Source organism: Lygodium microphyllum, chromosome 30 (assembly GCF_053477565.2).
Source record: "Lygodium microphyllum isolate KBCC chromosome 30, Lygodium_microphyllum_v1.1.10, whole genome shotgun sequence".
Taxonomy (NCBI): Eukaryota; Viridiplantae; Streptophyta; class Polypodiopsida; order Schizaeales; family Lygodiaceae; genus Lygodium; species Lygodium microphyllum.
This window is the reverse complement of record NC_141164.1, coordinates 27,000,567-27,072,655: the sequence shown is the minus strand read 5'-3', so window position 1 is coordinate 27,072,655 and position 72,089 is coordinate 27,000,567. Positions and strand designations below refer to the sequence as shown.

Below are 72,089 nucleotides of genomic sequence, written 5' to 3'. Positions count from 1 at the left end.
TAGCTAGACAGTGTGCAACATCACTTGATGCTCATGGCCCAGATATTAGACATGCTGATGTTAGACAGGATGTTGGTCAGGTGGTAGAGCCTAGGTTGAGGCGTTCTACTAGAGATAGACGACCTCCTAACCATTTTGCACCCTCTATGGATTATGTACTAGTTACAAATGTAGGAGAGCCTCTCACTTATGATGAGGCTACGCACAGGGGTGATTGTCACTCTTGGGAGAGGGCTATGCAGTTTAAGCTTGACTCATTGCATGAGAATTAGATGTGGGATTTGGTTTCCTTGCCTCCGGGTAAGAAGGCTTTGCCATGCAAGTGGGTGTACAAGCTAAAAAGTACCCCTGGATACCCCAAGCCGGCATACAAGGCTCGATTGGTTGCTAAGGGCTTTAAGCAGGAGCTTTGGTTGATGAAGTCTTTTCTCCTATGGTCAAGATGACCACCCTACGTTTAGTCTTGGCTTTGGTTGCACAAATTGACCTGGACTTGCACCAGATGGATGTCAAGATGGCTTTTTTACATGGGGACTTACATGATGAGATTTACATGGAGCAATCTAAGGGCTTTGCAGCCCTTGCCAGGGAACACCTAGTGTGCTAGCTAAAGAAGAGTCTATATGGCTTGAAGTAGTCACCTAGGAAATGGTACCATAATTTTGATGCATTCATCTAGTCAAGGGCTACAGTTGCAATGCTATGGATCCGTGCTTGTACACGAAGAAAGCCCGTGATGGTTCTTTACTGGGTACTCTATGTGGATGACATGCTTTTAGCAGGGATAACACATGAGGAGCTAGATGCTCTTAAGGCTCAGCTCAAGAAGAGCTTTGAGATGAAAGATCCAAAACATGCCTCTCATATACTTGGTATGCACATTACGCGCGACAGATCTCAAGGACTACTCTATCTGTCACGGAGGGAGTATATTCATAAAGTCCTTGAGCACTTCCGTATGCAAGATGTTAAGCCTATTGGCTGTCCATTACCTTCTGATGTGAAAATTTCACACGCCGATTGTCCTTGTCCACAGAGACAGATGAGCAAAGGACTTAGATGGCCAAGATTCCCTATGTATCAGCCGTGGGCAATCTTATGTATACCATGATAGCCACCCATCCAGATATTGCTTTTGCAGTTGGGGTTGTGGCACGTTATATGGCTACACCTGGAAAGAAACATTGGGATGCCGTGAAGGGTATCATGAGGGCACAGCAGATATGTTTTTTGCTATGGCAGCCAAGATACAGGAGTCATGGGGTACACTGACTTTGATTATGCAAGACATGCAGATAGTAGGAAGTCCACTTATGGCTATATGTTCACTTATGCTGGAGGGGCTATCTCTTGGATGTCCGGGGCGCAAAAGTGTACGGCTCTTTCTACTACAGAGGCCAAGTATATTGCAGCCACAAAGGCTTCCAAGGAGGCTATCTCGTTAGGCCGTTTGATTGCAGACCTTGGTATGACAGATGCTATGCCTACACTGCATTCGGATTCTATGAGTGCCATTCAGTTGGCCAAGAATCTGGTCTTCCATATGAAGACGAAACATATTAAGGTGAGGTATCACTTCATTCGCAAGGTCATTGAGAATAGGTCTGTTGACCTTGTCAAGATTCTGATTGAACAAAATCCTATAGACTTGCTCACGAAGAGCCTCACTATAGAGCGCTTTGCCTTCGTCAAGAGATTGATGGGCGTTGGATGAGATGACATCTTTTTCCTCATCCTGTTGTACATGTTGTATTGTCTTTTCTTTTCTTTTCTCTCTCATCACTGGGGAAATTTTGCCTTTAAATGGGAGGTTGTTGGGGGTAAATGCGCCTTCGCCTAGTCGCCTGTGTATTACTACACTTTACTACACTGACAGTACCTACCACTGCACACTGCAGGTAGCAGGTGCCCGTCACAGTCACTTGTTCTTTATTATTTTAGTGACAGTTTGAATAAAGAAAGGCCCAGCCACACATTGTGGCTGTTGGAGTTCCCACTTTGAGTTTCTCTCTCTCTCTTGCTCTTGCTCTCCATCCGCCATAGCTCTCATTGCCAAGCTTCTTCCTTTTGGGTTCTACTCCCCTTTTAGATCACCTTGGAAATGGGAGCCATAGATATTGTCATTGGTTGCAATTGGTTGAAAACCATTGGAATTTTTTCTTTGGACTTGAAAAACATGTTGATGGAGTTCAAATGGAATGGACAACATATTGTATACAATGGCATTGGTCAAAAGCAAATGGAACTCATTTCTATGAAGAGGATGTGTAAAGAAATCAATGCACGGTCATGCATGTTCACTCTTTGGCTTGCGAAAGTGGATGAAGAGCAATCACCAAATCAACCATCAACTTATTCAAAGCGAAAGCATCCAAGAATGGAAGAGTTATTGGAGGAATACAAATATTTATTTCAGCAACCATCATCTTTACCTCCAATGAGAGGGATAGACCACCCTATTGACTTGCTGCCCAACACAAAACCCATCAACAAGCCTCCTTATAGCTTGTCAAAGTTTGAAAGAGAAGAGGTGGAAAGACAAGTTAAAGAGTTGATGCAATTGGGTTTAATTCAGCCAAACCAATATCTATTTGCTTCTCTTATTCTCTTGGTAAAGAATAAAGATGGATCTTTTCGCATGTGCATTGATTATAGGGAGCTTAACAAGTCCACCATGAAGAATAGATACCCGATTCCTCACATTGATGACCTTTTGGATGAGCTCAAAGATGCAAAGGTCTTCACCAAGATTGATCTTCATTCTCAAGCTATCATCAAATCTGAATGAAGGGGATGAGTATAAAACAGCATTAGGGTTACAACACTTCTTGGTCATGCCATTTGGGCTTTCAAATGCGCCCACTACTTTTCGAGCACTCATGAATAAGATATTGCAGCCTTTCTTATTCAAAACATTCCTTGTATTCTTTGATGATATCCTCAATTATAGAAAATCCAAGGATGAGCATTTGATGCATGTGCGAGAGGTCTTTGACACATTAAGAAGACACACACTCTTTGCCAAAATGTCAAAGTGTTCTTTCATGGAAGATGAAGTGGAATATTTGGGTCATATTGTGGGAGAGCAAGGCATTCATGTGGATCCTAACAAGGTGAAATGTGTAAAAGATTGGCCTACTCCTATGAATTCTACTTCGTTGAGGGATTTCCATGGATTTTCTTCATTCTATAAGAGGTTTATCAAAAATTATGCTCATGTGGCAGATCCTTTGACTGATATGCTAAAGAAAAAATCTTTCTTTTGGTACTCCATAGCTGACAAGAGCTTCAATGAGCTGAAATCTCTATTAGTTTTAGCACCTATTCTTGTACGCCCGGATTTCTCTAAGGAATTCATTATATGTGCGGATGCTAGTGGAACAAGAGTTGGAGCTGTTTTGTATCAAGAACATGGAGTTATGGCATATGAAAGTTGCAATCTTGATGACAAGGAGCATCAATTACATGTCTATGAATAAGAGATGTTGGCAATTTTGCATGCTATCAAAAAGTGGCATCACTACATATATGGCAGCCATTTCAAGGTGAAGAGCTATCATCATGTGTTAAAATACTTTCTTTCCCAACCAAATGTATCCCTAAGCAAAGAAGGTGGCTAGCTACTCTTCAAAGCTATGATTTTGAAATATCCTACATGACTGGAAAAGATAATGTTGTGGCCGATGCTTTATCATAGATGTGGGCATGTCCTATCTCTTCAATTTGAATTGTACATAAGGATTGGATTCGTGACATCCAAGAAGAATATTTTCTTGATTAGCAAGCATCAAAGATGATGAAGGAATTTCAGCAAGGTAAAGGAGAAGAGTATCCCAATTTTAATTAGCACAACAGTCTTTTGTGGTATCATGGTAGAGTCTGCTTGACACCACAATCCTCTTTCAAAGATCGTATTTTGTATGAGATGCATTCTTCACCTTTAGCGGGCCATCATGGGCTGTTCAAACATTTCACAATATCCATAAGAGCTTCTATTGGAAGGGCATTTGGCAGAATGACAAGGATTATGTGATGCAATGTCTTCCATGTCAACAAAATAAAGACTCGTCTCTTCTACCCGGTGGCTTACTTTAGCCACTCCCTATTCCTCAAGGCAAGTGGACTGATATCTCTATGGATTTTATTGTGGGATTTCCTACAACTAAGCATGGATGGAATAGCATTTATGTGGTAGTTGATCGGTTGACTAAATCAACCCATTTCATTCCAACTAAGGCCCAATTTACAGCAAAGCAAGTGTCTCAACAATTCATGGAATGTATTTTCAAGCTTTATAGTTTGCCAATGAAGATTATGTCTAATCATGACATCAAGTTCATGGGCAGCTTTTGGAGGAGTTTGTTCTCTTCAATGGGGACTCTTTTGACTCCTAGTGCCACATATCACCCACAAACGGATGGGCAAACCGAAAAATTTAACAAATGGCTAGAAGTTTATTTGAGGCACTTTTGCCATGAGACACAAAATGCATAGGACCAATGGCTCCATCTTGTGGAGTTTTGTTACAACAATACTTACCATATGAGCATTGGAATGTCTCCTTTTGAAGCTTTATATAGCTACAAAGTACAAGTACCCTCTGCATTGTTTCATGAAGATGTAAATCCACAAGCTCGTGAGGAGTTGGAAAAGATGGAGGCTCTTATGAAGCAATGCAAGGACAACATTCATAAAGCTCAAGAGACAATGAAGGTCTATGCGAATGAGAAAAGAAGACATGTGGAGTTTGAGGAAGATGAACGGGTATTTTTGAAGGTTCCCAAGTCACGTTATGCTTCTCTTAAAGGAGGACACAACAAACTTGCTCATAGGTTTTATGGTCCTTACCGTATTGTCAAGCGAGTTGGGGGGATCTTGTTTATCAACTAAATTTACCTTCAAACACAAGAATCCATAATGTATTTCATGTGTTTCAACTTAAAAAGTATGTGGGTCCTCAAATTCAAATTCTTGAAGAACTACCTTCCTTGGATGATGATGGTTTGATCATCTATGAGCCCAAGAAGATTATTGGCATGCACGAGAAGGTTCTAAGGAACTGTATTTTTGTGGAATACCTTTTCGAATGGAAGGGTTTTCCTATTGAAGAGTCTTCATGGCAACAAGCGTCATATTTGGAACAATTTCCATGGCTTAAGCAAGAGGACAATTCATAAACAGGGCAGTAAACAGCTTGTTGTATTGAATTTCTGTGAGAAAGTAAATTTTCTCATCGGCATCAAAATTCAATTTTGAAGGCATGGATGGATACTACATGTTGTCCTCTACATTTCTATAACTTGTACATGGAAATCGGCCACTTCTAGCTCAAGATATTGCCAATTTTGTACTATGCCCTGTTTTGGATAATTTACAGTACTGTATTCCATTTATGTGGTCCATCTTCATCAAACTTCTTTAATCTTCATCAACATGTAGCTTTATTTCAGCATGATTCCAAATGCTTCAAGCTATCTTTGTAATCATCCTTGTAATGTGTTCCCCATTCAGCTTTGAGGACAAAGCTCTTTTAGGCCGGGATGGCTCATAATAAAGCATAAGTTACCTTAGTCTAGGGTAGGCTAGGGTTAAGTATAAAAGGTGGACATGTAATATGTGAAGTATATTTTTGCCATTTTCAAGAAATACGTGCTTTGAGGTTCCTTCCTCCCACCAACTAAGAGGGTGCATGCTCTTAGCCACCAAGATATAGGGTGCATACCATGTCCCACTTTGACATGAGGTGAGTATTCATGTTGCAGCATAAATCTATGATTCCCAGCCTTCCATGGAAATACTATTTCATGCCTAGCTACCTTGGCTATAGCTTCCTTGCAAACATGGTGTATTTCTTTGCAAGTATGGTGTATTTCATGAATTTTTAGTTATTTGATTTGTTGTGAGAACTAGTATATTATAGTAATTCCTTTCTAGTGGAAGTTTCCTTCATTTCACAACATGAATTTATTTCCTTCTCTTTGCTACCTCAAGACAATGTCTTGTAATATGTACATGGCATTGGAAGCAAGATTGTGAGTGAAGGACTATGCATGTGGAACATGCAGTGATGCTTGTCCGCATATTGCAACTACAATGTGGTAAGTATTGGTAAGTACACTCAATGTAACCAACTCAAATCAAACTAGATAGGTTAGTTAGTTGTGTTTTATGTATGTGAGTAGACTAGATGAGAGGTGGTCATAGACTTTGTGCATCGAGCCTCTTGAAAACAATAAGGGTGTGTCCAATGATCTTGCATTTCACTCATAGGTTGCAACATTCTTGATTGTCATTAAATGAAAAACACAAGATTAGTCAAGGATTAGGGCAACAGTCTAGTCTTCCTAATACTTAACATTAAGACCACACCAATTGATTTGGATCGACATTAAGACCACTAAAGAGATACACCCCTTGCCTTTAGGACAAGAAGGACTAGATGCACATACTGGCAACACTAGACCTATTATTCATGGAAGAAGGAGAATATAAGGAAGCTCATGAGCAAATGAGCTTAAGAGGGAAGGAGGAGATCATTACTCACATGATCAAACATAGCCTAGGCACATTATCGGTACCAATATTCATGGTGAACGCTGAGGTGTCACAACAACCTAGGATGAGACGGTTTTATGTTCCTTTTAATCATCTTGAGCTTTGAGAAATGCTTATACAATAGTGATGGTATCTTAAAGACATTTCAAAAGAAATACTAAATTTTGGTACTTATTCATGTTTTTGGCACTTTTCAACCAATTAGTTCCCATGGTTGCATGCAAGTCGTTATAATACCTTGGATTATTTTTTTTTGCTTGGTTGATTTTTTTCACTACCTTTATGGGTCTAAAATGTAGCTTTAGTAAATTAACCACCTTGAATAATGAAGTTTTAGAGGTGTTGCATCATACAAATACTTTTTCTACTCTAAAATGCTTAAACATTGGGGGCTATTAAAAGCTCCATAAGATGGAATGAAGTAAAAGAAATAGAGGAAACCCCATTCCAAAGAACTTTCAAATGATAGATTTACAAAAGGCTAACTCTTATGACCAAACTAAGTCCTAAACTTCTTATACATCATTTTCAAAGAAACTTAGATGCGATTTCTTTTTTCCTACGATTGTAAATATTTCAATGTTTGCCTATATCGATATATTGACTGCATTTTTTTAAAGGTCCTAAGACTTCTTACACATATGAGAAACTTGTCAAATTGTGAAAAACGCAACTCTCCTTACAAGTTGTGGATTGGTTCCTAAATTAAAAACTAATAGATGCCTGAAATTTTAATTACGAAGTTTTAGGAAATATGATCTAGCATCCCAAAAGCATGCAATTTGAATTTTGAATTTTGAATCATGCAAGTTTGAAACTGATGGAGAATCTCATAGAATTAGTAACTTAATTTTGCAAATTAAACAATGAAGATGTTTTTTCTAAGACTTGTATGGATGTAACAAATTTCATTACAAAATGATATTATAATTATTGAAAAAATAAAATTCTAACTTTAGCAAGCTATTGTATTATGATTTTTAAATTTTAGTTTTTCAAGTGTGAGAGTTGGATAGTCTATAATAACACTTTTATTTTCCATGATTTGAATTTACTTCTTGAATTTTCCAATGTTGTTATTAGTTGAGTTATAATCAAATGGAATCAAATCAAGCCAACAAACTCTAGGTTTAGATACACATTGATGACTTGAGGCTCGATTGTGAAATGGAGCCTCAAAGTCTTTGGCAACTTTCTCATCCTCCAAAAACATGTCACACCATTGTATGTGTTTTCATCTTATGACTTGCTTTCTATGTATAAATTCCTCTTTTAGTCAAAGTTTTCAAAGAGTGAGAAAACGTAGGAAAGTGGTGTTTAGCATTCATACAAAAAGATAGAGATAAAAGCCTTTTGGGAGAAATATAGAGGCTCAATTTTAAAGTTAAGTCTCTTAACATTGAGTGTACAAACTAAAAGTGATGATAGGAACTAGAGAGAAATAAAATCTTTATGGAGAAAACTAGAGGCTCCATTTTAAATTTGAGCCTCCAAACTAAATGTTGGATATTACATAGTGACAATGTTTTATGACTTGAAACAACTCTTGCTTACATATAGGAAACACCAAAATATACACAGAATGACAACCCTCCTCTTTCATTATTCAAATATACATGCAACATCCTCCTAGATGTGGTAGTATAAGACTTGAATGCTGAAAGAAGGGTCCAACTTCCACCACCCTAGGGGACTATCCTGATGGAAGTATGGCTGCCCTCCTCGCAAAACATATGTAGCCCTTTGCCTCCTTAGATAAAGTCCAACACATTCACTTTTTTTTTACCAAATGTGATGTCCCTTGACCGCCTCCAAAGGTGAGTCAGAGGATATTCTTCTAAGCTTGCATGTAGGTTGAGTGGTCTACCAAGCTAAAGGAGAAGATGGATCTTCTACAAATCACTTTTGGACTCCCAAAAGGTATTATTTTCACAATCTTGATCAATGGCAAGCTAAGGATCTTAGCTCTACACCAAGTTTCTAAAGTATCTCATGTCGAAGGCCTCAGAAAGGTTCCTTCCTTGTCAAGCTTGTGTCTAGATTGACACATGGTAAGGGGTCGAAGGAGATGATTGGCTAAAGAGGCATGGTATGGGGAAAAAGAGAAGAGATAATTGGTTGTTAGATGATTGGCTTCACAAGTCATGGACTCTTTTCATTTGGTTTGGCATGACATGGCCGCTTCTACTAGTGGAAGACTTCTAAAAATATTGGGGGTACATGGCAATTTTTTCTAATCTATGCACAAGACAATCAAGATTCATGTTTCAAGATACATGCTATGAAATTGTAGAAATGTAGCATGTGGATGGAGACACTTAAACAAGCTTCACTATTTCAAATTAGTGTGTGAGGAGCTAAATCAAGAAAAACATTTTAGGAAAAATCAGGGAGCTTTTGGACATGTTCAAAACCTCTTGATACCAATTGCACCTATTTGATGAAATCTCAAATAAGATAAGACTTGAATGAGTGCCAAAATTCCTAAATCACTCTTAAGCTAACTTCCTAATTTTTACAGAGCTACTAAAGCAACCTAACTGGAAATGGACCAAACTACTCCAAGACTTGTTTGATCGATGATCACAATAATTGAGTGGTATCCAAAATGGGAATAGAAAACTGCAATGTTGAGGATGGAATCAAAGCAAAGTAGAGGTCATTGGAATATGAAAGTTCAAAGGACACAAATAATGAGTCTTCTAACTACAATACAGGAGGAAATTTTGTTAAGAAAATCCTAGTTGATCCAAAATCCTCAAGGGTTGAAGGACTACATGTGGATATCGGTGCAGTCAAAACAAAATTTAAAAGAAAATGGCATAACCATTAGAGGTCTTAGATTATGAATAATCAAGGGATAAGCTTGGAAGCCTCATTTTGACTCTTGCATGCCTTACCACAGAAGGAACGGAGGAAATGGATACTAACTTGCATTAAGGTACTAACTTGAATTTAGAATCAAACAAATCAAACTCAAAGTTTAAATGCATAATGGAAACTGACCATGAGATTTCCCAACCAACCAAAGAGCAACACACAAAGAGAGCTCTTCCTATTCACTCAGGATGATGGTGGTTGAGTGATGATTTGAAAAGCAAAGAATTTGATGTTGAAAACCAACCAAAAAGCACACACACACAATATCTTTCAAAAAGGTCTAGAAAATTCAAGAAGGGGAACCATGTCATCATGATACTTGGCACAATTAGATAGAATAATTCTATCGAATCAATTGAGAATCCACAAAGGTCAAAGAAGTAAACCTTATTGAGACTGGTGTATCTTATCGAGGATCTTACAAAAGAAAAGTAAAAACTCATTATTTTTCTCAAAGAATTTCAAGATGGATTTTCCTAGATCTATATTGATCTCAAGGGAGCTCCATACTATGTGTTAACACATATAATACCAACCAATCCTAATCTCAAGCACACTAAGCAAAAGCATATCCAATGAACCCATGATATGTGCATCTTTGTTTGAAAGATTCAGATAAGATCCTTGAGGTAGGGTTCATTGGTGTAATTCAATATGCCCACTAGATATTATCTCTCATTTTGGTACTAAAGAAAAATAGAAGAATGTGAGTATACATCAACTACAAAGAGTGGATACATCCAACAACAAAAGATATTGTCATCCACTACACTGCATTGAGCACATGATCAAGTGTATGGCAAGAAAGGAGGCATATAATTTTCTCTATTGATTTTTTGGTTATAATTAACTATAAGTTCATTTGAAGGACCACCATTAGATAGCCTTCACCACAAATGAAGAGCATTTGCCATATATTTTCTCATGCTTTTCAGTTTGATTAATGCACTAGAGATTTAGAATATGTTGCAAAAGTGACCCAAATTAATGTTTGTGGATTATCTTTGTGTTAACTCTAGTGGGGTGAATAGCTAGAAAAACTTAATCTAGTCTTTGAACAACATATGCAATATTGGCTCTCTCTATATACTATCAATTCTAGATAAAACATGGACTCATCGTGGGCCATGTTGTATCTAAGAATAGCATTACTACAAATTCTACACAAATTTGTGTTATCATAAACCTATCACCATCAAGAAACCCTAAGGGCATCCAATGCTTCTTGTCTATACTAGGTACTATAGGTGCTTTGTAGTACTAAAATACACCACAATAGTGAGGCCATTATACAAGCTCCCTCCAAGCTCATACTAATCTAGAAATGGACCAAGGAATTCCAAGTTGTACATGAAGCCCTCAAAAGTCTCTAATAATAGCACCTATCTTAAGGCTCTCAAATTGGCTAGTAACATTCCACATACATACATGCATACATACATACATGTGTGTGTGTGTGTGTGTGTGTGTGTGTGTGTGTGTGTGTGTGTGTGTGTGTGTGTGTGTGTGTGTGTGTGTGTGTGTGTGTGTGTGTGTGTGTGTGTGTGTGTGTGTGTGTGTGTGTGTGTGTGTGTGTGTGTGTGTGTGTGTGTGTGTGTGTGTGTGTGTGTGTGTGTGTGTGTGTGTGGAGATTAGCACCAAAAATATTTCACAAAAGGTGAATCTTGTAAGAGAATAATTAAGTCACTAATTAAAATATGTTTTAGAATAGTTAACCCTCTAAATTTGGTTGTTTAGATGTGATTAATGAGAGAATATATGGTTCATTGAAGAGGTCGGTCATTAAATGCCTACATTTTTTAATCCATATTAAGGGTTACCTTTTTAGTCATTTTTCTTTTGAAACTAACAAGTTATGATCACAAGAAAAGGAGCTTATAGATTTATGGATAGCTGGAAATATTTATCCAAAAGACTCTTCTATAGGTAAACCTTCTCCTTTTTTCAATGTTTACGACTTCATAAGATAGGTAGGATGTGGTTGTGATGGAATGCTTGGCTACTGTATGAGGTTATGTTATGCATATTTTGTATACACAAGATTGATTTATGAAATGAAAGAAGCACTAATAATTGCAAAAAAAGTTATTTCTAAGCTAACAAACATGATTGACATTTTGGAAAACATTAACAAGTACTTGTAAGAAAAATTACTATGCTTAAAGAAAACTTCGATAGGATTTAGAGAGAGAAAAATACCACTAAAAATATAAGTGACTTGTGCAAACAAGTAAAAGAAAGGAAACTAAATCTTGCAAAGAGATATATATCTAGAGTATCAAGCATTAATATCTAAGAGAGAGAGGAGAGAATCAAGCTTTAAAAGAAACCTTGAATAAAAAGGATAGTTTGAGGATTCTTCAATCACCAAAAACGTAGATTTGAGAGGCCAAACTCTCAAAGGGTTAATGAAAGACTTAAAAGGGATTGCAAAGCCAAATCTAGTAGAGATGTGTAGCACTATGGGTTTCACACCCATAAAGGTTATCATGAACTCTCTAGATTGTGGTTCAAAAATCTTAGATGTGTATTTGGTTTGCCTCAACCCCTTTTAATTTTAATTGCTAAGACGACCATGAATCATAGGATTTCACATGTTTTTGGGGAGTATATTCATATTGAAGGATCTATGCCCCATGAAAAGCAAAAAATAAAAGTTTTGTTTGAATACAATGCATTTATATATATTTGGATTGATCTTAAAATATGCAAATTGCAATTGTCCATATGTATAAAATTATTGTACAAGAACATGGTAGTATTTTAAAGTTTTTTCTAAGGTTGGATGAAGAGTAAATTCAAAGAGGAAAAAAGATAGAAAGATTTAACATTTGTATCATGAACATGGCACTAGAATACAGCAACAATAGGGGACAATAACAATAGCCTAAGATTCAATTCGAGATAGAGAGTTGTGGATTGATGTAGCTCAAGTACCATTTAAAAGTTATCAAACCTCAAAATGGTTATTCTCTCATACAAGTATTCTTGATATTATTAATTCTCAACATGGAGGAGAAATAATAATAGTTGATGGAGTTGGTAGTTTCAATGTAGAAAAGCATATGAGTACTGACTTAAAGACTACCAAATGTATGCTTGGAATATGCAATGGCACTTTTGTGACCAATGAGGAGAGTCCCAACTAGGAAATTTGTAGATTCTAGCAAATTTCAAAATAAAAATATGGGATCCTATTCTTTCAATCTCTCTTGTGAATGTTCATACCTTTCTTTAAAAGTGTAGAGATGCCAACATGTCCTAAAGGTATGCTCACATTTACTTGTGGACATAAAGAATGTTGTGAACTATGACAAGATGCCTTGATGTGATCTAGAATATGTTGTGTATAGATTCCTTTTTATTTTTGTAGTTCTATGATGAATATTTTTAATATTTGGTGCATATACATTTAAATTGAGAAATTTGGTTGATATAGATGGTTGAGAGGCCTCTTGTCAAATATAGCCATTGTGTTCCTCCCTCCTCTATTCAAGGAGTGGCTTGCCTTCATAGTGACAATTGCATGTTTTCCAAGACATTGCTAGAGTAGAGATTGTTACCATGGGAGTCTAAGTGCCAATGTGGTGGTTGGAGTACCCATTGGGTGATTTACCTAAGCAAGAAATTGAGCTTTGGGAAAGGAAGTATGAGTCCATGTATTGGTATACTATTGCGTTGAATGACGGTGTTGTGGTCATGCATTAAAAAATATATTGATTTAGGCTAGCACATCATGCCTCATGACACAATAAGGTCTAACGACCTAGATGAGGATGCTAACACACTAGAGGTGCATAGTGTAAAGAAGGTCCATGGAAAAGGTGGATGTTTGTAAAGCCAATATATTTTTAAAAATTAATCTAGGGTGGGAGTTTTCTAAAAATAGTAACAATTGTATTTTTCTCTAGTAGAAGTTCATCACATCGAATATAAGAATAGCAAGTGCAATGCGAGTGCATAGCATTATGTCAGAGACAAAGACTATGGAAGGTAGTCAAAGATGAATCTAGGCCATGTTTTGCTAGTTGATGTATGTGCATTGGACACATTTGTATGGGATGGGTACAAAAATCTTCTCTCTCTTTAGAATGTTTCTTAGTATTATGTGAAATTACCATACATGATACTTATTATAGAGATATGTACTATAAATATAGCAATGTACACTTCATGGAGAGAAATACATATAACATGTATTACTACGAGAAGGTTCACTTTGATGTGGCATGCCTTCTATTTGTTGATTTTCCTATATCATTGCTTGTTGTAGAGATATAGGAGCAAGGTTTTCATAATACTTTAGATGTACGCTTCATTTGATGTAATTAAAAGTCAATATAAGATAAAAATAAACAATATGTCTCTTGCATCAAAATGTGTTGAAGGTTTTCTTGAGTGGGATAGGTTTTCCACAAAGCTAGTGAAGGGAACTATGGATCTAGCCCATAAGTTCCTAGCAGACAAAGGTTTCATGGTTACATTATGTTTGGCAGAACACTTTTAGAAAGTGCTAAAGGGAGCTCGAAGTCCAGGCTTGAAGCTTCGCACTTGGATACTCGTGTGCAATGGGGGTTACAAGAATCCACCTACTCTAGAGGAAATAATCTTAATAGGATTTTTGTTGCCAATGCACAATAGCATTCTTGAGTTGATTTTTATTCAAGTTTGCAATGGACACTTGTTCACAAGTTATACACTTGAGTATTGGGTTGTTCTATTGAGGATGGGTTCCTATTCCTATGTGTGATTTTGAGGGAGAGAAACTAGGACCATACAAGTACCCTACCACTCAAAGCTTCCTCCTAGAGTCACATACATTTGAGCATACAAAGGTGGATGGAGCCCTTTGTAGAGTGGAGTAGAACAAGCACCTAATCTTTTTAATTAAGTGTGTTGCCTCATTTTTCGTGTAAATGCATTTGTCTATAATGGGTACTTAAATATTGTATCATCTTGTATATGGCTACTAGTAAATTTCACAATAGACATGAATTATGTCTTGGATATTTTCACTGGCTATAGAGAGCCAAAAAAATGTGCACAGAACTGCACCACTATTTTATGTGTTTAGAGGGAGACCTCAATGTGTACAATCAGTGCCTAGTACATGTAGCATATCAGTCAAGCTTAGATCATAGCATCGATGAGTAGTGCTATAAATCAATGTATTAATAATAATATATGAAGGGTGAGTAGGAATGAGAGAGAGAGAAGAGCACAAGCAAAAGCAAGAGCAAGAGCTGTGGAGGTTTGAACTCAAGAGAGCAAGACCCGTGTGTGGGAACTCCAATAGTCACAATGTGTGGCATGCCTTTCCTTTATTATTCTATCATAGTAAAGAATAAGGAATAAAGATGATAGTGATGGGCAGCTACCACCTACAATGTACTGGTGTACAGAAACTAAGTACAATGTAAATATAGGTGACAAGGCATAGGATGCCTTTAACCCCCAATAACCTCCCACTTAAAGGTGAATGTGCCTTAAGTGAGGAGGAAAAGTACAATATGTACAATACAATCAGATGAACACCATCTCATCCTACGCCCATCAACTTCCTAAGAAATGCATAATGTTTCACTAGGAGAATTTTAGTGAGCATATTATTCTCATCTATAGAGATCTTGGCAAGATCTATGTGCTTATCCTCAATCACCTCTTTGATGAAGTGATCATGCACCTCAATGTGATTGGTCTTTGCATGACAGACCAAATTGTGTGCAACCTAGATGGCACTCATAAAATCTAAATGCAAGGCAGCTAGACGGCCTCCAAAGGATCTCCTTATAAGCCTCAATGATTGTAATGTACTCAACCTCAATGTAGTAGACAAGGAAATTTATTTTTGCACTCTAGACATCCAAGAAACAAACCTCTAGCAAATTTGAAAAAATAGCCAGAGGTGGATTTCTGGCTGCCTGCATGTTCTACATAAACTAAGTTAGTATATCCCACAACTCTAGTATCTGAACTGCCATAGCAAAGACACAAAATCTATAAGTGCCTTTAAGGTATCTCATGATAATCTTCACAATGTCCCAATGTTGCTAGCCAAATATCTCCATGTAATGAACCACAACTCCCACTGCAAATGCTATGTCAAGTCTAGTGGCTATCATGGCATACATCAACCTACACATTGCAAATACCTACCCATTGCAAATACATATAGAATGTTAGCCATTTTAGCCTTCTCATCATCTCACCAAGGACAATCTACCTAGTTGATATTCACATGAGAAGGTAAAGATGTGCCAATGGGTTTACTACTCGGCATATGGAATCCCTCAAGTATCCTGTGAATATACTCCTTCTACGATAAGTAGAAGAGTACCTTAGAGCGATTGCACATACTAGGCATACCAAGGATATGAGAAGTATGCCCCATATCCTTCATCTCAAAGCTCCTCTTGAGTTGAGTCTATAAATCATCCAACTCATCATGAGCACTCCTAGCAATCATCATATCATCAACATAGAGTATGAGAATAATAAAGCTACCATCACATGCCTTCTTCATGATCATCACAAAACTGCTCAAAGCATATGATACATATTCGCATCTACTACCTGATCTTAAGCATTTCAACCTATATTTAGACTTGTTCTCAACCAAAGTAACAAAGTGTTGAAAAGTAGCTAGAACATCTAATTTTTTTCTTTATAGACAGGCCCAAATTTTGTTTAAAAATTCATCAATGAACATAGCAAAATACTTAGCAACACTCAAAGACTAATCGGGCATGGAGCCACAAACATCAAAATGAATGAGGGCCAATGACTCATCCATGCATATAAAGTTGAGTATTATAAGTTTACCTGCCATGTAGGCAATTATCACAAGAATCAAAACAAGAATAGTCCAAGGATGGGAGATATTGTAAATGAGTCAAAACTTTCATTCCTTTAAGTGACATGTGTCCAAGGCAATGATGCCACAAAGATACATTACGTAGATCAGCGACAGCCAATACATGATTAGTAGACTTGGAAACAAGCAAAGCATAAAGACTTCCAACTTTGGTACCTCTAACAAAAATGAGGTTGCCACGAGCAACCTTCTAAGCAGAATCACCCAAAGAGACATGATAATCAGCATCATCCAACTATGTAGCAAAGATAAGGCTTTTTTTCAAAGCCGAGATATGACATATTGTGCAAAACAAAAGAAGTACCAGTAGGAAACTTCAACCAAACATCATCGACACTAATAATGTCACATATATGATCATCTCCCAATCTACAAAACTTGAAATGGTATGGTACATGTAAAACCAACTACAATGCAAGGTCACATGAAAGAAATCCCCTGAATCAAGTAACCAACACTAAGAGAATGAGGATCACTAGCCAAATCCATGGCAACAAGTGAAGAAACAACCAATATATCATCTAAACTCCAATGCATTAATATTTTCAATCTCAACAATGGATTCAATGATGTGTTGATCATCCGATCATCCTACATTTTTCCTTTTCCTTTATCACACCTAGCCTTTCCCACAATAATGACATGTATGGGAATTACAATGATTTTTCCCATGAGATCTAGACTTGGGCATATTCTGCTATGGATCTCTACCACAATGGTCATAACAATCTCTAGCATCATTCCTACCTCGAATTTTGAGAGCTTGAGAGGCACATGCTACATGAAGATTGTTCGTGTTAACCTCTTCAATGAGTAAAGTTGTATATACACCTAAGCATGTAAAATGGCCCTCTAGAGCATTAGTGATAATGGCAATACAAAATGTGTCATATGACTCAAGGAGAGTGACAAGAAAAAGCATACGCTTAATATTATCATCAAAGACAATCTTTTGCGATGTAAGCTCGCTACAAATAGAATGGAAATCATTCAAATGAGTAGACATAAGAGTTCGGTCCTTTATACGAAGAACCATAAGCTTCTTGAGCTAGTACAATTGCAAAGCTAGTCTTTGCTTATCATAAAGATCACATATCTTTTCCCATAATTGCTATGCATCACCAATAGTCTCAATGATATTAAAATAGACTCACTTAGACAAAGATCAAAATAATCGTGGACTTGCATGACTCATCAAGATCCTCCCAATTGTCAATATCAAGGTTTATTGGCTTTATACCTTTGCATTTCAATGGCTTAACCTACTTCTTTTGGACCAAGACTTGGAAAATCTATATCTTCTTGTAGTTAAAATTGTTGCCATCCAACTTATCAATGTTAAAGACAGCATTATCCCCAAAAGCACTAGAAGCACTAGCCATAATAACTACAAAGTAAAGAGAATATTCATTGTTGTAAACTCAGTAAAACCAAAACTAAGCCAAAAGTGTATGCAAAAGGAATACAAAGTAGTGTGTTGTTGTCTTCAAAATAGAAGCCTTAGAGTGCCCAAAACAAGTGTTTTCCCTCAATGAAAATCTCAAATATGAGGTACAATAGTGTTGTCCATAAAACTATAGTAAATGAGAACTCGACTATAGGAAAGTGTGCAAAACAAACCAAATACTGGTAGAGAACCAAAAAAGGTCAAACACATAGATGTATCCCAAACAAAGGGATACCCAAGTACATGAGCTAACTATGCATAAGAGATCTCCAAGCAACAATGAGATCTACCAAGCTACAACCAACTCACTACTGATGAATCGTGAAGCAAAATACATAACAAAGCATGTATCCATGTGACTGACAACCTGTCTAAGAGGATGAAGTACCAACCAAAAAATCAAAAGAAGATCTAACCATAATGATGATTTATAACTAGCAAGACAGTGTCTACATAAACCAATGAGCATAGATGAGAAGATGAGAGACTCCCACATTCTCTAAAAGCCAAGCTTTGCAATGAAATATGAAAGTAATCCCATTGAAAGAAAATCTGAGTATCCAAGAGCAAGGCAAGATCGATATGTGTATGTCATAACATCCAAAAGTCCAAAGATACCAAATAATACATCCCAAAGTATGTAAATAGCATAAACACCTAAACTCCTAGAGATAGAGATTACTGAACCATACAACCTCTACAAGTATGGATGTAAGAGAGCTTAAAATCAAAGCGCAAGTCTCAAAGTATGGCATATCCATACATGGCCAATAGTAGCAAGCATACATATGATCAAAGAGCATTGCCAGATGGTATGTAAGCATAGATTGCAGTACATTCAAAGCATATACTTCCTATCTGCTATTTATGATAGTAAATATCATTCCAATCGATGTGCAAAATGAGGTCTAGTCAATTCATAGAGCATCCCAATTCATCAATACATTATGCTAACATTAAAAACTCAGTGAATAAGCACTAATTTAGCATAAACATCCAAATGTTTGCAATCCCAAACTATAAAGAGTAGGTCTATCCCCACAAATGGCAGTCAATGGGCTGATGATTTCTTTCCCAAATGATGCCCAAGATGCAACAAATGTTTTGGTAGTAAATCCCAATAGCTAACCAAGGAGCAAAAGAAAGTGATGGAGCCAAAATGGGTGATCCAAGCAATCTAGGACAAGCCCCTAATAATGCGCCAAAAATTACATGTCGTTGTCCTAGGGCTTTGTATTACTTCTCCTAGCCTCTAAAGTCACTTGGCATTGATGAAATGTTGTCTTGAAGCTGAGAAATGAGCTAGAGAATCTGGGGAGGTGATATTTACCTCAAATGAATGAAGATATGGCTGCCATGGAAGCTGGGGTTGAAGCTCTCTTTCTGAGGCTAAAGTGGAATGGCTAAAGCTCCCTGAATGCCCACTTTCATACCAATTGAAAGAGCGAGCAGTATTAGAGAGAAGAGCATAAGCAAAAGAAAGAGCAAGACATATGGAGGTTTGAACTCAAGAGAGCAAGACTGGTATGCGGGAACTCCAACAATCACAGTGTGTGACCTACCTTCCCTTTATTATTCTATCATAGTAAAGAATAAGGGATGATAGTGATGGGCACCCTCCACCTACAATGTATAAGTATGCAAGCACTTAGTACAAGGTGAATATAGGCAATGAGGCATAAGCGGCCTTTAACCCCCAACAATAGAAATTGCTTTGTGTTGGAAAAAACTAGCTCAAGGTCTTAGTAAGTAAATAGTCTCTTTAACATTAATTATTTGTTGATCATCATCTTAGTTTCTACTTTTGCAAGTCCACGATGGCATGCAAATGTATGGTTCTTATTTATAAATGTAGCGAACTGGGGAGGACACTTCAAAACAAAAAGGGATATGTAATTAAATTGTATGTATTATCAATGTGCATGGCATCCACGATACTCCCTAAAAACTCTAAAACTAAATGCAAAAACTCCAATGTGTTCACAACACTCCCAAAAAACTTCTAAAAGAGTTGTAAAAACTCCAACTAATTGAGGGCTTCCAAAATAATTGCACTCTTTTTTAACCATGGAAGCTTAATCATAAATATAGATAGCATGACTTATACATTAATATCTCAAGGTAGCAAAAATCTAAAACTACAAGAGGCTTAGTAGATTGTAACTTTCTTGAAAGAAAGCATGATTCCTCTAATTTCTCCTTGTGCCATTTTCATTGATATAAAGGGTTGTCAACAAGCATATCCTTGCTCCTTACTTTGACCTTTATTAGATATCTAGCAAGCCTTAATTAAGTTTAGGTATATTTACTTCAATCTTCATAAACTGATCCAACTTCAATACATACAATATCTCAATTTTTGTCATTGAAAACTTTGTTATCCTTACCATTACCAAACGTGCCATAAGTACAATGCTAGTGACCAATCCCAAATATGAGGAAGATCATAGATTTCACCCATTAGGATTGCTTTACAGTTTAATTCAGTAGGATGGATAGAGGATACATTTCTAAATCAGATCAAAACATTGACATTATATTTAGAGCACATCTAGGACAATACTATCTTCTATCAATGTTTGTATAGTGCTACAAAAGATCTTTCGCATAACACAAACTCACCATAAAGTAAGATACTAGTATTTGCATAAATGTCCATTTTACATTCTTCTCTCTTAGATGAATTTTACAAAATCCTTGTTTATCTTGTCATCTTAGAACCCTTTATAGATTGGAAGTATCTGCAAGTACCAAAACAAACATTTTAGGCCACACTTGGAGATGGAATATGATTACAATTATATAAATTACATTTCTACGATCAACTCTTATAGCATAACCTTTTGGACAAGGTCTTACTTGACTAGATAAAGAGTTGTATTTGCAGCATTTGACAACATGTTCAACATTGGAACTAATTCTCTAACCATATCTATCTCATCATAGCTTCAATCAATAAATGATTTGACAACCACAAAAGTCATTGGCTTTATGCTCTTTATTGCAATAGATGCCTTCAAAAACTTTTGAATACCTTGGTCTATAACTTGCATTGGTCTTTGCACTTGTTAATGGCTAGTCTTTACTCTCAAATGGTAGGAGGGATAATGGAGTTATATAACTCCATATATGTGGGATATTTTTATTCGATATATCTCACATCATAGGAAAAAATCGTTCCTTGCAAGATTTGATCATCTTCAAATAGTAATCCAATCTAGTTTACAAGTTTACAAGGATAGATCATGAGGCCTCTTAAATGTTACCATGTATGCACTAAATTGATAAAGGTGGAGAGAAGAGAATGTTATAAAATATTTGGTGAAAATATTTGAACTTTATTTTAACTAAGTATCAAACTACATTGAATTTAAGTTATAAGCTAAGTCAACATTTCTTAGGGGCCTTTTTTTTATAATTCCATTATGTTCAAGGGAATAGCAAAGTATAAATATAAAATATGTTATTTATTACCAATTTTTTGAAACTTGTCTCCTATGAAATCTAAGGAAAATCTAATATGTTGATATTTTGATATGTATCTTGTAATATTTTATTGTGTAGTCTTGTTTTTTTTTAATCTATGAAAAGTGAGAAATTTGCAATATACTCCATCTCTAGACCAAAAGGGCTTGAAAGTAGTCCATTTTATCTCCTAAAGGAGGGCACACTAGAGTACATGAGCATTGCTTGTTCACCTTTTCTTTTTCACTCATAGAAAGAGAGTGAAAATGTCGATGGAAGCAATACCATTGAAGCTAGCATGAAATGGCATACACAAGGGGTGATTAAGTTGACAAGATTATAGCCTTTGAGTAAAGTTATCATGAAAATACTTTCTTAAAATCCTAAACATGTAGACCATATTACATGTGACCGCTTTATATAGTCACAACAAGGCATTACAAGTGATTGCAGTCATGGGAAGGCATTACAAGTGAATGCTCTAAGTAGTCATGGCAAGGAGAATAATGCCACTAACTTCCCTTTAATTAAATACCTAGAAGCCACATTAAATAAATAGCCATATTTTTTCCTTTCAAGTGTAATGCAATTAGGGCACTTAATTGAACCATAAACTACACAATTTGGCTGATATGGCCTATAAATAAACATTGCCAAAAATCGTACTTTTGTGGGAAGAGTCTCGCAAAACAAAAACTACTCTTTGTATCTTTCAATGTGACTAGGCCATTCACATTAATATGTCCAAAGAATAAAGAGCAATCAATGCAAATTGAGAAAACTAAGAGTGCTAAGGCATAGAAGAACTAAAGAAAACTCAAAACAAATCCTAAATAATGAAATAACTAGAACATCATTTTAACATACTACATGATTCATGCAATGATCCAATGTCCAAGCACAAAAGTAGTAATATGAATAAACAAAAAGTAAAAAGCAATCATATAAATAAATAAGGCATGACTACAAAAGCAACCACATGCACACATACATAACAAAGCCTAAATAAAGAAATAACTAGAACATCATTTTAACATACTACATGATTCATGCAATGATACAATTTCCAAGAACAAAAATAGTGATATGAATAAACAAAAAGTAACAAGCAATCATACAAATAAATAAGGCATGACTACAAAAGCAACCACATGCACACATATATAATCCACTACACGCACGCACACACACACACACACACCTATTCTATATATTACTTAGAGGTTTCCCGTGGGGATCCCCTACCAACCACAAGGCTCCCCAAGCCTATGTGGCATAAGAAGAAGAATTTTAGTATTTAAGAAATAAAGAGAGTTTTTTCTTGAAAGGTGAGTAGGAGTGGGAGTCTCTCTCTCTCTCTCACACACACACAATAATCCCAATTTACAAATCCATGCTATTTTTTCAAACCACAAGACATGAGTCGGAATACTCTTAACCATCCTATATTAAAGCAACTATTGGAGCATCCAATGAGGGAGATGTTGAGAAGAAGAAAATAGCTTACGCAATTCACATCATTACTTGGAGGGAACATAAGATAACGGTGAATGGTATCTAAGTCAACTTTGTTATCACATATACAATTATGAGACGAACGGCAAGCCTAATCTCCAATGTGACAAGGAAGGTGCAAGGATAGCCTAACATATTTGAGGGAAGAGCACACATCCATGGGTGTAATGAAATGTGAAAGAGAGCAAGGTGATAGGACACACATGGGGTGGCGACGAAAACTTCAACCATCAATGACAATACAAGCAATGAAAACAAAGACACAAGATTAAGCCACTTTATTATCTCGAATTGATTTTCTTTATCAAGGATTAATGGACTGAAGAGGTTTACCAATCCTCACATACTTAAATTGCATCATCAATGTCAAACAATAAGAGCACTCCTACAAGCATTGCAACACAAAACAAACTTAAAATTTACAATTCTACCTCTCTAGTATATGCACTACCACAAACTCAAAAGACTTGGTACCAACACAATATCCACCTTGCAAACAAGAGGTTGGAAATTTTTAAGGAGAAGCCAACTTTCCACCAAGACAATATCCACCATGCAAACCAAAGGAAATGCACCATCCATACTCATGGTTTGGCACCCTCTATTTGTTGCACAAAATATATGCCACATTATAAATTACACCTAATTTTTCATGCTTCTAATTCTCAACGTAGTAGGAACATTATGCTTTCAATGGAAGATTCTATGGCTAAACCCAGATGCTTGATGAGACAAGATGACATAAATGAAAGTAGTATCCTCCAATGCAATCTTTAAGATCTATGTGTGTGTACAATGAAAAGATGCTGCAAGCCTCATCCGTACTCTCTACGACAACAATGGCCTCCCAAGTGACATTGGCTTTTCTACATGGATGAATATGGCTAGACAAGGCATAAACATTTACACCTTTTTACACGAGAGATGTGGCTAGGATTGAGTTGCTATGAAGGAGACGTCAAATGTGTGTAAAAACAAACATTAGGCAAACAACATAATGTTTTATAACATGGAAAATCTTGCTAAACAAGCCATACTTACAAGGCTAATCAAGCATGCTAAACAACTCGTTTTTGCTAGCTTTTTTGGGCTTGCAAAACTTGAATTTAGTGACCAAAAAAGGAGTTGAAATTCTCCGTATCCTGTTAATGGCTCTTTGATACACACATTAATCAGTATGGGCACTTTCCATTCACCCCTGTTTGTTTAGACGTGACAAAACACAGAAATACACTGCCAACAAGAAGATAGCTGACACCCTCGTTAGGTTTTTACCCAGTAAAATCATAAGGAAAAATAAAAAATGTTGTCTTGATTAAATGTCCACCTTCCAAAGAATGCCAGTGAAAGCATGCCCCAGCTGGATTAAAGCAGGAACCATTTATGGGCCTAATACACAAAATGTGTTTTGGCTACATGTAAACAACGATATAACCCTTGTGCCTTCTAATGAACAAGCCATATCTTTTACACAGCTGCATTGTCATGCAGAATGTCAGTCAAGTTAGTAAAATAGCCTTTGTCATAGCTCTCCCAATCTTGTGTTTAAGCTGCTCAAAATCAAACAAAGCTACATGAGCTCCACAGCTTCAACATTGTATGTCACTGCCAATCATCAAATGTACCACAACATATAGAACAAAGTCTGAAATGCATTTGTTTAAAGCAGAACGTGTCTCTTTAACTACACCTCCAGCCAAAAAGCTAAGCTTATGAATGGAAGCATCAGAGCATGAAGTGATCAGAAGTTGGCATATGAAGTGCTAACAAAACAAGAACAAAAATGAAACTTGAAAATAAAATATGAATGCTTTTCTGCTAAACAATTCAAAGCATCAGCATCTTTCAAAAGCTAACCAAAAACATGAGTGCTTATCTGATGCTCATGTTCTAAACGTCATTTCATGTTCTGAACTCAAATAAGCATATTCTTGGCATTCATCAATGACCTTCCTTTTTTATTCGCCCTGAATCAGTCGTGCTCAGATACTAGATAGTATGACTCCCACAAGTTTCCAAGTTACTCCTATGCTCTCCATGTGTGCATCTATGTAGCTGTTTCACCTATGTCAACACGCTGAGTTATATGTAACAAAGGTACAAGCTAGTTGGTAATGCTTTGTCCTATATAAACAAGAGCCTCATACCTCGTCATATTGTAGTTTCTAAGTGTTTTGTTTTCCCCATTTTTCAAGAATTGGTATCAAACAAGACTAATTCTACAAAATGGGCCATTGTATCTTCTGTCTGCCGTCGTTTATCTCCTCTGCAACTTGTATTTTGTCTTCATGTGTGCAATCACAGGCACTACCAGTGAATTGCAATGTCTAAACGGACACGCTTTTACCCAGTGTCTACTACATGACCTTGTCAACACAGCCTAGGCCTGCCAACTCAACATTGTCCCATTGCAAGTCACACATGCAAATTTCTAACCCAACATCCAAATATTCCTCCACCAGTTATGCTTACAATCTGCATGCCTCTATCCATCAGTCATCTAGGATCATCTACTCCAAGTATTTGCTTCCCTCGACAAGAAGACAGGTAATATGTCATACAAGATACCTAAAAACTGAACAAAAAGCCAAGTTAAAACCCTTCCCAAAGTCATGGAAGTACCTTGAAAAGGTAGCACTACGAGTTTGGTTAAATTTTTCTAACTGTTCTCACATCCTCCAACTTAGTATGCTACAGATAAACCAATACAAACCTTTATCTTCTTTCCAGTCATTTGTAAGGCTTTCATGACAGCAACATAGTCTAGCTCTTCCACATTTTCTCACCTCAAAGGAGCCTAGAACCTTCCTCACCTCATTCCTCATTAGGGTTCTCTCAGAGCTATAAATCCTGCACAAGTCAATCAAAATCCTTCCAATAATGAGGCGATGCAGGCATGTATCATGATTGGCTGGAGCAACTCCGAATCTTTGAGGAGCAAGATAAGATCCTCTGAAGTTATATTCACACTTTTTGGTCCTTTGTGATAGGACTTCAGGAGATGAGGGCCTTCTCAAGAGGGTTAATTCTGTTCGAAAGTTGGGAGGCAATGTAATGGCATACTCAAGATTTATGCTCTTAATGCTTGTTACCAGATACTTTTAATATTCAAACAAAAATGATAACCCTTGGTTATGTACAGACATTTCAACATGAAAAGGACCACAGAATTTCATGTATTTTTTGGCAATTTATCAAAAAGGCATTGTCAGCATTGGCATCTTCCACATCATTTTGTGGCACCGCAAGTATTCCTTAGCCAGCTCTCTGTCAAGGGCACCACATCATTGATACTTTTATGAGATTTGTCACAAACAGTTGCATATAAATGCCTCGTCCAACACAATATGCTTAACAACTAGAACACTCACTTCTTTGAGAAAAATGAAAGAACCAACCATTTTACCACCTGGTGCAGATATTGAGAAATCATTACAGGCATGGACACATGAAATGACATGGAAACGAATTGCGTTGAAGATGAGCAACACCCTCTCTCTCTCTCTCTCTCTCTCTCTCTCTCCTTAAAGAAAATGTAATTTCATTTAAGTTCAAGTTCTTAGGGTTGAGCTCAATTACAATCAATCTTAGAATGAGAAGGAAAGTCCTACTCATTTTCACAAACCATGCAAATGTGTACAAGTGTACATAGGCTCACAGGCACATACTTATATGCAACAAAACAAGTAATTCTTTACAAATTCAAAGAGCAAGACAGAGAGGGTTAATTAGCATTTCTTCATGGCTGATGAAGTACAAAGTACACATTGCTGCATTGAAAACAGTAGTAAGAAAGGGTAAGGGAGTTGAGGGATTTGATCATTAAGAGGTAAGAGGTACCGAGGGATATGGTTGCAACTGCTAGCATTCAGAGTATTTCACACTATCATCTCCTGGTTGTGAACTCCATCAAAGTCTCACAGAGACAGAGGAGCTCTGACATTGTCATCATGTATGCATTTGTCATGTTCATTTTCAACATGCATTTCCAGCCTGATTGTGAGCATTTCAGTCCCAATTTGGAGGTGCATTTGCAACAGTGCCACATGGCAGCCAGTTGGCCTAATTTTTGGCTATCTTGCAGGGCAGCCAGACGGGCAGCATTACGCTCCGCCATTTTGGCAGAAGCTCCATCTTGTCCAAAACCCTAGAGGCAAGGAGATTGCTGGAGTGTCATAGAAGCCTTGGCTAGCGGACTGCAAAACATCCAATTGCATGACCTACCAACGTGATTGGATCCAAGAACTCCATGGCTATGCTTTGTCATAATTAAGTTGTGCAAATGCGAGATGCACATGTAAAGTGCAAGTTAATATAGGCATAGGAACAATCCAAAACCAAAGTTGGGGAACATTGGCAAAAGTTGTCATAAGTTATGGCATATGCTAGACAAGTACTAATGAGTGCCTAACAACAATCTCGGTCTTAGACTTTAAATGGGCCCTTAGTTATTGTTAAATCAAATCATTGCCATCCTATTCGAGAAGGAAGGTTGGTTTTGTTGAGCTAAAAATGCATTAGCTTTACTTAAACAACCCCAAACCTTGCTTAATTAATGAAGAAACCTTGTTTATTTAAAAGAAACACAATCCTAGAGAGTTTTTGTGTCCTATAAGCACAAACCCACTAGGGAGGGCCCAAACTTTCTATAAATACGTATGTTACCCTCCATTCAGCCCTTAATCTCATTTTTGCAGATTTCAAGTGTTTCAACTTGTTGCCCACACCTTGTTTGCAGAGGACATCTCAGCCGAAGCTGTCCATTGCTGTCTACATCAGTTGGCGCCTGATTTTCAGCCCTCTTCTCGTGGTTTGGAGCTGATCCCAACCAAGTAACTGCTGTTCCTGCACAAACCTGCTGCCGTACTGCCTACCACGTCATCTGCAGCCTACGTTTGGCAGGTTTTCTCTCTCCTCCAAATGTCGCCCAGCTTCTTCTGCAGGCTGTCCAGCTTGCGTTTGGCAGTTTTCTCTCTCTATAGGCTGTCCTGCCTGCGTTTGTAGTCTCTCTCTCTCCTACAGCCTGCGTTTTTTGTTGGGAATAAAGGGCCATCGTGCCTTTTATATGTGCATGGGTGTGAACACACCCTTAGCACATTGTACTTTCATACATATAGCTATCTAAAGGGCCATCGTGCCTTTTATATGTGCATGGGTATGAACACACCCTTAGCACATTGTACTTTCATACATATAGCTATCTAAAACCTAAAGTGGTACACTCTTCATTGTACCGAAAAGCGTGTTCACTCACTACTCTGCTTACTCGCACTCTCTCTGTCTCTCTCTCAGAGCATAAGGTCTATCTACCTCTATCTCCATGCCTGATCGATTCCTTCAAACTGGTATCAGAGCCAATGGCTCACTCAAGTTGTTGAGAGATGCAGGCGACACGCAAAGTCTCGTGTAACAGTCTTCTCGACTATTGAGGACCCGGCAAGAGGCAGTGCGAGCACGAATCGCTAGCGGGCAACTGGCAGACAGAACGGGCAGTAGCGTGACGGGCTGCGACTAGTCGGGGTCCAGCACGGACTAAGGCGACTGCAACTAACAAGCGATAGTGGGCAGTAGGCAATGCGTAACGGAGCCAGCGGGCAAGAAGACCTGACGGGGCGCGTAACGCGTGACGGAACCAACAGACGAGCGTGTGACGGGGAGGCCTGACGGGTCAACGGACCCGTCATTCGAAACTTTTTTTTTCAAAAAAATCTTTTTCTCAAACTCCTTCCCCTAAGGGGTTCGCGCGTGCAAGCACAAAACATCAACTTTGTGCAATTTTGGCCCATAAAGCTGGGGCTTTGCCAGATTGAGCACTGTTCGTGAAAAATTGAGGCATCTGTGTCGAAATTGCAGACATTGTGTACATTTGAGTTGGGGGTTTCGCCAAAATTGTTGAAATTTTGCTCATCTGAGTGAAATTCCTCAACATTTAGCCCAGAAATTTAGGGCTTTTTCTAGGTTTGGGAAATCTGATGCAGGACAAGCAAATTTGTCTCAAAAATTGCACGAATTTGTGACATTTTGTCGCCGACATTTGGGGCTTTTCATGTACATGCACAAATTGGGCTGAAATTAACTCAATTTCTCGACATTGAGGTACATTGGATCCCGTGCAATTTCGGGCTTTTGCAATTTGAGCAAAATTGTGCAACATTTGGTCATTTTATGTACATGCAGATTGAATTCCGCGCAATTTGGACATCAACACTACATAAAATTTGGGGGTTTTGCTGAAATTGCTTCATTTGGCAAAATTGGACAGCCCTATGCATGACAAAGGAAATGCAGATGTGTGTTTGACGCTTTTGAGCACAAAATTTTGGATCTTTTGACTGTTCGTGTCAAATTTTATGCCCATGGGTACACGTACAACAGAAATTGCAGCTGAAATTTTGGGATTTCTCATGTAATGTGATGCACATGCCCTTTGGAACAGCTGTAATCAATTGGATAATGCTGTAGCACTTGGTTTGGTGCTTCTGAAAACTGAATTACAAATCTGAAATCTGTACTTCTGCGTGGTCATTTATTGCTGATTGGTACTTGTTTGTACTTTGGTCACTTGGGTGACAATTTGGGCCAACATTTACTGGTTTTTTGGTCACTTTTGAGCTGAAAACCATAGCTGGCAGCAATGACAACAGTAATTTGATGCATATAAAGAAACTTAAAGGCGCACATAATGTTGCAGTGTGGCAAAAATAGTGCTACAATATCCTGTTACAAAAGAAGCAGGCAAAACCGATCAAAACTAAAGGGGCAAAGCCAATGGACATGGATCAGGACGATTGGGATGAGTTGAATGAGCTTGCACACTCAACCATAGAGCTATCGATTTCTGATGCCTTGCTCTTCAACATTGAAGGTTTGGATTCTGCATATGCTATATGGACTAGACTGGAAGAACTGTATGCACAGAAGAGCGCTGCAAGTAAAGTGTATTGGCTGAAAAAGCTTATGGATTTGCGTATGAAAGAAGGTACAGCAATGTCTACTCAGTTGAGTGAGTTTAACTCCGTTTTCAGCCAACTGGTTGCCTTGAAGTTCATGATTAATGAGGAATTTAAGGCTACTTTCTTGCTTTGCACTCTACCAGAGAATTGGGATACATTCAGGACTGCCATGAGCAATTCTAATGTGATCCTTTTGTATGCTGATGTCGAGAGTGCTCTACTTATGGAAGAGATGAATCGGCAGAACAAAGCATCCAGCAAGTCTTCCAGTGCTTTGCATACTAGGGGCAGATCACAACAAAAGGGCAAATATGATGGCAAGGGACGCAATAAATCACGTGGCAAAGATGTTGAATGCCATCATTGTGGCAAGAAGGGTCACTTTAAACGTGACTGCTACAAATGGAAGAAAGAGAAAGGAAAAGGCAAGAAGACAGATGATTGCAAGGAAGAGAAGAATGACAGTCAGCCTAAGAAAAGCAGTGTAAAAATTAAAGAGGTGAATGTAGTCACTCATGACAGTGACAGTGGGAGTGATGTACTCTTTGTCTCTTTACATTTTGGTGCACATGCTCTACTTGCAGATATAGACGATGATATGCATACCTGGATTCTTGATTCAAGTGCTTTTTTTCATGTCACCCCTCATCGTGAGTGGTTTTCCGCATATACAGGGGGTCGGCATGGTGTTATCCATCTTGGGGACAACTATGCATGTGAGATTGCAGATATTGACAGTGTGCACTTACAGTTTCAGCATGGCTCTGTCTTTACACTTCAGCATGTACGGCATGTACCTCAGCTCAAGAAGAGCTTGATCAACACAGGGCAGCTAGATGATGATAGTTTTCATAACACCTTTGGTGATGGAAAATGGAAGATCTCTAAGGGATCTAGGGTTATTGCCAGAGGTTGCAAGAGTGATACGTTGTATCCACTTCATGTATCTAGTGTGCGTGACCATGTTGTTGCCGTGACCGAGCAACCAAGTCTTTCTTTGTGGCATGGCCGGTTGGGACACACGAGTCAAACAAGAATGAAAGTGCTTTCTCATTTGGGTTACTTGCCTTGTCTTCGTTGTTATGCTGATTTTGAGCACTGTGATCATTGTATTTATGGCAAACATGCTCAAACTTCTCACAAAAAGTCTTTTTCTTTGAAATCTTCTCCTCTAGAGTTAGTACATTCAGATGTATGTCAAATGCCAGGATTATCTGTAGGGGAAAAGAAATATTTTGTCACCTTTGTCGATGATGCTACACAGAAAGTATGGGTTTACCCTATTCGTAGCAAGGATGAAGTGCTTGACAAGTTTAAAAATTTCTTGGCATTGGCTGAAAATCAGCCAGATAAGACACTTAAGTGTCTTCGCTCTGACAATGGTGGGGAATATGTGTCCAAAGCCTTTCAAGCATTTTGTGACAGCAAAGGGATAAAGAGGGAGCTCACTGCCCCTCATAATCCACCCCAAAATGGAGTTACAGAGCGTATGAATCAGACCATACAGGATAAGCTTCGTACGATGCTATCTCATGCTGCATTACCCCATGGTTTTTGGGCAGAGGCTGTTATGACAGCCATTCACTTGATTAATCGATCACCAAACATGTCTTTGGGGGGGGGGGGGGGGGGGGGGGGGGGGGGAGGGGGAGAGGGAGAGGGGGGAGAAGAGTTCCCCAAGAAGCGTGGCCGGGCAAGCCACCTTCATATGCTCATCTAAAAGTGTTTGGCTGCGAGGCTTTTGTGCACATTCGTAAAGAAAAACACAACAAACTTGAGCCCAAGTCCTGTAAATGCATTTTCCTAGGATATGGTGACGAGAGTGAAATGGGGTATAAATTGTGGGATCCCGAGAAAAGGAAAATAGTACGCAGCAATGACGTTATCTTCCGAAAAGATTGCATGCACAAACAACCCGAAAAGACTAAGGCGGTCCGTAGGGTTGTATTCCGAGAAGAAATATCTTTTGGACAGCAAATCAGTAGCAAATACCTGCTGTAACTGCTGATTTGCAGGCTGAAATGCCAGGACAGCATGCTGAAAATGGAAATTTGCAGGAACAGCCAGCAAACAATGACCATTGGGTCAGGAGATCGTCTAGGGCTACTAGACAACCTGACAGATTTGTTCCTGTGCCATTAATGTGGCTGAGTATGTCATGTTGACAGACTGTGGTGAACTGTCTTGCTTCAAGGAAGCAATGGACAAACAGGACAGCAAGAAATTATATAAAGCCATGCTGTCAGAAATGGAATCTCTTGACAAAAATGGCACTTGGGACTTGGTGCAATTGCCTAAAGGGCAGAAAACCCTTCCATGCAAATGGGTTTACAAAATGAAGGTCATTTCTAGTTCCTCGCCAAAGTACAAAACAAGATTGGTTGCAAAGGGGTACAAGCAGGAGCATGGAATTGATTTTGATGAGGTTTTCTCTCCTGTAGTCAAGATGACTACATTGAGAATCATTTTGGGCTTGGTTGCAGTTGAGGATATGGAGCTCATACAGATGGATATAAAGACTACGTTTTTACATGGTGATCTGCATGAAGACATATATATACAACAGCCTGAAGGGTTTGTTGAACAAGGGAAAGAACAAATGGTCTGTAAACTCAAAAGGAGTTTGTATGGGCTGAAACAAGCACCAAGAGAATGGTATCATAAGTTTGATACATTCATGCAGTCCCAAGGCTTTCATAGAAGTCAAGTGGATCACTGCCTGTACACCAAGAAGACAACAAATGGCAGCCTGATTATCTTAGTTTTATATGTTGATGACATGCTGATTGCTAGCAGGGATACTCATGCCTTGGATTTATTGAAGCAAAGTCTTCATGGCAACTTTGACATGAAGGATCTGGGTGATGCAAATCACATTCTTGGCATGCAAATACTCAAAGATAGATCTACAGGTTTACTCTATCTGTCTCAACAAGAGTATATCTCCAAAGTTTTGCTGTGTTTCAATATGGAAGGGGGAAAAACAATTGGGGTTCCATTGCCTCCATATGTGAAACTCCGTGCAAAGGACAGCCCTACATCTGATGATGAGAAGGCTGAAATGGCCAAGATACCATATGCTTCAGCTGTTGGCAGTTTGATGTATACTATGGTTGCTACACGTCCTGACATTGCTTTTGCAGTGGAAGTGGTTAGCAGATACATAGCAACACCTGGCAAGAAGCATTGGGATGCAGTGAAAGGTATTATGAGATACCTCAAAGGCACAAAGGAGTTGTGCATCTGCTTTGGAAAGCAGAAGGCATCTATTGTTGGCTTTACGGATGCAGACTATGCTGGTCATGTGGACTGCATGAAGTCCACTTCTGGGTATGTGTTTACTTTCACAGGAGAAGCGGTCTCTTGGATCTCCAGGCTACAAAAGTGTGTTGCATTGTCTACTACAGAGACAGAGTATGTAGCTGCCATTGAGGCATGCAAGGAGCCTTTATGGCTTTCACGTCTGGTGGCAGAGCTTGGCATCACAAAGTTACCAAAGTTATCTATTCTCCATTGTGATAGTCAAAGTGCTATCATGCTAGCACAGAATCCTATCTTTCATGCAAAGACAAAGCACATATAGGTAAAATATTACTTCATTAGAGATGTACTTAACAACAAGAGCATTGAGCTTGTCAAAGTGCATACAGATGCTAATCCTGCAGACCTTCTCACGAAGGATCTTCCAACAGAGCGGTTTGCTCATTGCCAACAGATGATGGGAGTTGGATAGATATATTTATTTCACCTTTGTACATACTTAGACTTAGCTGATTCTTTTCTCCTCTTAAGGCACATTGCCTTTAGGTAGAAGGTTGTTGGGAATAAAGGGCCATCGTGCCTTTTATATGTACATGGATGTAAACACACCCTTAGCACATTGTACTTTCATACATATATCTATCTAAAACCTAAAGTGGTACTCTTCATTGTACCGAAAAACGTGTTCACTCACTACTTTGCTTACTCGCACTCTCTCTGTCTCTCTCTTAGAGCGTAAGGTATGTCTACCTCTATCTTTGTGCCTGATCGATTCCTTCATTTTTAGTATCTCTCTTCTCATTGTCGTCTGCATTAGATTCAACTTCTCACTGCTGCATTTGCTGGTATTCAACATCCAAGGCTGCCTTGCTGCGATTCGGGATCCATTCAGAATACGACGCTCTCCAGCTCATTACCCTTGCCCTGATCCTTGAGATACAAGAGTTCGAGGTTCAGTATTCATTCATCGCATAGTGTATTTGCTACATGAGCATTGTATATTCAACAGTTATATCACTTCACTTATTTTATGTGTTCATTGTCTCTGAGTTACCCTAACCCTAATTGAGTTCTTTTATCAGTCTGTGCTTTGTCGTACGATTGTTATTTGTGTTTCTGTGTAAGAGTATTTCTTTACATGGTATCAGAGTCTGGTACTCTCTAAGAAACCTAAGCCTTTGATTTTAAAGCTCTCCGCAAGAAGCAAGAACAACAGTAGGCTCAAATGACTTCGAATACATCAACACCAATTCAATCTCCAGAACAACCTATGCCGAGAACTGAGCAAGAGTGGGCAAAACAACTTGCTCCACAAAGTTCCAACATGGTGGAAGACACTTCTAACAACACGGAAGAAAGGCTATACAAGCTTTCCACTAAAGAATATCATGTGATCATGGACTTCAGACGAAAGAAGATTAAGGAGCTGGATCGAAGGATTGCCCTTCAAGAGAAGCTACTCAATGAAGGTACGCATGAGTTTCTCTCTTCAGATGTTGCACATAAATCTGATGATATTACAGGGCCGTCGAGAACTCCCTCAAGGATAGGGCCCCTTATTGGAGAAAGAGATCCGAAGTATATTCCATTCTTTCATCCTCTTTCGTCCACTCTGGTGCAAGGTACTTTCGATTCGTATTTTATTCCTTCGTCTTTTACCTCTTCTACTTTGCAATATACTAGTAGAAATCATGAGGAAGATAAAGTACAATCAATTGACTACTAAAAAGATTCTCTTGAGGACCAATTCTTGTATATTAATACATGTCGTGGCGATTATAAGAAAAAGCCAGGTATCTCTTCTTCTACCCTTCCTTCTTTTCAGTTTACTTCTCAAAATCAAAATGAATTTGGTGTTCCTATTTCTACATTGCATGGTGCATCATCATCATCATCATTTCATTTTCAATCATTAAATGGTAAAAATAAACAAAATACATATGCATCTTTCACATCACAAATTCAAAACCCATCTATCCCACCACATTCTTCCGTTGCTTTCTCACTTCTCTTCACACCATTTACATTCTCCTATCAAACACCTAATGTTGCACATCACACTGTCATGAGGACATGTATTTTTGAAACCTCACTTAACATGTGGATTAACTTTTAATCACATGATTAGGTAAATGTTGCACATGTGAGGTGTCATTAGGGTTAGAGTAAATTTGCGAGCCCGGAGAAAATCACGGAATGTCAAAGGCAAAAGTCGCTATAAGTTATGCCGCACAGGTACTTGGTGGTATCTAGTGCCAATTGTTAGCCTAGGTCATTCATTTAGCCATAAGTATCAAGGCAAAATAGATTGAAGACTTGCTGGTCACTTTGGACAGTAAGGGGAGTTTGGATTGAGAAGAGGATCAAGAGAATCCCATGTAAATAAACTTTTTCTTCAATAAAGCTAAAGAAATACCAAAAGGGGCACCAATTTTAGGACCAATCAGGTGTACATTGTCCAAGATCAGTAGGTAAATTTATATTTTCAGATTTGCATTAATTGTTTTCTACTGTAATTAAGTTGTAATCAAGGATTTACCACCCATCCAAGGAAGGAAGGTCGGTTACACATACCGCACTAGGGGGTTATGGAAACATAGGCACCGCCTTTAGGACCTCATCCTTTCCTCCATCGAGTAGTGTTCCACCTACTTCTCACACACTTTCGGGATCATTGCAACCTAGGTATCCCCCCACTCTCTCCTGAGTGTGGATCAGTTGGTACCACAGCTTGTCTCTATAACATTACTTAGTGGACCTCCTGGTCATGCTATTGTGCCCCAACCAAGCTTTGGACAGGGCTTTCATGTCCCAGTGCCTCCACCTCCATCGGCACCTTACGGAAACATTCATGTTCCAATGCCTCTACTTCAATCGGCACTCATTGGACACTTCCAACCTATTTCTACCTACCCATCTTTTCCCCCTCATTCTTCCTATTAGACACACCCACCATCGCCATCTTACCCTCCACCTCCATCTTATCCCACTTTCCTGACATCTCATGGTTCCAACTCATCTTCTGCCAAGCATGCTTTTAATGATAAGACTCATTTTAACGGGTCAAACTTAACCACTTGGTCGAACTTGATGAGACATGTCCTTGACTCCCAAAACGTATGGGATCTTGTGCAAGGGTTGTAACCCCAACCCGATCCCGCACTTGTTCCATACAAGGTTGTCCGCTCATGAAAGGCTAGGAATGTCTCCGCTATTGTCGAGCTAATGTAAGGCTTATTGCTTAAGTTTCATTCTCAGCTTCAACATTTTGACTTAGCGTCAGAACAATGGGCACACTTGACTAATCGCTATGCGGCTTGGGATAGAACCCGTCGTATGAATCTTAACCATGAGCTCCAACTCTTTAAAATCACTGACCAGGATGACTTGAAAGTCAAGTTGGCCGAGTATCAGTGACTTCTTCCCGAATTCTCCACTACACGGACTCCCAAGTTCTCTAACAATCAAGTCACATTGTTTCTAAACAAACTCCCCAAAAAATACTTCAATTTTTTTGAAAGATATAGTTTTAAAACCTACCATGCCTACTTTCTATGAATTTAAGTGTCAGCTATTGCGTTATGCACGGTTGTTCGATCAATTTCATATGAACTCTTTCTCAGAGCAAGCTCTTGTTGCTCATTCTCAAAAGGGAAAACAAGGCAAGGCCAAACAAAATCAAACCTCCACTCAAAATCAAAAACAAAATCAATCCGAGGAATCATAAGAAAACTCCTAGTCACAACTCAAACAAGGGTGGCAAAATGTATCTAAAAAGAATAGGTATTGTCAACATTGTCAAAGGGTTAGTCATTTTGATTACGAGTATCGCTCAAAGGCCAAAGGCACGACATCCAAATCTAAATCTCAGAAACCCATCCTAGTTGAGCAATCCCCAGCCAGGGAAGCAAGGTGATACCAAGGGGCAATTTAAAGCTCAGACTTATACTGCCACCGCTCAGCCATCTCAATTGAGAACGTTCTCAACTCCAAAGGGCTTGTCTGACTGGTCTGCAAAGACCCACATCATCTCCATAGAGACAACAAATGCGAGTCTCATCCACATCTGTGAGTTGCCTCCTGACGAGGTCACCGCAGAGACCCACTCGTCACAACCGAGCACTTCAGCTCTTGTTTGGATTGTGAACAGTGAAGCTACACATCATATGACTCCTATAGAGGACATTTTCCTTACCCTAGCCCCTATAGTCAGGCGGGTTCGAGTAGAAAACAATTCCTTGGTCAAGATTCAAGCTCAAGGTAGCATCAATTTTGCCACTAATAAGGGTCTAAATCTGGCTTTGTTGAACAATGTATACCATGTTCCCCAACTTGAGGTAAACTTGTTATCTTTTTAGCAGCTTGGGGCGAGCAGTTTTCTTTATAGTAACCATAGTCAAGATCCTTAACTCTCAGACTGGTTTAGTTGCTCACGGTGAGGCACAGCCTAATGGCCTTTACCACATGACTCACTTTTTGACCAAGCCGACAACCGAGAGCTCTGTGTTTCATAGCTTCCAAGCATTAGCCACATCTCGAGAGCCTACGAACAATGAGCATCTTTGGCACTTTCGCTTAGGGCATCTTGGTTATGACTCTTTACGAGCTATCCCACTATCAGCTGGTTAAGGGCCTTCCCCGTCTAAAACTAGCTCGCAATGTCTATAAAGCTTGTCAGCTCGAAAAGCAGCACCGTACCCCATTCCCTCAGCAATCCACACATCGTGCTAAGGAGCCTCTTAGATTGATTCTTCCCCGTCTAAAACTAGCTCGCGATGTCTGTAAAGCTTGTCAGCTCGAAAAGCAACACCATATCCCATTCTCTCAACAGTCTACACATCGTGCTGAGGAGCCTCTTAGATTGATTTGTGTTGATCTTTGTGGGCCGACATCCACTGCTGCTTTGAATGGCACATTGTACTTCTTTTTTATAATGGATGATCATTCTACATACATGTGGGTGTATTTCCTCAAGCGTAAGTCCAATGCTTTTACCTATTTCTCTGCTTGGGTGCTCTTGGTTCATAACTAAGCTAGTCGTCGTGTTGGTTGCACGAGGAGTGATAGCAGTGGTGAGTTTATCTCCCACGAGTTTTCTGAGTTTCTACTGAAGCATCGCATCTCTCATCAGCTCACCTCTACTAACTCCTGTCACAGTGCAACGATGCGGAAGCCTAGGACAAAGACTGAGAGTGAGTGAACACAGAGAGGAGAGAGAAAGAAAAGGAAACACTGTAAACGCAGGAAATCTACGATATAGTATGTTATATAAGAGTGCAGAAATACACAAGGGGACAAAGGAAATATCTGCGTATGTCTCCGACTTGATGATCTCGATCTCCATCAGCCCGAGCACAATTTATCTCAACCAACACATCTCAAGATCAGAATATAATCACAATGTGTTGAGAGACTGCTATAAAAAGCAAAAAAGAAAAGGTTAAAAAAGACCAGATCGGTTGTATTAAATGCAACCGACTAATATAAATTTGTCCGACTGCTGCAAACTGAGCCATATGGCACCCTGTCTAACCTGCTGCAACATCATCTAAGCCAATAGAGGTGCTATCATCCTAATCCTCCTCTGGCTCATCGCTATCCACATCAGCTGATGAGCTAGAACTATCAAAAGCCCCTAAATCTGCTAGAGCAGCTGAAGTGCTAGCTCCATCTATGGCTCTCTAACGTTTGTGAAGCAATCCTGCTGCGCGTGGTACGGCTCGGAGCTATCATCTCCTGGTAGAGCATGGTATATATGTCCCGCTCCTTTGGAGTGATGTCTCGAACAAACCTCACCTTCTCTATGTCGATCTTGTCAATATATCTCCTGCTAGTGCAGCTGAAGTGCTAGCTTCATCTATGGCTCTCTAACGTTGTGAAGCAGTCTTGCTGTGCGTGGTACGGCTCGGAGCTATCATCTCCTGATAGAGCATGGTATATATGTCCCGCTCCTTTGGAGTGATGTCTGAAACAAACCTCACCTTCTCTATGTCGATCTTGTCAATATTTACCTGTGTTTATTTAACATAGAGATTTAAAAACATTATCATCTTTAGATTCTAGAATTGGCATTCAAGAGTCAAACTTCAAAGACCATAAGCTATTAGCAAATTATAAATATAATCACCTGCGCAGGCTTGGGATGAATATCATTTTTCTCAAGCAGTTGGAGTTGCAATGACAAAAGATCAACCTCTCTAATTGAGCAGTGGTAAGTTTATTCCTTCTCTTTGTATGGAAAAGGGCCCAAGTACTCCAATTTCTCTCACAAGGGCTTAAGCTACAATCTTGTGAGAGAACCCGTATAGCAATGTGTTTCTATAAATCATCATTCAATTAGAAACACAAACAGAGGCATAAGAATCTAAGATTTAACTTTCAAGAATCAAACTATGCAATAAATGCCAGTGATAATAAATTACAAATATGTGATTATCTATAATTATTAAAAAAAAACTTGGGGTTGCAAATTACCAATGTGGGTACACAAGTTTCATACTTTTCCCACCATGAGACAGACTGAAGTTGAGTCTCTCTCAACTTCGCAGTCTCTCTATAAAAATGCAAGCTCTCATTGCGGAATATCAAAAGATCATCCTCAATCCTTTGAAGCATTGAGACATCACCACATGTCACCTTTGTCATATACTCCATGAATCCCTCCTCTAGCTCCTCACACTCACTCTACTACTCATCTCACCAAAGAGGATGTAAGACATGGACCACTGCATTAATTGGTCTATGAAACCAATTCCATCTCCTCTCCCACACAGCTACGATTTGAGCAATCCTTAAGATGTCAACATTGAAGAAATGTCAATTCAAGTCTCAAGAATAGTTATTCAAATTTCAAAATTCACACATATAATATCAATTTGTAAAATAAAGACTCAAGAGTTACTTACTTGTCCGAGGACAAAAATCTTTTTTTTTTAAGAGTCTCTCCTATCTTATCCATATACTTATAAAGAAGGCCCATAGTGCTACCCTCCATATCAATAATGCGTAGCACTGTGTAGATAGGATTGAGAGTTCTCACCATAGCCTCCACATTTCCACCAAGTATCATTCATAACATTGTACCGAAATGCCATGGTCTTTGGATAATCATACTCATCCCACTGCATGAATTTATCAGACCATATAGTACGCACCAACCCCTTATGAACGCGCACCAATTTCTCAAGCACAATGAAGATATAGGCAAATCTGGTGGTGAAGGATTTTAAGAGCTCAAGGTGGCTAAATGAGCGAAATATGGTAAGAACCTTGGACCTCCTCCTCACAAAATTAACCATACTTGTAGCCGTGCTAAATATGGCCTCTACCCATTGAATTTTGCATATATCCTTAATCAAAAGATCAATGAAATGAGAAGCACATGGTGTCCATACGATGCTTGGAAACTCCTCCTCTAACATACTGCCCATGGAGACACAATTGCTTCCATTATCGGTCACAACCTACACAACATATTCAGGCCCGATTTTCAAGATGACATCCCGCAAATGCTGCCATATAAATGCACATGTCACTACAAGGCTTGGCAAAGAGGCATCAATGGCCTTCACAAACAGTGTCCTTACAGCATGAGACCATGACATTATATACATTTCTCCTACGGACGTCAGACCATCCATCACACAAAACAGTGCACCCATACTTCTTTCATACATCTTTCAATGGCTCTAATTGAACCTCAATGCATGCATTTTCCTTCTTGAGCTCCCATGTACATAGTGCCTCTGAGGATGGACCCTCCCATTCACATCCAATGTAGCTGATGGCTTTTATGGTTCCCCTCCATTGCTTTGTTTTAGCCACATGGAAAGGAATAGCACATCTAATGAACAATCTCATCAACTCTCAAGTTGCCTCAGCTATGGCTTACTTTTGCATAGCAACATGTATGCTAGCCCTCTGTAATGAACCTCTAGGAGCACCTGAAACATCAAGCTGAGGAAAAGGAGTCCTCGTCGCACGTAAATCAGAGACCGAGGCTGAAGCGGATGCACTTGCAACACGATTTGATGCAGCCCTACTTCTCTTTGACGGTCCAACCACACTTATGCTACCCTCTTGTTGCTGAGTTGTGACTAAGTCTTGGTCCTATTGTGCACCAACTATCGGAAGACCGAGCCGTTGCCTCCTCCATAAATCAAGAGAAAGCTTCACATCTCTTGGCACATTTGCACATGGAGCTCTGTCTCTTCTTGGTACATGAGCAAGATGGTCTTTGACCCTAGTGACACTCCTTGTTTTCACCATGCCACAATAAATACATTTCCACTTTTTAGATCCATCTGACCCCTCATATGAGGTTATGAGAGTAACATGGCGCCAATTAGGATCAAGAGCCATGGTATTTTCTTGGCTGCAAGCTGTCCAAACATCAAACAAATAACACATAAGGCTGAATTAATGTGCACATGGTTGGCAAGACAAAAATTTTCTTATATCTTGGTTAAAATTTGCAAAAATTCAGTTCTGAAATCTACATGTGCCATGAAAACAAGCTGAATGTTCACAAACAAATGACACATAAGACTAAAATATGTGCATCCAACTGGCAGGACAAAAATTTTCATATATTTTGGCTGAAAATTGATTATTGCAGACATTCTGGTCTGAAATCTACATGAAATAGGCTGAATGTTCACAAACAAATGACACAAGGCTGAAATAGTATGCACACAACTGGCAGGACAAAAAATTTCATACATCTTGGCTGAAAATTGATTATTGCAAACATTCAAGTTTGAAATCTGCATGAAACAGGCTGAATGTTCACAAACAAATGACACACAAGTCTGAAATAGTGCACATACAACTGGCAGGACAAAAAATTTCATACATCTTGGCTGAAAATTGCAGACATTCAAGTCTGAAATATACATGAAAACAAGCTGAATGTTCACAGCCGAAGGTTACCTTTCGAGAAGAGAGCTTTCAATGTTACTGAGTGACCACGGGCTGATATGCAGCAGTTCAAGCACGATTGCTTCAGTTCGAGCAAGTCCAGCAGTAGGAGAGTCCAAAACGAGCAAGGGGAGAGACAAAATATGCAGGCGACTAGGAAACGCAGCCTATTCTAGGGGTTTTACCCTGCCCATCCCCTATCTAGCAGAAACGCCATTTCCCAAAAACGGAAATGGCCAAAAACGGCCGTCCTGTTTCTGGGCACTAGAAACGCCGTTTCTGGAAACTATGCCTACAATACTTGCACAAATGCAAAATCAACCCCCTCTGACTGTGAAAACGCAGCCTTCTAGGGCTGGTTCCTCTACTACCCAAACCTTCTTCACCTGCCGGAGGCGATGAAAAGGTAAAATCTGCAATGGAAGGCCTCAAACACAACCTTCCTCCCCTTCAAACAGCAATAACCTGCAGCAAATTCACCGATTAGACTCCTTTCCCACACGCCCACGCTCGCTTCAGCCTTGATCCGATGCACAACCCTCCCGCTCACCCTCAAATCTTGGAAACGTAGCCTTGTATCGTGCTGAAATCTCTTCTTCAGATAGGTTCAGCCCTCAATCAGTCCATCTTCACCACTCTGATACCATGTCACACTGTAACAATGCGGAAGCGTAGGACAAAGATTGAGAGAGAGTGAACACAGAGCGAAGAGAGAAAGAAAAGAAGACACTGTAAACACAGAAAATCTGCGGTGTAGTATGTTGTATAAGAGTGCAGAAATACACAAGGGGGCAGAGGAAATATTTGCATATGTCTCCAACTTGATGACCTCGGTCTCCATCAGCCCAGGTTAGCTATATTAAATACAGCCGACTTACATAAATTTGTACGACTGCTGCAAATTGTGCCACATGGCACCGTGTCCGACCTGCTGATGTAGCATCCTCTACGACTGCACTCTAGCCGTACTGCTCTGCCCACGGCTGTACAGGGAATGACTCTCTAACAACTCCCCCTCTCAAAATGAAGTCCTAGAGCATAGAAACTGGACAACCGTGGAAATCGCTCTATGATGTTCGCAGCAGAGCTTCCCGAGCACCTTTGGATCAAGGCTATTAACACTTTGGTATACATCCTCAACCGATGCCCAATTGCGGCTCTTCCTAAGAAGACCCCATATGAGGCATTTTTTGGCACTCGGCCTGTCATTTTCCCACTTCAGAGTCTTTGATATCGTACCTACACACATGCACCTAATAATAAGATAGAAAAGCTCACTCCCCAAGCTAATCTCCTTATTTTTGTCGAATATTCCTTTGAAGTAAAAGCCTATCGTTTGTTCGATTCTCAAACAAACAAGGTGATCGTTAGGAAGGACATCATTTTTGACAAGTAGGATATCGTGCAATCCTCTGCACAAGATTCCGCTCTTATTCCTCCTTCCACATCATCCGAGATCATGCTTACTGACCCTGGTCTACTTTGCACTCCTGACATTATTGCAAATTCTTCATCTCCCAAGCCCCCTCCGCGAGATCCGTTACCTCACTGGTAGCAACAAACCATGAGGGATTCGGGGATTCTACCACCAAATTCCACTTTGGAGAAACCTAAAAGATCTACCCGGTTTAATCCTCGAGCTTCATTTGTGTCACTATTTACAGTCAATTACATAGCACATTCTGAGTCGGATACATGGCAAGAGACTCTTCAACACCCTCAATGGCGAGAGGCCATGGAGAAAGAGCTCGAGGATATTGACCAAAATGAAACTTGGACATTGGTGGATCGTCCACGCCACAAGAAAGTCATCGGAACAAAGTGGATTTTCAAGACCAAGCTAAAAGCTGATGGGACTTACAAGGGTTTCGACAAAAGCATGGCATTGATTATAAAGAGACCTTTGCTCCTACCACGCGGTTGACATCTTTCCGATTGCTTCTCGTGCTAGCCGCTCACCACAGTTGGCCGATATATCAAATGGATATCAAGAGTGCCTTCTTGAATGGTTATTTAGAGAAGGAAGTCTATGTGGAGCAGCCATCAGGCTTTTCTTCTAGGAACTCGAGGAATAAGGTATTCCGCTTTGCAAAAAGCTCTTTATAGGTTGAAACAAGCACCGTGGTCTTGGTTCCGTAGGATGGATGAGTTCTTACGAACTCATGGATACCATTCTACCCCTTATAACCCAAACTTATATGTTTGATCTACTGCAAAGGGAGTCAGCTATATCCTGCTCTATGTTGATGACTTACTCATCACAAGCTCAGATTCTACTACCATAGCAAACATCAAGGCAAAGCTTAGTACTACTTTTGAGATGATAGACCTTGATTTGTTATCTTATTTTTTCAAGATGGTGGTAGTTCGTTCTAGGGGAATACATATTTGTGTCACAACAAAAGTACACATTTCAACCAGTGAAGCAACACACTTCAAATCATACACGGCCGATTGCCACACCTCTTGATCCTACTGTCCACTTGTTAAAGGATACCCTAGGACAACCCTTCGATACACATACCTATTACTCTGTTGTAGGAAAATTTCTTTGGTTAATTCACACTAGGCCAGATTTAGCTTACTCAGTCAGAATTTCACAACACCTAGAATGTCACATTGGATTGCATGTCTTCGTGTGTTGCATTATTTACGGTGTACTTATTCTTATAGCCTGACCTATGGTTCTAGTTTATGTTTACAGGAATACATTGATTCTGATTGGACAAGAGATCCCAACACCCGATGTCCTCATGGCAGCTCTCTCTTTACCTTCGACATAGCTCCCATTTCTTGGTCAAGCCATAAGCAGGAGACGGTAGCGGCTTCCACGACCGAGGCTGAGTACCGGGTTCTCTTCGATGGCATCGTCGAGACCATCTACCTGAGGAGTTTACTAACGGCACTTCATTTCCCATGTGACTCTCCCACCGTTGTCTATTGCGACAACCAGTGTGCAATCGCCCTTGTGGACAAACCGATCATTTAACCACGGACACAGCATGTGGGAGTCCACTTCCATTTTTCCAAAGAGCAGGTTAAGCTAGGCACTATCTGCCTCAAGTTTGTGCCTACATCTGACAAATTTGCAAATATTTTGACCAAAGTACTCAACCGACCGGTTCTTCAGTACCTGTTATCCAAGATCGGTTTAGGCACACCCTCCTCTACTTCTTCAGCTTGATGGAAAGAGGGTACTTCCCTCTTACTTTTACTTCCAGTTTGAGAGGAGGCAACTTCTACTCTTAATAGTGACAGTGATGCTGCTTATAGTTTTCGATACTCATTCATTTATTCTTTTGTATTGTATTATGAACATTTGTAACTTCATCCGCACTGTCAGGATGATATGATTGTAAAAGGGCACTTGGGCGAGTGAACAATTCCCCTACAAGGGCCATGTCCAAGTGGCACCGTTGCATTGCATCTTGCGTGAGCATAATATCTTACATCGCCCTTTGCATTACCCCATGCATTGGCATACATAATGGAAAATAGATTCACATATGTGATGCATAAAATACAAATGTAAGCAGTGCCATAAAGCAAGAAAGAGAAGAGAAAGTGGTGTTAATGCCTAGAAAGTGGCAACAGATACAATTGATAAAAAGACAGATATGGGTAATGGATCTAGGTCATGGAGTTTTGTAGCGTTGGGCATAGGTTTTAAACCTAATGTGCATATCAAGTAAGCAAACTGATGCTTGATGCAGGTCATATCTGTTAATTAAAGATTTTGGTTCCTCTAGGTGAGAGAGATCTTTGATTGCCAATCAATAGCAACGTGTGTATTTGTGTACACGTGTGCACGCAAGAGCACAGAGAGAGAGACAGAGAGAGAGAGAGAGAGAGAGAGAGAGAGAAGGGGGGGAGGGAGAGAGAACTGACCTCATTTTCATGTCTCTACTTTTGCTATCTAGTCAGCAGACTGGTACTTCCACATGGGTCACATCTGTTGATTGAAAGACTAATAAGCAAAATCCAAGTAGAGTCTTTGGAAGAGAGAAATTTTGAAAGAGCTTGTATGTCCTGCCACAACAAAGGAAAAAAGAAGAAAGATGAAAAACCTGCACATTGGAGGCATTTGTATTACTGTTTGTCTCACGTTTTAGAGGAGCCTCGAACCCACTTCTGCTAGCAGATGTTATTCTGTTGTCCCCCTGATAATTCAAAGTGGCAAGTAAGGTAGTCTAATCTGACCACAAAACATCACTATAAATAAATATCAAGCATGGGAAAAGCCCAACAGCTTACTTCCATCTATAAGCAGCACACCATGGCAGCACATGAAGATCCCCAAAAAAAACCCACAATTAGTGATGTGACACCGTAAATTTCCATTAACATCTTGTTTTTTATATGACAATCTTTTCAGGGATTAAGATATGAAGAAGCTGTCAGAGCATAAATGCATTAAGCTCAAATCAAATTCACCTCTCTGAACCGATGAAGATACAATTTCAGTGGTTCAATGTAGTCCTCAAAACCTAGAGTGCCCATCGCCCATAGAAGATCATCACCATTGATAGTTTTACGCTTTTCTTTTTGGCATTTATCACTTGCCCTGCAGTTACTTGTTAAAGAAACAACCAAAAGTGGAAAAGCACAAAATCCACATTGAAAAGTTGAAGGTTGTTCAGTGCTTTTCCAAACAGAGGTGCATGTAGCATTAACATACATGTTCATGAAAACATGCCCATTTAGATGTCCCGAGTAAAGGACAGAAAACCGGGATTTCTAACAGATTAATCTGAGCTAAAATGCTGTGGGATATTGATGTCATGCAACACAAAGTTCGCACCAGCGTCATGGTAAAATCAGATACCAAAACCTTCAGCTTGAATGTTTGCAATAGAATTTACCTCAGATATACCGACTCTAAAGCCACACATTCTAAATTTTGTAGAATTTTCCCAGATTTTGCAATTTTCTTGACATTAATGTAGAGTTTTCATGAACAATGTTTCTAAGCAGTCTTTATGTCACCTTTCCCTTATCATATATGGATAAATGGATGTCATGTCAGGATGCAGTATAGCCGTGGTTTTCTCTTTTATTTTCTTTTCTTTTCTTTTAGAGGAAACTCATTGGTCTTCTGGATACAATATGAGCTGCTGGGAAACAGCTTGAGCTCAACTAGTCTGTCCGTATATCAAGATAAATTTGAGGATGAGAACACACAGCACAGAAAATCATGCCATTTGGAAACCATAACCATGTCAAGCAAACAATTCAACCTTGCCCCGATCCAAAAAAGGCCTGAACAAAAGGATACTCACTGGTGATGAAGCTGATGAACTCCGAGACGCACTCTTGCATGGTGTCTTTTGCATCTTTGGCGATCTTCGCATTTGCAGGGAGCGCTCGTTTCATGATCCGACCAATATTGGCGATGGGAAGGAAGCGATCCTGCTCGCGAACCGGCTGCGAGGAGGTATCGCCGCCATGGCCGCCACTGGCGAGGGCATGCTCCTCTGAGTCTTGGCTGCCTGGAGGACTGGCAGCGTCCGCCATACGAGCTGGGGAATAGAACAGGGGGAGAGAACGATGGCGCAGAATTTGAAAAGAGTAGACAGACACGGGGCGCCCGGGGGAGGCGGAGAGAGAGAGAGAGAGAGAGAGGCTTACCTCGATTAGCCTAACTGACCTTTCAATGATTTAGAAGATTGGAAGGATGGGATATCCTTCTTTAGTTTTGCCAGCAGGGAAATTTTGAAGTTTTGAATCGTCGCATGCATCTATGCATCTCAATTCTCTCAGCATCTCCCTACCCCATCTCCATTTTCTCGTCATTTCCTTGCAAAGCATCCTTTTAGACTCTAGAGCCCCTCCACATGCCCATCAATCGACTTTCAAGTTATGGACTTAGGACTTCTATGTCCATGCGCACATCCCTCCTATGATGGTATGTCAACTCCCACACTATGGAGTTGTGGACTTGGGGCTTCTATGTCCATGCGCACGTCCAACCTAAGATGTGGACATCACCCTCCTATGATGGTCAGTCAACTCCCACACTATGGAGTTGTGGACTTGGGGCTTCTGTGTCCACGCGCACATCCAACCTAAGATGGACAATACCCTAGTGAAGGTGGCAATGGGGGGCGGGAGCGGTTTTGAGGAGTCAAATAATGTGAATCAAATACTACCGCGCTCAAATTGCCATGTTATTAAAACTCCACTATGCATCAATTGACTTCCACTATGGAGTTGTGGACTTAGGGCTTTTGCATTCATGCACATTCATTTTTTTTGTTAGTACTCATGCACCCTTAGTTTTTTTGTGTGACATACTTTATGCATCATCCCTTCGAGATAAGGAAATAATAATATTATGAATGACTATGAATCTCTCTAACGGTCAAATACCGATCCATCCATGTCCAATATCAATTAATGATTGTTGTCTAATTCCATTCGATTACATCTTGCAAGATTAACAGAAATCACAATTGAAAAACAAACCCTACATCCCCATTCAATGCACCATATTTCCCTATGACGTTCTTATAAATGGCCATTCGTTTTTCCCTCTTGATATCCAACTTCATCCATCGCTTCTCTCCCCTTAATCTCGATTGTCTTCTCCATGAATAATTGCCCAAGTTCGCTCCCTCGGTCACTCTATCAAATTGGTAAATCTCTCTTCAATTAGTTTTGTATATGTTCCTTTGAAATGCTCATATAAATGAATGATTTATGTTCTACTCACCAATAATATAATACAATCTTACATTGCTGGGATTCTACGTATGTCTTCCACTCACCAATGGTATTATACAAGCTTACATTGTTGGGATTCTATGTATATACTCTATGAAGTTGGAATTTTTTTGTCTTGACACCACAAAACTTATATTTAAAGAAGCCATTCTCTCCATTATTGACTAATCTTCTTCATAACTAGTACTACAAAATTGGAAAATTATACCAAGTTCTCTCAAATATCATATGGGATTCTCACAACACACCATAACTACTCCCATTCTATAGGCTTATATGGAGCAACAATTGGATTCACTCACACTAAAGAGACAAAAGGCAATTATACCACTACAACTATGTCTTCCTTGACTTCAAATTGGGTATTACCTACATGGTGTGAAGGGGATAACAACCGAGGTGATCCCCCAACACCTGCAACTCATTGATGCCTTTTAGTTCTCATTAATTTGTATCTCTAGTTGGTTTTGCAGGTAACATGATCAGCTCTTCGCCATGTTCTTACTACCTTGATTTGGAAGAAATTTCAATCCTCCAAATTTCTAAATAATTGTGTTATATAGAAAATATTGATATGCTACAAAAAAAATCCCAATGTGTATTCCTTATGTGGAAATTGGTTCATAGCACCCCACATGTATTTCATGCAAAATATCATTATCTCAAGTTTAAAAAAATAAACATCATCTTATTGTCACTATGTCTCAAATTCAGCAATCCACGTATCATTGTGACAAGCTCATTGGTAACACACACATACTAGTAGTCATGGTGTCCATGTATAGCTACTATCTTTATCTTATATAACCATTAATGCTTCTAATCATTGTCTTTTTAGAATATGTGGCATTTTGAGTTGTTGTCTCTTGGCTATGGTGATATGCTCCCTCCACCTCCTACCTTCATACAAGGATTACATACATGCATTTAATGATGCCGAATTTCACCATATTCTCATTCATCTTGACTCTTCTGCCCTAGCCAATGATCCGGATTCCAAGGCCCTTCTACTCTTGCAACTTGATACTATTAGATGGCTAAGAATATACCAAACTCATTTGGTGGACTCTAAAGCGACTATCACAAAACTTAAAGCACTTTCTAAAGGCCTACCCATGTGTATATAAGATGATGAAAAATTTCATTCCAAATGGCTTGATTCTTCTAGAAAAATATTGAAACATGTATTTTCTATTAGCAAAGTACCCTTTTCTTCAGAGAATCCCAAGCCAATGACATCGTTTGAAATCCTCTCACCCTCTCTAAGCCCTGAAAATGTGGAACATTCCTCTCTCATTCCCCCATCACACCACATTCCGAAGAGGAGGCCAATGTCCTTGCCACTACTTGGCATACGCCATCATGGGTAAATATCAAGGAGGAAACTCTTTATGTAGATGCCTTCATTCCACCTCAACATTTGGAGCTCCTTCTTTGAGACAAAAATAACAAGACTTGGAGTTTTGGGGCTTATACTCTTGTAGCCCCTATCCCAATTGAAATGTGGCTCGTTTTACTCAGTGAAAAAGACCTATCTACTCTGCTGTTAAGGAATATTCTAGACTAGCTCATGATGGAACTTCTTCATTATCAGGTGGTACACGATAATGGGATCCTTCTCAATGCAAACATTTGAAGCAAATAGATGCCCCTCCCCATATGGTCTTTGTATCCACCAAGTCCCCTAAAGAACTAGAAGGCATAAAGGATTTATGGATGTATGAATTACTTTAGATCTTTTATGAAATGTGCTTGTGATGCTCCTAGTCACAAATCAGAATGAAAGAGTAGTTCTATTCTATGGTTTGATCATGCATTGTGGTTCATCATCCACAATGTTGAAAATATTTTAATTGGAATAACATTGAGAGAATCTATGATTATCTTTTTCAAATGGATTGGTGAATGCCATGATTTCATCAAAGCATCATTAGTATTCACATTACAAGGAGCTCATTCTATCAACCATGAAAAAGACACTCACTCGTAGAAGTGGTAGTCTTATTGCAAATCTTAAAGGAGATGGTATAAAACTTATTGATAAATGCCTACTTCATTCAAAGACTAACATCCATGAATCTACACCACAAGGAAACAAAAGGAGCAACTTTTCTCAACTAATCACATCATCATGTGGTAGTAGAAGAGGATACCCTTCTATCAAGCCAAGGAACTTTGGAAATAGAAACCCAATCCTCTATGAATCTTCCACTCGAAGCTCTACTTCAACAAATTTGAAACGTAAAGGTATATCATTGGAAGATTGTAGCAGCACTATTAAGAATTTACTATATGATTGATACAAGTTTCTCTACTTAAGCAACCACATGGAAGGATGTTGCTTCTACCTAAAACAAGTCAAATGATTGTAATCCATGTTTTATTTTCCAATGTTCTCTTGGAGAACATACATTTCAAATATTTTTTAAGAGAATTATTTTTTTCTCAAGATATATCTCTCCCTAACTCAGTATGGTCATCGATCACATTTAGATGGTCTTTTCTTCCCTCTCTGAACTCAAGATTCCATCTTAAAGATCATCAACATGTTGCCACTTCCAACCTCAATATTATTGAGGATCCTCTTCTTAGAAAATTATTAAAATTGGTTCTAAATCATATCCCCACCACACCCTCCTAATATCCAAGAGGCAAAGAATGCCCTGCTCATCAATGTTTTTTAAACATTCTATGCGACTATCAACTTGCAAATTCCTAACCTTATGAGTCATTCACCCTACAACAAGCTCAAAATATTGATTAGATCCCAAATTTCAAAATTTAAGGATACGCAACCATTCTTCGATACTATAACATCTCACTTCTTTATTTCTAGTTTGGACAAAGCCCCAAACTTTGACCTCAAAAGGTCAAAAGATAGGCTCAACTCATCAACATTCTAACAATTTGATCATCTTTTTTTTAGCAATACCATAACATCTAAAACTAAAATTCACTTGCATCGTTAATGGCTCTTACACCTTACTAGCTATTGTGAGGTGCAAGCCACTCTTAACTAGGCAAGGACATCATATATCTTTCTTTGCCCCCTAAAATAAGCCTCTTTATACATCACTTTATATAGTTCACTAAAAAAAAGAGATATATAGATTACATTAGCCCTACAGCATCTCTCAATCATTCTATTAACTTGCTCACATACAAATGTGTTTTATGTTATAAACTTATGTTGAGCAAGGAGCAATAACCTATTAAAAGCATTTATTCCCCCTTCTAAACACAAAATGTACCATGCATGGATGCAATTAGTAGGAAAACGACCATGGGTGGGAGGAGACAATCAAGTAGAGAAACATCGGAGAGATGAAATTGATGGCATGGACTTCCTCCAAGCTACTAAGATTCTCAATTGGACATGGTGGAGGTAGAACACAATCTCTGTTTGGATCAGGCAAAGTTTAACGAGGGACGAAGGACTACAACTACTAGGAAACAAGTTTTTAAAGCTCATGTATCTATTTCTTTTAATCGTGCTAAGTAAATATATGGAGGTTTTATTAGTGTTGGGATTTTCTTTTATATTTTGGGCTATCATTTGGATTTTCTTCTACTTCTTGGGGAGACCTTCTTCAAAATATAAATTTCTTTGTTAGTTCATGGCTATGTATCAAGCTCGTGATACTTTGGTATAGTATAGATTTATTGGCAGAGGTTATATCTTGCTCTAATTGAATCAAAGGAAGAAAGAGAGTGGATATTGTGATTGGCTGTGGGCTATTGAGGTAATTTGGTGCATGTCCTTTCTTGGTCATCGTATATATCTTGGCAGAGGTTATATCTTGCTCTAATTGAATCAAAGGAAGAAAGAGAGTGGATATTGTGATTGGCTGTGGGCTATTGAGGTAATTTGGTGCATGTCCTTTCTTGGTCATCGTCATTTCCTTCCAATGGTGTTTCTCAACACAAGTGTACTATTTGGATTGCTCTGTTGGATCTTCCTTTATGGTTAGATGATGAAGAGCACATCCTTTGCCTCTACTATGGGAAAGGTTATCTATGTTCCATCTATTATTACCCCTCAAGGCTCGCTTAAGGCTAAAAGACAGGCATGCATTCTCTGGGACCATAGGAATGGACCTCCAAAGGTCCTTGAGCTAGTGGATTTTTATGGCATTGAACTCCACATTGAAGTGTGCTTCTCCCCATTCCCTGATTCATGCTACTTGTGGAAAGAATCAAGGCACTTTGCATGTTCCTACCCCAAGAAGGTTCTTCTTGGAAATTAGCCTAGTTGTAATGCTAGAAAGGATGTTGAAAAGAAGGAGATAGCTCCCAAACTACTTGAGGTTTAGGAAAATCTGCCCAAAAAACCTCATGAGACTATAATTGATGCTTACAAAAAAGATTCCCCCTTGCTCATCTCAAAACGTGGAAAAACCATCTCAAGAGCACTCGGTGTTTCACTAAGTCTACTTACCTCAACCTCATGCTATGGAGAGTCCTAACGTACAAGTTTCTCACTAGAGATAAATTGGTTGGAAAGGCACTAGTCTCCCCCATGTGGCCACTTTACTAATAGGAAAGAGGGACCATTTACAACCTATTTTGGGAGCAAAGCTCAACTTGTGTGGTCCTTCACCAATGTTGAAGTAGTCTTACTTGGTGATAGAGGGTCCTTTGATGAAGAATCCCTTGAGTTAGTTTAGCCCTTGAATGTGCTTACCTTGACATTTATCTAGCTACATAGGAACTCTCTTGTCTTCCAATAAATGAGATTCTATGATCCAATTGAGTTGATTTCTAGCCTTAAGAATGGCATTACTAGAATGACATTGTAGTAATTTGTAAAAGTCTTAAGAAAGATGCCCATGTCTTTAAGGTAATATAGAAAAGGCTTTCTAAAGCTTAGCAGTTTATGCCTGAAGCATCCATTTTTGTGATGCTTTATTACTTACTTCATTAATACAATTTAATTGCATAATAACGAGTTTAAGATGTTTGTGATGTGATGATATCTTGAGAATCCTATAATAATAGATGATATATATTCCAATCACTTTGAGAGGCACACAAAACAAAACATGTAGACTCTCTAAACTTAGTAGCACATTGCATGTCACCACTTCCAGTGAGAAAACTTCCATGCTTTTTCATTATCCATCTCCACTCAAGGTTTCTACATATTAGTGGTATTGGTTGGGAAGTGAATTGAATTAAGTACATCACAACATAGATGGAGTTCCCCTTTACATTCAACTTGGTAGTACATGTTAAGTGTTGATGTCTCTAATGTCAAGTGTCTTATCAAATGAACTCCATTTATTTATTTATTCATCCAGCATGTATGTGACCTGTCTTGTAATTATTCTATCACATAAAATACCCCTAATGACATGGTCTATTCATTAGTGAGATGTATGTTGAGCAATTTCCACTCTTTTAGTCAATCCATAAGATGTAGGAGCATAATTTGATACATAGATAATTTCATTTCCATTATTTTATTATTTTAACTACAATAATATGGCATAAGCCATATCTCCATTCACATCATGGCTTCAAATCATCTCTAAGTAGTAAAAGAGTGTCTCCCTCACCCTTATAATTTGCTTTTCAAAAAATTCTTTATCCTTATGGCAAAATGACATCTACCTTGACTATTTCAAGCATATTATAACATTGTGAGCTTCATATTTCAACAATAACATATGATTTCCCAATATTATACAACCTTCATACTCTTGTTGGGATGGTGCATAGTCATTGTCTTTGTAGTAGCCTTGAGTGCACAACAGGTATTTGGGCACCCATCGTGGCTTAACTATTCATCTACTTCTATAGTGCCAACTTTGTCTCCTAGGGCTATGACGTGAGGTTTTGTGGTTGCGGGCTCATACAGTTTGAATACTAGGGGGTTGCAATGGGCATTGGGGCACCCATTTAAGCTGTTGCTCAGTAGTATTGGATGTGGCTCCCTTGGGTTGCGGCCATTTTGTTTTGGCAAGGTGGGACAAGTCAGGACCCCCTCCTTAGACTTGTGCTTAGTTCCTCTACTAGTGGCAAGGCTACAATGGAGCCGCACTACCCTTGCTAAAAGCCCTCACTATCTAAACATTGTCAATGGCAAGGTAAATGCACTGCAAGTCATAGTTGACATTGCAGTGTGCTTGTTTTTTGAATGCACGTCCCAGCAGTGATTCCTTACCGGTGAACTTAGTGTTAGGCATCACATAGAAAATCATAAGTAGGCTTCTAGTCTCGATAGATACCGCTATTTTGCACTTTCCCAGCAATGAGTAGGATTGTCTCCCAAATGGGTTGAGTTTAGCATTAGTAGACTGCAATCGAGACTAACCAATGAGGGTCCAATGATCATGTATAAGAATATTAAAGTCAACTCCCTCATCAATAAGCATGTCAAAGACGTGTGTCTTCTACGCAATCACTAATATGTGTAGGTAGATAGGTTCTATCATTTCCTCATCCTCATCCTCTATCTTGATGATAGTGGTAACTCTTACATTCACGGGGGGTTCCAGCATTGGAGACTCGTGCAGTGGATGCGTTGGGAGGTAGTACTTCTTGAGGCGAGTGCCGTTGAATAAGCCTACCTCCTCTCCTTCTAGGGTGTCGAGCTCTATGTTGCTAGTTTGACTAATGTTGTGGACCTTGAAAGGCCCCAATCCTTTGAGCTTCATCTTTTGCTTATGGCTCTTTACAGAGTACGATAGCACTAGGTCGTCTTGCTCAAAGTCACTTTGTTTGACATGTTTTTCAAACTAGCTCTTGTGTCTTGCCTTTTCACATATTAGTGCATAAGGAGTTGGATCTCAAAAAGGCGTTCTAGCTCTACCACTCATTCCATCCATGCCTCCTTTCCATCCCATCTCTCTCTTGTACTGCCACTCTCAACAAACTTGGAATGAAAAACTCCATTAGTAGGATTGTTTTGGTCTCGTAGGTAAGCTTGAATGGTGTTTGCCCTACAACCGCGTAGGTAAGCTTGAATGGTGTTTGCCCTACAACCGTCTTGTAGGTAGTTCTATAGGCCCATAGCACTACCATGAGTTTATTGTCCCAATCGCGCTGCGTGAAACAGAAACTACCTTAGTTGGTACATTCACTAGAATTTTGTTCATGGATTTTACCTGCTGAGCTTGAGGGTAATATGGTAATGATTTTTTATGGATGATTAAGAATGTAGATGGTAAATGGGCAATCACTTCATTAATGAAGTGTGTGCTTTGATTGGGCAGCCAACAAACATCAAGATCACCTACTCCCAAACGAACTTAGTTGTGGTCCTAGTGTCATTCTTCCTAGTGGCCCAAGATTTCATTTTGTGAGATAATCCATTGCTACAATGATGTACTTTACTTATGAATACTATGTTATAGGGTTGATTGGACCAATAAAGTTGATCCCCCACTTTTCAAAGGGTTGTCATGCTATTATTGGGGCCAACTCCATCTTGTCCTTATGGATGACTACTTTGGTCCTTTGACATTCATCGCAATGCTTCACAAACTTAGTAGCATCATAGAATAGGGTAGGCCACCCTTGCTAAGATTATATCACCTTGTGTGCTGTAGCATCTCTATTGAAGTGTCCTCCAGCAATTCCACCATGTGCTTCAATAAGCACAACATGCATTTCATGCTCACACACATACCTTTATAATAACCCATCCTGCCCTAGTCTATAGAGCTCATTGGCAATTAACTAATAGGGCTGAATATTAAGGATAAGGTGCTTTAGCCTAGCCATCTCTATAGGTTTCTTAGGCAATCCATATTCTAGGACTTGGACTATATCATTTTCCCAATACGGTGTTAGATCGGCCTTGAAAAGGTCTTTCTCACTGGACATTGCACATTGGGCAAGTTGTCTACAATGCCCTATCCAATGGCTTCTCTTGTGTGGGTATGTGGGACATATGGTCTGCCATGCAATGTTGCTTACTCTTGCGTACAACCATAGAGAAGTTGAATTCTAGAAGAAGAAGTAACCACCTAGATATACACCCTCTTACACAAGGTTTGTTCACTAGATAAAGCAAGTCTCAAGTCAATGAAGAAGACAAAGGGTGTAGCCAAAAGGTAAGATGAAACTTATTTACAACAAATACCATGGCTAGGCCTTCCGTTTCCATTGTGGAGTAACTCATCTCCATATCTGTGAGAGTTGTTTACTAGCAAAGCTCATAAGATAATCAAGATTATGTTCACCAGGTTGGCACAAAACAGCTTCCACGGCAAACTTCGAGGCATCAATGTGCAAGTGAAATGTTATGTTCTAATCTGGGGATCATAGGATCGGTGTGGTTGGGAGATCCTTTTTTAGTTCTTCATAGGTGCATTGGCATTCCTCGGTCCACTCAAACATGATCAACAATTTGTAAAGGGACCTAGCGATCAATGTATAATTCAAAACAAATCAATGATAGTACCTTGTGTGTCCCAGCAGGAAGTATTGAACTCCCTTATAGTTCGTGGGTGGTGGTAAATCAACAATGACTCTGACTTTGGAGAAGTCAATGGCAATGCTATTCTTAGACACCATATGCCCTAGGATACATCCATGTTTCACCTAAAACTAGCACTTCAAGGGGTTCAAGGAGAGGTTATACAACCTACACCACTCAAAGACTGCACGAAGTTTATCTAGGTACTCCCTCCAACTAGAGTGAATGCATAGGTCATCAACAAACACCTCTAGCACTTTAGCTCATCCATGAGATCCTTGAGGAGTTTGAGATTGGCAAATGGGTTACCTGCTAGCCCTCTTGTCAAGTATTCAAGGATCCCCTGGAGCTTGATTTTGTTAGATGAAAGGTGGAAAGGGACATGTATTAGTTGTCCACTATAGCTCTTGGCCATCATGCAAAGTGATACCGATGTTGAGGTATTACCCTTCGGCAGTAGTTGAGATGTTGTGGCTTTATGGGACTCACTGCTTGTTCTTACAACGTGCTTATAATCCTCTTTGTCATATGAGAACGGCAAGTCAATAGTGGCTAGCACATGTATCCAATCCCGCTCTCGTCCTCAAGACATGGGATATACTTTCTTAGTGGCACGTAAAAATTCCTAACTTGTGAGTCTCCTTTCAAAATAGTAGAGATGGCGTCTAGGTTGATCAGCGTGGTTTTCCAGGTATTCATCTTGACTCTTAAAGCCTTCGATCTATTTTCCAAAAACACAAGACCATTGCTCCAATCTTCTATCACTCATGTGATTCACATCCAAGGTCGCGGGCTAGTAGGATATCGTAGTCTACTCCCTTCATGACTATGAAGTTCACTCAAAATTGAATCCCGCTATATTTAAAGGCCAGTCTTTTAGTCCTCCAAATGGCCTAACTTTCATTTTGTTGGCTAGCGTGACGTTAAACCTTGTATTCTCCACATGTAGGTTACCCCAAGCTTGTAGGAATTCATGGCTAAGTACACCGACTCCTGCTCCTATGTCTATGATCCCCTTTTTTGTGTGGCATCCCCTAATGCTATGACCGGTAGGACTGCATGCATTTTTGTGCCTTTCCAGAAAGCATTCCAATATAAGGATTTAGGCACTAAGTTTAGGGTTAAGCTATTTGCGTGGCTATGTCATGGTGGTTGGGTAGGTTGATCGATCCAAGCTCATTTTGTCTTTCCACCCACTTCTTCAGTACCACTTGCCATAAGGTTGGATTCTGCCTAAGTAGTTCTCCCAGAGGTAGAGTCACATGGACTGATATCAAAGTTGTGAGCAAGTTTCCCATCGCTTGCTTTTCTTTGAGCTCTATGCTCTTTTACCAATGATCATGCCCAGTTTACCTACCTATGACATCTAGGCTCTGTCTATGCAGTGCTACGTGGGGGGTTGCGGATGCATCTCTTGATTTGAATTGAGTAGGCGAGACATGTGTGCTCACACTAGAAAGCTCCAATCTTGTCTTCAATAAAGGGTTTTGCATCATTTAGGTACACTTGGGATTCTCTCATACACTCCTTGACCTTATCAACCACTTCTAATTGGTGCCTCGGATCAAGATATTCTCCAATCTTGACACTTTTCTTTTCTACAGCCTTAGGAACAAACATCTCTCCTTCTATGTTCGTGACTTGCATCCCCTTTGGTAACATAGTGGCATTGTCTGTCTAAAGCATAAACTTTGTCTCAACCCTATTTTTCCTTATTCTATAGCTTTTATTCCCTATTGAAGTTGCATTGAGGTTGCTAGGTCTTGGTAATGATATATGAGCTTGCTTTGCCTATGTGCTCATGTCATGACATTTAGCAGATTTGGCGTGGCTTTGCCATCGTATTTCAACTCTGAACAGTCCCAATGGTACAGATGGCATGATAACCGAACTAATGGAAGGTTTCTGCCTAGAATACTTGGCATACAAGTGTGTGATCCCAAACTCAGGGCATCTCAAGTTGGTCTTGTCTCGATGGCTTGCTCTCTTTTGGGGCATTGAGATCATATGTGTCTTGGGTGACTACAAGTCCAACAAATGTGCAATGGGTTCTTGGTTCAGTCCTCCTAGTCCTCTACCTCTTCCCCTACCCAACGCCATCACTGGCACTGGTTTGAAGTCCATCAAGATGGGATTTCCGTCTTCCTCATATGAGACATAAGGGTTTACGTATGTTTTGTCATCATTTGGCTCCTCTACATAATGTACTAGATCTTCTCTTGGTGGATAGGTCACAATGGATCTAGGTTGTCTAGGTATCCCTGTGGGGTTGATGTCCATCCTAAGGGACAGCTAGCTTTGAATCATTGGGTGTGGGAGAGCTAATTGAGCTCCCCTTCCAAAATATGTTGGTCTATTCCCTAGTTAAGGCTAATTGTATGTCTGTGAGCATGGCAATCACCTCGGTAATCAACAATGTATTGCATCATGGTCAAACCTATCGCAATTGACATAGGGTCTATATCTAGGATCCATGCACTTAGCCGAAAGGTGGTTTCCTCCACAATGCACACATTAGATGTAAGGTCGTGTGGGCCTTCTCATCATATCTTGAAGCCTAGCCCACTCTAGCTTCACATCTACCAAATTTTGGCTCTGGTTGACACTCTTTCCCTTGTCTTGGGTGCTCTAGCTAGATCTTTCACTAACGATCGTAGCTCTTTCTAAGGTTCTAGAGGCAGTGCTATCTTAGTTTGTGGGTTTTGATCTCCTCTCCTTGAGCAAGTCATCCACTCAAATGGCTTCTTCAAAGACTCTAGCTAGTACGCCCCTTTGCACGTTTAAGTTACTCACCAAAGCCTTGTAAAGCTCTTCGCTTCATATTTTGCTTATGAATATAGTGGAGACCATTCATTTGCTAGGTTGCTCTACAATTGGTATTCTCTTAAAGAGACTCTGCACATGGGTGATGGAGTCTCCAATATCCTCCTTACTCTTTTGAATGGCGTTCATCAACCTAACAATGAGGTTATCATAGTATCCTACCTCAGAGAATCTCTTGACGAAAAGACTCTTGATGTTATTGAAGTCATTGCATTCGGCATTGTCTAGACTAGTGTATGATTGCTAGTCCTATCAGCAAAAGTTTCCAAGGCTACTCCACTCTGGTCTACATCTGTGTTTTCTAAGAGTCACTTCATGAGAAGTGTAGAAAATGTCGAATCTAGAGCGTGGCTATAGAGGTTGAAAGAGGAAGAGTGAGCTCATGAGGTAACAAACATCAAGACCAAATGTCACACAAGTGAATTAGGTTCCAAGATGGAATCTTAGACTCATAAACATAATCTTGTGTAGTGGACTGACAATGACACAAACACTTTACTGAAAGTACAAAAGTACTATGACATTGCATTCAAAATGAGAGCAAGTACAATGCTTTATAGGAATAGACTAGGCTACACTTTCTACCACTATGCATATGGGATTGTGTATCTTGAGCCCACACTACTCCGTACAAAGAGGCTAAGCTGAGTGTGATTGCCAATATATCAACACTCATCCTCAATCACAACCAAAGGAGTACAAAGTGTGTAGAGGCTTTGGTGAGCAACCACCTAAAAAGTGTGGGCACACCACAAACTTGGTAAACACTAGAGACTATTGCAGAAAATGCTAAATGTAGGTACCAAAGACATGGTGGGCATCCAAAGGCTATAACAGGGGCCTCACAAAGTGTACAAAGGCTGTAGTATAAGGTTACATGAGGAGTTTACAAGCTTATGTTAGAAGCATTAGGGCTAGGCACTACAAGGCTAAAGAATTCTATCAAATAGAAGGATTGATGAGGTTTGTCCTTCTCCTAGTGCTTTTCTTCTTCTTCTTCTTCTTAGAGGTTCTTGGTTCTTCTTTGGATTTTTCTTCTTCTAGTAGGGAGGCCTTAATGTCAACCAATTTAGAACTAGGCATGTTGATCAATGTAGTTGCCACATTATTATTGTTAGGAGGCATGCTTTTTAACAACACATCAATACAAATATCTTCATCCATCTTGAGATCAATTCCTACAAGCTGAGTTAAGAGACTTTCCATGTAGTTTAAGTGAGTTGTAAGAGATGTGTTTGATTTCATATCTAGCCTGAAAAATTCAATCAGTAATCCATACCTAGATAACTTTGATTGTGCACCAAACAAAGTATCTAATCTCTTCCATGTATCAATAGAGGTTTTACATGTATCCACATGGTGGATGTAGATGTCATCCAATTCCAGCTTAATGATGGCATGTGCTTTGTCATCATTCTTTTGCCAAGTAATTGCAAGGTCCGCATCCCGAGGCTTCTTCTCCTTTGTTGAGAATGTAAGCATGTGAACTCTCCTTATGTCGAAGGGGATAAGGGTAGCTAAGTGTGAATGGTCCCGAGGGGAAGGTAAAACCCTTACCCTAGCCAATTGGGGCTATATAAATAGCCCATGGGTCTACATCAACTGATGAGTGAGAGTGACCCAAGTTGTACTTTCATGAGCAACTGAATAAGCAAGACTTGTTCTTATACCTGTGAGCTCTTCTCTTCCTCTTGTGCACACTTCAATATTTGCTTCCACTCTGATTTTTCACATGGTATCAAAGCCATCTCTGATCCTTCAGCTTCCCTCAACCTCTTTACACACCTAAGGGCACAAAAAGATATTTTGCCTTCTCATTTATCTTCTTTTCCACCATAGCCAGGTAGAACCACCTCTGTTGAAGGACTTGGAGAGAGCAAAGGAGAGCATTTTAGCTCCTGATTCCTTCTAGAGATCTCCTCCACAGCTAAGGATGCTTCAGCATGTTGCATTAAATGTAGAGATTAGGCGAGGTGGAGGGAAGTATTGTAGTTTCTTCCAAATCTAGCGCAAATTTTGTTGATGCCAATTCAGTTGATTGGCATAGCCTACTGTGGATGCAATCACTCCAGCTACCATAGGGCTTTGTTAGGTCCCCTAGTGGACCATCTTCACTTGAGAGGGTTTGCCCTAATTCCTCTCCTACTGTCTACTATGAGCAAAACCCTAATTGTGGGTTTTCTAGCAGCCATAGCCAAGAAGCTTCAAGCTTCCCATTTTTCACTTTTTTCGATCTGGGAATCATTAATAGTGATTTTAATCACTAAAGCACATGCTAGAAAGTGTATTCTTGATTTTTGAATAGCTTTAACACTCGGAGGACATCATAATCTCACCGAGAAGCTTGCTCTCAACACCGGTAGTCAGTTAAGTATCTCACCAAGCTTGACAAGGTAAATACCTAAACATCTCAAGTGGTCTTAATCTTGAGATGAGTGCTTCTAAGCACTGAAAAGGCATTTAGTGACATTAGTGCTACTAACTTATGTCGAAACATGAACATTGATGTGATTGAAATCTCCTCGGACTCTTCACCAAGTGTCAAAGTTATTAATCGACCTTGCTCAACCAAATGTTCGTTCACTAAACCACAAGGTGGGGAGGAGCCAGAGGTTCAATCAAAGTTCCCAATCAAAGTTCACCTCATTGAAGCCCATGAAAATAGTGAAACTTAAATCAAGGGTTATTTGAAAGGACCGCCAAAATCTTACCTACATATGTATGATTTCCAACCTTTTTCATCCTTATACTTTTAAAGTTAGTTATCATTTGTAAGGCTATCAATTCTGTTAGTTGGTTCATACTTGGCCATTTGTAAAGGACGAGAAACTGCCATTGCCTAGGGCAATAGGTAAGACCTTCCTATTATGGCCATGGCTTATGCAGATGTAAGGCCTCAAATCTGCAAGTTTAATGGAAAAGATTTCCATCCTTGGCAAGTCTTGGTGAAATATAAAATGATGGAACATGGCTACTAGCCCTTCATAAAAGGGACCAAAGTTACCGATCCATCAAATCCACTTGATATAGAAGATGATGAGCGAGCTCAAGCCATCATCATGCTTCATTTGGATGAGTCCCTAATTCATCATATTGACCAACTCTCCATTGCCAACAAGGAGAAATGGGATGAGCTTGAAAGGCTCTATGGTGCTATAGGTAAGAACTCCAAAATTTTTCAAAATATTGAATTTTTTAGCTTGGAGTATAAACAAGGAGAAGACCTAAGTAAGTTTATTTCACATATGAAGGGGCTCATGGCACAGCTCACCTTCGTTCAAGCACCAATTCATGATGATGAAGATGCCATTGCCATCCTTCTGAAGGATGTAAAGAAGGTCTTTCCAACCCTTGTTGCTACCCTTATCAATATCCCTAATCCAACTTCGGCAAGTACCATCCAGTCATGTTTGGATGAAGAGAAGAGGAACCATAATGAAGGCACTTCAGCATCTATTTTCCGTGAGCAAGTGTTAGTCCATAAAGTTTCTACAAAGTGCTCTTTCTGTCATAAAAAAGGGCATATTATAAGTAATTTCTAGAAGAAGTACCCATAAAAAATGAAGTGCAATAAGTGCAAAAAGACTAGGCATATCACTAGTAGGTGTCCTAGTGTTCTAGAACCACCTAAGGAATTAGAGGCTAACTTGCCTCCCAATCCACTGAAGATGAACTATTTTGAGTCTTGTAAACACTCTACCTATAACCATCTTTTGTAGCTTGATTTATAAAGGCATCTCATTGTGGATTAAGGGGGGGCATCCTATCAAGCTTTATCCAATGCTACTTGGCATTGAGGGGGGGTGTTGAGAGTGTAAGTATGTGAACTCTCCTTATGTTGGAGGGGATAAGGGTAGTTGAGTGTGAATGGTCCTAAGGGGAAGGGGAAACCCTAACTCTAGCCAGCTGGGGCTATATAAACAACCCACGGGTCTACATCAACTGATGAGTGAGAGTGACCCGTTGTACTTTTATGAGCAACTAAATAAGCAAGACTTGGTTCTTGTACTTGTGAGCTCTTCTCTCCCTCTTGTGCACACTTCAATCTTTTCTTACACTCTGATTTTTCACATCCTTGCCATTGGTAATGGCCCAAAGACCCTTCTTCATCAGGATGAGCTTGATGTGGGTTTGCCAGGTATGGAACCTGACCCCTTTGAACCGAACAATTTGAGAGTCTTTGCCCATGCTGGAGCAGCAAATCAACACCAAAACTCTTAGATTTGAACAAGAGAAGGTTTAATTGTGTCAAGAGATATAAGGAATGTAGTGTCAAATAACACTTGATAAGTATCAATAAATACTATGCTTTAAGGCACTTGAGTTTGATGCTTTGATGCTTGGGTTTCCCCCCTCCTTGTTGATTTGATGGAAAATTCTTGTTATAGAAATAGCTTCAAAATGGCTTCACTTGATTGAGGTTGATCAGTAACCAAGTCGACTTGCAGTGTGTTGAAAAACACAAGCAATGGTAGCATAAAATTTCATTATGCTTGATAATTGTACTTCAGTGAAAGCTTCAAATCTTCAAAAGCTTTCTAAGGCTTGCTTGTTGGATATTGAAATCTTGCTGGAAACGTCAATTCTTAGTGGATTAGAGTGGCAGAGGTTTGGTTTAAGTAGCAAGAGAGAGAAAATGAAGGAAAATTTTGAGCTTGAAGGTAAGTGGCTATGGCTGCTAGTTATAGTTTTAGGACAGCAGCCCGATATTTTGGATATAGCAGCTCACCCAGTGGACAATTTGAGTTTAAAAATTTTCAAGAGGTAGCCCATATGATAAACCTCAAAAGCTTTATGGTATCCCTTGACATTGTGAGGTGTGATGATGGTGCAATTAGTTGAACAACATCAGGCTCGCTATGGCTTCTTGTAGTACCACCTCTGAGTAATCTTCTAATATCTCTCTGCTGGAGTATAATTTTCTAAAGCCCTCTTAGATTAAGTCACTTATATGACCAAAAAATTTCCTATGATAACTTGTGGAATAATGCTCACATTAGGGAGAGAGAACATGTCCAATTTACAGTGGTAAAATTTGTGCAAGATCTATGTTTTTCAATAATGTCGGGTTGTATGTTGCACAATCTCAATAAATTTTGCATTGAAAAGATGCGCCTTGACCTAAGGAACAACTCTTGAGAAGAAATCTCAAAGAGATATGGCCTGGTTGAAGAGATATGGTTGCTCCAACATAGGTAGGTAGGTGCTATCTATGCCGGCCAAGAGAGACAGAGTGAAGATGGAGGTGGAAGATGAAGGGTTTATATCAAGATGAGCTAACCAAAGATTGAGAGGAGCTGAAGGAGTGATTTGTAGAGCTAATCCATGCCTAACTAGACTCTGATACCATGTAGAAAATTTCGAATCTAGAGCATGGCTATGGAGGTTGAAATAAGAAGAGTGACCTCATGAGGTAAGAGACATCAAGACACAATCTTGTGTAGTGGGCTGACAATGACACATACACTTTGCAGGAAGTACAAAAGTACTATGACATTGCATTCAAAATGAGAGCAAGTACAATGCTTTATAGGAATAGACTAAGCTGCACTTTCCACCACTGTGTATACGGGATTCTGTATCCTGAGCCCACACTGCTCCATACAAAGAGGCTAAGCTAAGTGTGATTGCCAATATCTCAAGAAGAAGCTCGCTTAGTGTAAGTTCAGCTTCTAGTGCTCTCTCCCTCTCACCGTTTGGTCCTTTTCTATTTTGCCTGGTGAGCACTAAGATGCATTGGACCTCGCACATATTTATGTATTGATTCAACTTTTGAGCTCACTGCTCTTAGTTGTAGACACCCATATCTTGCAGTACTTTCCTTGCCAACTTTTGCTCTTCCTTAAGATTGGCTATGATGTCTTCGACTGGTCTACCATGATGCTACATTTTAGTAGGAGGAGAACCCTAGACAATATTGAATAGTAGGTAAGGACCCCAATCACTGAATACTGAGAGACTTGAATCATCGAGCCACTTAGAGAGCAAAAATGAATAGGTGCAATTAGGAATGCATCCCTACCTAACTTGATCAATTTGATCTATGCCCTAGTTTCTTAAGAAGTCAGGAATATGTCAGGAGCCAGTGCCGACCCAAAAAATGACGAGCTTGACTTAGGATAATTCCGTGGGTTTGTTCGGCTTATCTTATCTTAGGTGAATTCCTTGTTATTTAAAACAATCCTCAATGTTACAGGCACTCATATGCTAGTAATGTGCTCCTCAAAGTGCATTGTGCAAAATCAGGCTTTCAGCTTTTATGGTGCATGTCAAATGTTTAATTGATGAAATGCGCTAATCAACTAAAAACAATATAGTACAATATACACTTTTCATGATCCTTTCATGTGGGTGATAGCCACTCTAGCTGGCTCATTCTGGTCTCTACATTTTTTAGATGTGTGGTCTGAGGGATAGCAGGTTTGGTTAGTCAGTTCGTGTCTCTATAGAGACATGTGGCTAATGGTATGTGAGACTTCAATCATTTTCTTGGATTGTTAGGTTGCGATTCTTGAGTCAGTTGGCTCTATGAGCCATTCTACGTGTTTGGAGGCCTACAGAGGTGTCATCTAGCTTGGGTTTAGCCTTTGCCTATATTCAAAGAGAGAGAGAGACAGATAGAGAGTGGAGCAGACTCAAGAGCCTTCAGGCTCATGTACTTTTTTCTTCATTATTCCACACTTTGTCTAAAAAGACACAAAGTAAGAGTAAGTGTTACTCTAGGTCTAACTGACCAATACCCGACTAAGGTTAGATTAACCCTACACCAACTTATTCAATGACACACACATGAACAACTGTATCTAGCTGGAGTTGGTCTGTCACACACCACATAAAGAAGAATGGGGAAATACGGGGAGCTTGATTTCTAACACTCCCCCTCAAGCTCAAACCATCTACAACACTCCAAGTAGCTGCCTAAAATAGATGAACTTATCTTTACCAAGTGATTTGGTAAAGATATATGCTACCTGGTCTTCATTCTTCACATGCATCAAGTCAATCTACTCTGCTAGTACCATTTCTCTAATGAAATGGTAATGAACTTCAATGTGTTTCGATCTTGCATGATAGACGGGATTGCTTGCAAGCATAACACTGCTCATATTATCACAATGTATCTTCACTTTGCTGTCCAAGTGGATCCCCAAGTCATTTAGTAACTTCTGTAGCCAAATAGCTTCACAGGCCGCTAAAGCTACACCATGGTATTCAATTTCTGTACTAGACAATGCAATTGTAGGCTATTTCTTACTCTACCAAATGATCATGCTGCTGCCCAATCCAAATGCATAGCCACTGGTTGATCTCTTGTCATAAGCACAACTAGCCCAGTCAGTGTTAATAAACCTTGCCAAGTCAAGGGGTTTTCCATATGCATAAAACAACCCATAATTTGTCGTAGCCTTTACATATCTCATGATTCTCATGATTGCATCCAAATGCAGTTTGCAAGGCTTCTGCATGAACTGACTGATCAGCCCCACATCATAGCTCAAGTCAGGATGAGTAATGGTCAAGTAGATCAAGTTGCCTACCATCTACCTATGCATGGTTACATTCTCAATCTCTGTCCCAACATCAATCTGTAGCTTGACATTTTGCTCTAAGGGTGTATCCATAGCCTTGCATTCAACCATACCATACATCTGTAACATGTCATGAGCATACTGCTTCTGTAGCAACCATATGCCTTGAGGCATAGACACTACCTCAATGCCCAAAAAATATTTCAGCTCACCAAGATCTTTGACTTTGAATTCAACTGTAAACATGATTTAATGTCAGCAATCCCGCTCTCATCATCTCCAGTGATGATAAGATCATCAACATAGATGTCCAGAAATACATAGCCATGATTTGTCTTTTTCAAAAACAAACTGTGATCAACATCACCCAATTTAAACCCATGCTACTATAAATAACTGCTAATTTGAGCATTCCATGCTCTGGGTGCCTGTTTCAGTCTGCATACATGTGCTGGAAATTCTAAATGCACATAGCTATTTGGGTAAAGGCGCCTTTGCCTAGCCACCCGTGTATTTACTACACTGACAGTCACCGTCACTGCACACTGTAGGTGGCGGGCGCCCGTCACCATCACTTTATTCTTTATTCTTTTAGTGACAGTTTGAATAAAGGAAGGCCCGGTCACACATTGTGATTGTTGGAGTTTCCATTTCTTGTCTCTCTCTTTCTTGCTCTTGCTCTCCTGCCATAGCTCTCGAGTCCAAGATTCGATCCTTCTCTCCCTTTCAACTGGTATTAGAGCTCGGCTTCCTGACTCTTGAGCTTGGTTCATGGCATTCTCAGCTTCCCATCGACTCCCTACCTGCATTGGGTCTCCTTCCCGGCAGCCATATCCGACTCCTTCGAGCTCCCGTCACTCCTCGGCTTCTCGATCGGCCTACTGAGGCACCCTCAAGGCATTCAAGCAAAGGTATTTGATCATTTTCTTTAGGGTTTACTTCAGTTCTCAGGTCTCACAGGTTGTAAACAAGATTGGTGCAGCCACCATTGAAGCTCCCTTGATTCATATCTCACTTGCCTTTGAACAAGACTTGTTGGGGCTCATCGTGGGCCACCATTGGCCACTTCTCTTACCCCCCAACACCTCAAACTTTAGCCACGTGAGCAGGAAGCCTCCCCTATAGAACTAGATAGTTTGTGCCATCTTCATGTAGCTTGTGTACAGCACCAAAGCAGCCCCCTACTTCCTAGTGGTCATTGGCATGATGTTTGGGCTTCATAATGCACTCTTGACATGGTCTATGGCTTGGTCTTGAAGGCTTGAGCATTGGATATTGATTTGGGGCTGATTCAAACACAGTTTGGGACTATTTACAATAGTTCACAGTCATGTTATGTTGATGTTACATTGACAGTAAATGCTATGCTTGTCTAGGCATACATAGTCAACCGGTTTGATGCCTATTGGATGCTGATCGACTTGGGGATGGATTGCACATGTTATGCCATCATTTTGGCACTGATTTAGGACTGAAATTTCTCCGTTTTTACAGTCATTTCATGCTGTAATAAAAGCGGGCTGAAGCTATTACACATGCCTTGGGTTATGCCTATTGGTTCTGACCTATGTCTTGGATATATGCCATGAAGTATTGATCTTCGGGGTACAACTTCGAGCTTGGATTTCATTCCGGATGCTTTTGGAAGAGCTTTGAAATTATGCACTCATTGACATGGTTCATGCTTGACAGTGGTATATGCCTTGGGTTTATGCATACCCGTTGCCTACAACTTGATGCTCATGTCCCGGTTGATTACCCTATGCATACGTTGAGCTTGAGTGCTCATTGAAGCTCTACCTTGGATGCATTTTGGATTATCTGGAGTTGTCTTGGATGTTACTTGGCTTGTTAGAGTGTGGATTGGGATGTACTTGATGTCTTACATTCTTATGGATGCTACATACGGATGCTCTACCGCCTACATGTTCGGGATGTACTATTGATGTATTGTCTTGGACTTATGTCATTGGCACTGTGTCTTGCCTTGGTTTGAGCTCTTGAACTCGTACATACGGCTTTTGTACCAGTGGGAGCATTCTTGAATGCTTATCAGACATTGAGCAGGCGGTGCTTTTATGCATTGAGTAGTTACATGCTATTGAGCAGTTACAAACACTTGAGACTTTGGGATTTCTTACCCTTTGGGATGATGCATGGTTTATATGTCTTGGTTCATTGTATGCTTATGAGCTGAGTCTTAGATTTGGATCCGTATCGTTGTGAGCTGACACCTACTTGTGTCAAGTTTTGGTAGTGGCAGGAACACTTTGCCCCGTTGATTGGGGGGTGTACCTACTCACTGGCAGATGTTTGTATGACATGCTTGGGTGTTGGATTCATGCTTATCGACTGTCATATGCTTATGTTATGCCCGCATGATGCCGACTTTGGTCTTGGCAGTATTTAATTTCCTTGGGATCCGATTTTGGCACTGTTAGCTCTCATTTACTGAAACCTGTAATTTATTATAGCAAGCATATATGTATGGACTGACATGGATTTTTCATGCTGAAACATTCTGAAATGATGTACTTTCACTAGTACTTGGTGGGCATCAGCTTTGGTTACACTTATCTCGCCATTTTCTCTCGATTTTTGGTCATTTTTTGTAGTAAATAGCAAGCAATTTTTGAACTTTCTACAGTCTTCCAGCCTACATTATGGTGAGTTCGTCCACTGATCATGCTATTTTCAACATCACTAAGCTTGATGGTACGAATTAATCTTATTGAAAGAGCTAGATTTGATAGGTGTTGGTGCAGAAATCGCAGATCAAACCTTTGAGGTTGAGCGGGCATCCGCGTGCAACTATGCCAGATGAGGAATGGCTTGAGCTTGATGAGTTATGCAAGTCCACTATTGTATTATCTCTCATAGAACAAGTTCACTACAATGTATTGCCAACTAGGGTCTCTCGAGTCTGCCCCACAACAGAACTTATCTCGGCCGTTTCCACTAGGATCAACCTGAAGTTTGGGTTCCTTGTAATCGGGTCTTCCTAGCAGCCTTCTAGTGTCGGTCTACAATTGCCCCACTTTGCACAGACACAACTGGGCCAAAGCAGACTAATACCGCACTTGGTTCAAAGAGAATGGAAAATGAGAGGGATGCATCGCTCGACCTCTCTGCCCGTAGGGCATAGTCCCATTCCGGTCCCCTAAAATGGTATGAATTAGGGTTCTAACCAACATTGTCTAAGGTCATTGTTCGACTTTTCCTAATATTCCTTGTTAACATTTCCTTTGAGGAAAGCTCTAGATGTATTGGCTGAAGCAGCTTATGGATTTGCGCATGAAGGAGAATGTGACTATGTTGTTCAAAGAGGAGAGAGAGACAGGGAAAACACCATATCCATGAGCCTTCAGGCTCTCAAGCTCATTCCTTCATGTTCCACACACTAAACTGAAAAGCACACACAATACAAAGATAAAGTGACCTAGTGTAAATGTAGACTAGATAGACTAACTCTAGTCAGGTCACTAACTGACTACTAACCCGACTTATTTAATGTAGTCACATGTAGACAGCTGCACACACTAGCTGTCATAGATGTCGGTCATAGATAGAGACACACTGACGGTGAGCTTGATTTCTAACATTCCCCCTCAAGCTCAAAAACAAAACTCAAATCATCTGCATCACTCCAAGTAGCTATCTAAAGTGAATGAACTTATCTTTACCAAGTGATTTGGTAAAGATGTCTGCTACCTAGTCTTCAGTCTTCACATGCTCCAAGTCAATTTGATCTGCTAAAACCATTTCCCTGATGAAATGATAGTGAACCTTAATGTGTTTTGATCTTGGATGATAAACATGATTGCTTGCTAACATAACACTGCTCAAATTGTCACAGTACAGCTTGACTTTGCTGTCCAAGTATACTCCCAAGTCATTCAGCAACTTCTGTAACCACTTAGCTTCACAGGCCGCACCACGATACTCTGCTTCCGTACTAGACAATGCAACTGTAGGCTGTTTCTTACTCTGCCAACTGATCATGCTACTACCCAATCCAAATGCATAGCTGCTGGTTGACCTCCTGTCATACGTGCAACCAGCCCAGTCAGCATCAGTGTACCCCATCAAGTCAAGGGGTTTCCCATATGCATAAAACAGCCCATGATCTGTGGTACTCTTTACATATCTCAGAATTCTTCTGAGTGCATCCAAGTGTGGTTTGTGAGGCTTCTGCATGAACTGACTGATTAGCCCCACAGCATAACTCAAGTCAGGTCTAGTGATCGTGAGATAGATCAAGCTGCCTACCATCTGTCTGTACATAGTAACATTCTCAATCTCTGTCCCAACATCAATCTGCAGCTTGACATTTTGCTCCAAAGGCATATCCATAGGCTTGCAATTAGCCATACCATATTTCTGTAACATGTCATGAGCATACTGCTTCTGTAGCAACCATATGCCTTGAGGTGTAGAGACAACTTCAATCCCCAAAAAATATTTCAGCTCTCCAAGATCCTTGACCTTAAACTCAGCCTGTAAACATGTCTTTATTTCTGCAATCCCATTTTCATCATCTCCTGTAATGATTAAGTCATCAACATAGACAACTAGGAAAACATAGCCACTATCTGTCTTCTTCACAAACAGACTATGATCAGCATCTCCCAATCGGAAACCATGTTGCTGCAAATAACTGCTTATGCGAGCATTCCATGCTCTGGGTGCCTGTTTCAGCCCATATAATGCCTTTTTCAGC

At 39.6% G+C, this 72,089-nt stretch overlaps 1 protein-coding gene and 1 pseudogene across 4 annotated transcripts; both read right to left on the bottom strand.

The window, feature by feature from the left end:
* Positions 1-24,028: 24,028 nt before the first annotated feature.
* Positions 24,029-47,623, bottom strand: LOC148009642 (nuclear transcription factor Y subunit B-1-like). Of its 3 annotated transcripts, none has more exons than XM_087673108.1 (5): positions 47,149-47,623; positions 46,304-46,356; positions 45,937-46,029; positions 45,758-45,821; positions 24,029-24,286 (listed from the first exon to the last, which is right to left on the bottom strand). In XM_087673108.1, exons 1-4 carry the CDS (start codon positions 47,381-47,383, stop codon positions 45,816-45,818), a joined length of 387 nt encoding a protein of 128 aa, XP_087529234.1. In that variant the 5' UTR covers positions 47,384-47,623; the 3' UTR covers positions 24,029-24,286; positions 45,758-45,815. The 3 variants fall into 3 exon arrangements, with proteins under 3 accessions (XP_087529234.1, XP_087529232.1, XP_087529233.1); XM_087673106.1 differs by having other exon boundaries at positions 46,304-46,433; positions 47,145-47,614; XM_087673107.1 differs by lacking the exon at positions 24,029-24,286 and adding an exon at positions 24,301-26,003 and having other exon boundaries at positions 46,304-46,433; positions 47,145-47,618.
* LOC148009643 (uncharacterized) lies at positions 31,407-45,746 on the bottom strand (annotated as a pseudogene). Its single transcript, XR_015689742.1, has 4 exons — positions 39,856-45,746; positions 39,425-39,740; positions 39,078-39,268; positions 31,407-38,961 (listed from the first exon to the last, which is right to left on the bottom strand). The product of XR_015689742.1 is annotated as an uncharacterized LOC148009643 (transcript).
* Positions 47,624-72,089: the final 24,466 nt, after the last annotated feature.

Coding starts and splice junctions, on each gene's coding strand:
- LOC148009642 (XM_087673107.1), bottom strand. CDS start 47,383: ATGGCGGACGCTGCCAGTCCTCCAGGCAGCCAAGACTCAGAGGAGCAT. Junction 46,434..47,144: donor ATCAGCTTCATCACCAGTGA/GTATCCTTTTGT, acceptor AAGTAACTGCAG/GGCAAGTGATAAATGCCAAA. Junction 46,030..46,303: donor ATCTTCATCGGTTCAGAGAG/GTGAATTTGATT, acceptor TTGAATTATCAG/GGGGACAACAGAATAACATC.